This window comes from Lactuca virosa, chromosome 4 (genome assembly GCF_052849685.1).
Source record: "Lactuca virosa cultivar CGN04683 chromosome 4, Lactuca_virosa_CGN04683_v6, whole genome shotgun sequence".
Classification (NCBI taxonomy): Eukaryota; Viridiplantae; Streptophyta; class Magnoliopsida; order Asterales; family Asteraceae; genus Lactuca; species Lactuca virosa.
The window spans coordinates 302,843,101-302,915,189 of record NC_136429.1 but is presented as its reverse complement, the minus strand read 5'-3'; the positions used below and the strand labels follow the sequence as shown (position 1 = coordinate 302,915,189).

Here is a 72,089-nt window from a genome sequence, read left to right as displayed (position 1 = left end):
ATGTCTTATGATCATCTTAATAATTATGAGACCATATCAAAATTCATCCTCTAACTGCATTCTGATGGCTAAGAAGAGGAGTCATGAATTGTTAAAGTGGTTAAATCAAGAAGATGATTCATACTTCGTTCCAAAAAAAACAAAAAAAAAATCTTAGAGTCATACTCCAAGATTGTAACTTGAGTGACATATCTTAAAGAAGGTTTATTAACACTTGTCAAATGTAAGAGTAAAAGTTTTCTACTTTTACATTTGAAGTTGGTAAGTTGTGATGTTTTGGATAAAAACAAAGACCAACTCAGGCCAATTGTGTGAAGTGTTTGTCTTGATTAGAATCCACACTATCTCTTGAATATTTGACAAGAAAGTCTTATAGGTCAAGAAGAAAGTGGGAGTATAAAAGATCATGAAATAGTTTCAAGAACTAATCAAGAATAAAACCTGTATTTCATCACTAGCACACGACTAAAGGTTTATAACCTATCGTGTTGACATTTATGTGCCCATTCCAGTAAAGTTGGCTATACATTTGAGTTCTACATGTTCTCAATTGTTTGCATAACTACTTGGAAGCAATGGCAGGCCCTGTAGTTAAGATTGCACAAGTTCAATCCATATGAGTTTGAATTTGTCACTAACCTTGTCTTGTGATTATGGTTTTGACAAATTCACATGGATAAGAACATATACACCATAAAAAATCTAAGGGTCACAAGGTTTCTCTCCGACTCATGAAAATGATGGTGAGGAAACACTTTCACTACATAGATTTTAAGAAGATAGCAACTGTGATATTTGCAGTTCTCAAAGTCGTTAGTGGAGCGTGCGTGGTTAACCGGCACACTAACATGGACTTATGAGAAATGGCAAAGGTCTAAACAATTGAGACTATGATTACGACATACCTTTTCATAGTTCTGAAATTGTTTAGACACACCTGTAAGCTATCTAAGATAAAGTGTATGAGTTTGATAAAGTCTTATCAAAGCAATCTCGTATCAGAAATCTGAACTTTGGTAAGAAAGTCAATAAAGTATTGACTTCTAGAAGCCCAACTGTTTTTTAGATACATGTCAAAGTAGTGGGAGCATAAGTGTTATTCTAATAATTATCATGTTAGTGGGAGCATGATAATTATGATAAGTATTGCAACTTAGCGATGTTAATTATAGAAAACAAAAGTTTCAATTCGTAAAGTTGCAAGGGTTGAAAAAGTTGTTTTGCTATAATTAAGGGAGAGGATATACTTCATTTCAGTTCTAAAGGCTTAGATTGAGACCTTAATCATCTTTAGTCAAGAATATATATATGAATTTCATGTTGGATTGGTTCAACTTAAGGAAATTCTATATATTGCGTTCTCAAAATTCGATTATGAGACCTTAATCATCTTTAGTCAAGAATATATATATGAATTTCATGTTGGATTGGTTCAACTTAAGGAAATTCTATATATTGCGTTCTCAAAATTCGATTATGATTACGACATCCCTCTTCATAGTCAAATTTTAAAAACATGGCAAATAAAAATATTGTAGCAAAAGACTAGTCTAGAATCATGTCTTTATGTGAGACATCATAAATCGTGTCCCATTTGCTTTGGGTACAGGATCGATTACATGTGCAATAATATTTGTCCTTTCTAAAATTTCCAAATGCCCAAGGGCATTAAGAAAGGAAAAGGTCTAGAATTGGATATGACTAAAATGATTAAGCAATTGTCGAGGACAATCTAAGGTTTACCAAAGATTGGTTGCTCAGGGACAGTTGGAAGTATAGTGCGAATTTTGGAAGGACCATATTGACATATTCTGAAAAGAGGCATCTCTTGTTCAGAAGTGATAGTCAAAATGAGAATATGGAGTTGTCTCCATAGGTGGAAGTTATATGTGTAAGATTAGAAAACTTAATGCAAGAAGCATGTTCAAAGCAATGTACTTTGAATATGAGACTTAGTTTCCATGGAGTTGATCTGCATTGGAATACCTTATAATGACTGTTGACAAGTCTTTGTGACTTTGTACATATTCATTACAAGAGGGTCAGTGCATATAAGTTTAAAATCTAAACAGATTTCGATAAATGATAGGAATTTGAAATTCTCACATTTTTCGATAAGGATTTGGGAGTGTGAAATTAGAATCATTGAAATTATGTTTAATTGGTTTATTTCACAAATTAAGGATCATAGACAAACATAGAGTGCATACTTGGTGTATGGCAAAGCTATTGTTTTGAAAAACATAGTGTACATGCTTGGAGCATGGGACAACTAGTGTTTTTAATTCAAGTATAAAGTTGATAAAACCGAAACAATGAATAATGAGTAATCAGTATGGTGATAAATAAAAAGTGTTCTATTTATATTCATAGGTTTTGATACCATATTGGATTCAATTATTCTTGTGTTTCATTTTGCATGTTTTGACTTCCAGTATAAACTAGGTCATTCTTCCCGAATGACTAAGTTATTCAAACCATCCACAGTTGGTCATATGTTGGAAGTAGATATGAATCAAGACTGTCATGGGTTGGCTTGTAGAGGTCTAAGATGTTGGACAAAGTGGTGCTACAACACTCATGAGTGCTCATAAGTTCTGAGTATTGGATTCAACCCATGCTCATTTGAATCACTTCATGGATTTTATCACGAGTGATCATGAGACGATAATATCTTATATTCTTCAAACCTAGAGATATGAGTTGTTACTATGAGTTGGTCATACATTGATTGCACGAAAACGCATTTAGTAACTCGATGTTATAAAACGTGCCTTTATGTATGATTCAACAAGTAGTAGAACAAGCCAAATGAGTCGAAGTTTATCCATTCCTTTTACCTTCGGGATAAAAATGATATATGTTGGCCCCTCGATGATTTAGCGATGACACATGTGAGTACTTGGCCAAGCCAGGACTGATTTGATCTGTTCAATCAGTCAGTCGTCATAAATCAGAACTCGGGAAACAACAAATAGACAGAGAGAATGATTATAATCCATGTCTTAGTCCATATGATATCTAGAATGTAGGAATATATGATCCCTTATCTATTGGACAAGTTATTGACTAAGGTCAGAGTTCGACAACGGCTTTAAGAGCTACGATTGCTAGTTGGGTTTTTGAGTCATACACAATAATAGTTTTAGACTTATCCAAGTGGGAGACTGTTGGATTAGTGTCTAAGTCCGTAACTATAATTGGAATGTACTTGACCCGATTTGGCATGGTCCATTTGGGTTGCACTTCACCTAAATAATTTATATGGATAGTCTTTTGAGAATAGTATGTTTATGATTTATATTAATATATTATAAGTTCTAATATATTAATATGGAATCATATTATTTAATTAGTATTGATCTAGAATTAATTTAGTGATCAAAAGGAACTAATTAAATATGGACTCTTGTATATATATATATATATATATATATATATATATATATATATATATATATATATATATATAGAATGGGCCAATTTCATTTAGGTTGGACTAAGCTTGCATGGATAGTCCATGTAGTTTTTAACCCATGGATCCTATGGAAATGAAAGGTCATGGGTATTAGGGTTTACATGAATGTAACCCTAATCCTCCATACTATATAAAGAGGTCCTTGGCACTTGAAATTGCTACTAGTGTGTGAGGACAAAGGGTGGGCCGATTTCTAGAAGTGCTAGCTATTCTCTCATGTTTTCCAAGGTGTTTTTGGTGATTTGTGATTCCACTTGAGGCTTCCACATTATTGGGGCTAAGCTCTTAAAGTTCAAGACTTCAAGCTACACCAAAAGGTATGTTATCTAACTAGGCTTTTGTAGTATAGTTACTTCATAATATGCTAGTTAGGATAAAACCTTGGAATATTAAATATTTACATGTATAATAGAGAAAACATAGATCCAACGTTTATAGGGTTGCATGTACACCATAGGAGTGTTAGAATGCTCAAAACCCAACAGTAAATACTTTCACTAGATCTTGTATAAGAATACAAAGATCATCTTGACTACATACGCCTATCAATGCAGTTCATGTCATACCCAACGATGGCCTTTATGATTGCCCCTTTACGAAATAGCGTTGAACCATGTCTAAGAACAACAATCCCTACACCTCAAGTCCCCAAATATGTATCTCAGGTCTAAGATTAAAAGATACAACCTTGATCAAAACATCACTCTTGACTACAATCCATAAAGTGTTTTTGATGCGGGTCAAGTCCAATACTTATTCTCCTAATCAAGTATCTATGAAGTTGGTAGCATCTTTTTGCCATTCTCATCTCCATGAGAATCCACCAATCCACTCATATTAGTCTTACCTCATAGATGCTCCCACAACTATGAACGACTATGGACATTTAGAATAACCTAGTTATTCAAGGATTTAAACATGCTAATATGGAACATAATAATTATTTAATGAAAGGTTCATATCCAATATATCATTCATTACAATATATGTTGCTTTATTGTTCTAATATCCAAATACTAAATTTCAATCAAATACATTTACTTGTATCAACAATGCCCTACAGCACCAGCTTGACTTTCATGCTTTAGCTATTGAAGCAGCTTTGTTAAGTAGATTTGACAAATTTGATTTGTATAAACTTTGCGAATACAATCATTTTCAGTTTTAAATATAACTTTATATATATATATATATATATATATATATATATATATATATATATTTATATATATATAAAGAAAAACTATTGATAATGAATTAGATGCTTGAATATGACTTAGATACCAATACTTGCGTAATGGGATTACTCATAGTCATAATGAACTATACATTAAGCATCTTTGTACATGGTTCTCCAAACCACGAGGTACTCTAACTCTGATGTGTAACTGTAATTAAAATCTACATGGAACCACTATCCATGTAACTATCTCTTCATTCATAATGAGGACATGCTCGATTGTGACTGAGAGTCATCTCGATCTATTTGAAAATTTAGCACATGTGTAACAACTTTAAACATAGCTTTCTTTCAAATACTCCGTAGACTAGGAATATGTCTCTAGTTCTCGCAAGTACTTTGGAATATTCCTATAAGTCACAAATTGACTTGTTCTCGGATTATACTGGTATCATTCGTCATGCTCTAAGCATACGACTTATTTGTCCTTTGTGCATAATCATCACATATATGATTAATCCAATTGCATCAGCATACGGAATACAATCATATTATCTAGTTAAAAAACATTTGCACTAGGATTTTGCTCAAAGTTATGTCATGTGGTTCTTGATAAGATGACTTTATTAGAGTCCTTTATCTTAAGCTCTTTAAGATCCTTGACAATTAATGCATTTTTACTTAATCCTTTAAGTTTCCATGATCTATCTATATAGATCCTTACTCAATGAATTAATATGTCGACTACATATAACATTAGTAATGCAACTTCGCCTCCCATTAGCTTTGTATAAAAACACAAGAGTCATCTAGATTCATAATTAAATTACATTATGTGCAATTATCCTATAAGAAAGAACATTCTTACTTTGAGATGTTAGCTTAAATCTTGGAAGATTTTCAATCACGTATGTTTTCTCCCTTGAAAACTCACTTAGTCTTTATAGTCAAACTATATCGAGGAAGATTAATCAAGCCTATACTTGATAATCATACATGAATGCATCTCTATGTGTTTTATTAGTTTCTAGTCAACTATTGAGCAGATTCAACAACAGTTGAAAACTTGCCAGTTCCAAACTATGATGCATTTAGCTTATGGATCATTAGCTCTTAAATCTCCAAATTGCTCCCACGTAGAAAAATCACTTTCGAATCACTTGTCTTATGGAATGACAATTAGTGGGATTAGTAAAAACTTCATCCTAAACAATCATTTAGGATATTCTACAAAAATGCAGTTAGTAGATACTAGAGTGGTTAACCTTATTGTCTAACATGAGCTCAGTGACTTCATATCTTTTAGATAAGGATAAACTATTTCATCCTTAGCCTAATATAAGTATCTAATCCACATGTTTGGTTGGATATATATATTCAATATATATTTGTTACAGTTAGCATAATTCCAAAAATTTATAAAGTAAATAGTTCTTTTAAAACATCATATAAGAGACTGAAAGGTCTATTTTTATCCTCTTCAAAATCTCGTACTATCGACATTCAACTAGTGGCTAGGTGACCCTATCCCACTAGATAATTAGAAGGCTACCTCGAATATCAAGAGATAGATTCATGTGACCAGGTGATCCTATGCCATAAGAAACATACTAATGACAAGTGAGTGTTTTGTCAGAATGAGTTGTGAATCAATTCTACAACTCCTAAGATGTTCTAAGAAGACTTGGTTTACAAAACTCAATTTCTTTATCACATCGAAAGGTTAATGATGATCTCATTAATGTGTATTTCAATCTTCACTATGGAAAAATTTGATAAAATCAAAAGGTTTCATCAATAAAGAATAAAAGTTGTCAGTGAAATTGATTAAGTAATCATGGATTGAAAAAGATTACATACATCACTTATGTATAACTCTTTGTCAAGCCTTTTGTTCTTTAACTACAAATAGACAAAGACACTTGTGAATCATCTTCCCATATAAATAGGATTCACATATATCAAATGAATCAAACTCATTTTCCTTAAAAAATTCCATCCTTTTGAAGTTGGTATATGTATTTCATTTTTATATTATCATGATGATTATGACATAGATAAGTTCCAATCAAATATCATTTGATTATATAGGTTTTATGATCAGAACTATTAATTGAACGAAAGATTATAGATTTACTTCGTAAATAACATTATGAGAAAGTATTCTTTAACACAGAATACATCGTTTCGGAACATGAATATGAACATTCATTAAACCATAAGTAAATCTAGATTTATTCATAAATTACAACTGTTACATGTCCCTATAAGAATAGGTACAATACATCTATTGCTTAAATAAAATACTATAACAACACTTGTTATATCTTCAACACGAAATACCATTCGTTTGTAATCAGGTGATTATTTCTTCCAATCATCAACACATAATATCAATTATTAGTGTCACATGAAGTATTACATACTCAAGTGAATGATGGAAAAATAAATAGTTCTATCATGTAGATGTATGAAATCTTGTCCAAGTCAGACTTCTTTAGCTTGACGAGATGAGACTAGAGGAGAAATTCCTCTTTTAGTGTCTAGTTTCTTCCACAATAGAAACAATACTAATCATTTGGTCCTTTCTTGATTTCTGGCTTTATGCTGTATTTCACTTAACTGAACTATAAGTCTATATGAGTGCACAATCTCTTAGACTTCCTTTTATTCAATGCTTGAACAGACTTGAAACTATTTCTAGTGTTTTGATTGAATATCTGCTTTACTTGACGAGACATCTGATATGTTTCATAATTATCCAAGACTTTCTGCAAGTTATGGTTAATTTCTTCAGTATGATGTGAGACACATCATCATCATCACAATACTACTTTCATCAAAGTATCATGATTAGACTAACTGGTTGCAGATGTTATTCAAGTATGAGATCTTTTAGTATATATGATTTCTATTTATCTTAAAGGTAGAACCTCAAGATATTATACCAGTTATAGAAATTATAACCATCAAATGTTACTGTCTCTTGAAACTCAACAAGAGAGAGATTTTGCAGCGCGTAATTGTTTTTAAACAGTTATCAACAGAATTTAACAAATTTTCGTTTAGTATTTTTCAATATTTAGTCTTTAAAAATTAATACCTTATATTGTTTCTTAAAACATTAATTTATTAAAGTCTAGGATCCAAGTAACGAAACAAGTAAATGGTTAGGTGACATTTTTCCCATAAACTTAATCAAACTCGATAGGTAGTGATTACCAATTGCATACGATATGTAACTCCTAGATTATGGGATCCTAAACAATTTTTTTAGCTTAGCATGTTTATCCTATCTATGCCTCAAAATTCTTATGCTTAGGCGACCTTTACCACATAAGAAATTGATCAAATCATCTATTTAAAAAACATGTGAGTTCTATTCCACAAATGGTTAGGTGACCTTTTTCCCACAAGCAAATACGAAAACACATCAGACTATTTTTGACAACTCTTATGAATATGGTGACCCAAAAATCCATATGAACTGCTCAAAAATCCCAAGTGAATTTTAAATTGATTCCATAGATTTGAAGTTTTCTAAATAAGGGTTTATATATGTTTTACAATTATATTTTATAAAACATGGTCTCATGAACATTGCATGCATCGAACAATTCATGTACTTTTTTGTAAAATTCATATCACTTATTATGAGGTTCTTTTGGTGCCAAATAAAACTTCATTTTATTTGCCATTAACTGCGAGCAATTATAAACTAAAATCCGGTATTTTAAAGTTTAGTCGTATAGATCGGTTTGAAGAACCGGTAATAGTCTTAATAAAACTTTATTTTATACTTAAGACTTGGAGTTGTGGATGAGTTATAAAATCACTATTTTAAATCTCCTTTTAACAATCAAAAAACTTATGACTCCATGAATTTATAGAATAAACTCATTTTATTTTATAAACTCAACTTTATGCTTCTTATGATAAAAGTTATATTTTGATAAACCAAAACTTGGGTGATGATAGTTATGTTTTAAATCTCATTTAGCATGCATAAAACATAATATCAACATGTTGCGTTATGTTTAAAACACCAATACCATATATTAAGTTTCGACGCAAAAATAATCACTAGTTTTATTATTTGCCGTTATAACACTATAAACCGATTTTAGTCTTTTTAATAAAAACTCATTATTTATTATAAAGACATGGAGTTTATATAAAGTTTAAACATATTTAAAAACATTTCAAATATTTTAAAGTTTGGTATTTATAAGTTTTACAATAAAACTATTTTCAACAAAAAGTTGAGTTTTAACCGGTACACCGGTAAAACGTTTTTATAAATATCAATTTATAAACATCTTATGTTATCTTTTAAATAATTTTTACTCAAACTCCAAGCGATATTATCTTATGAAAAAATGTTAATAGACATGTAAAAACTATTTTCATACATAAAACACAATATACATTTAACATAAACTAAACATCACAAGCATGCACTATAATGTGTATAAACGAAGCCATGTCTACTAATAATTTTTGTGAGCCATCAAAAGAATTATTAAGTCTTTCCTAAAGGACTTAAGTGACACTTCAAAAGGTATTCAAGGTGGTAATTTCTTCATCTTGTTATATTTAAAGTAAATACAACTAGTCTAACTAATTTATTGCATCAAATCAACAAATGAAAAATACCTATTTATCTATTACATCTTATGAATAAATAAATATCAACCAAAGACAAATGTCCAAATGACTTGTTTATACACAACAACATATCAAATATTATAACAAACAACTCTTTGTTTTTTGTAAGGAAACTTTTATATAACCAAAATACATGAAAAATTGTTATATATAAAAATAAACAATTTTAACCAAGAAGTTGCCAAAGAAAACAAATACGGATTTTTCTTAACCAAAAGAAATCCATTCTGGTTTTCCAAAAACCAATGATTATCAAATATATAAAATCATTCTAACATATAAAAGACGGCTCTGATACCACAGTTGTGTTTTGATACGAAATAAAAGTTTGTTTTTCACAAAAACCGGCAATGGAAGACTTTAAAAATAAAAAGTTTATTTTAGTTCATAACAAAACCACACCATCATGTATCCATTTATAGAGGTTAGAATGAAATAAAAAAACAACAATATGATGGTTTAGAGATAAACTTTGAAGCTTTTGAACCCACTTGGTTTTGGGGTGTTGATGAAGATAGCAAAAATCAAAGTGTATGATTTCTCTACAAGTATCCACCATCAAGAGTAAGACACTTGGAATGTTAGTTCCTTCTTGTATTCTTGAGTGTCTAAAGCATTTAAGTGCTTATATCAAATAAGCACTAAAGGAGAACAACTCAAGAAGTCTTCTAAACACCAAAGTAAAGCACCAAACTTCAATGGTTTGGTGCTTCTTCATAGTCACGGCTTTAGAGAGAAGAAGAAGGGAAGAAGAAGAGTTTCAATCTTGCAAAAATGCAATCCTCATGCATCTCTTATATACCCCATGAAGAGTAAGGCCTAACCATTAAAATAATGTAAAGTAATGGTAGCCTTTAGAAGCATGGGAGATCAAAGGCGGAAGGTTGAAAAAGCAACCTCCTACACCATCATTATGCATTTTAAAAAGTGTTGAATCATAAAAGTGACCCTCTTGAACTTCAGCTACCGCAGTCCTCAATCATCCGCAGTCAGACCTTCCTCATCTGCCTCATCCGAAGTCATCTATCCAACCGCAGTCTCACTTATTTTACTTAGTATAACTTTATATATTTTACTGTAATACTCTCTATTGTCCAGTATGCCTTGCATGGCTACTCTTAGAGATGTGATCCGGTGTAATTCTTGAGACTCTATAAATAGAGCTCATTATTACTTATTCAATACAACTTCTATGTTATCATTTCTATCTTTATCTTCTATCTGATTATGCATCTCTTCTTACTCTCAAACTTCTCTAGAACGTAACTGATTACTACTTCTCTTCGGAGCAAGTCATTCGTGACTTTATCACTAAGTTTGATCTCGCTTATTAACTTGGTCTGAATGCATTCCATGTTATGAATCAACTTATGTGTATACTTGATATATCACCTGCTGCCATTTATATTTCTTACATTTCCGCAACTAACTCTCTAACTATCTAACTCATTAACTTATTATTGTTGAGCTTTTAGATCCTTTGAGATAAAGTATTCCGCAACTATACTTGTTCTAACATTTGTTCAAGTGTGTCTCAAGTTTTTCTCTCAACAATTGGTATCAGAGCCATAGTGGTTGCTTTTTGAAAAACAAAACTCTGATTTTGAAAGGGCCTTTTGTACCACTGAAGCTCATTTCTTAAAAAAACAACAAAAAAAACAAAAATGGCACAACATTATCTCTGAATGTTTCCAACAGTGTTGGTGGTTCAAATCGAGCCCCAATATTGGTGGCAAATGAATACCATCATTGGTCTCAGAGAATGGAAAGGTACTTAAGGAGACTTGGTAGAGATGTATGGCGGTCTGTAGAAGTAGGACCATATGTCCCTGTTCTTACACCAGTTCAAACTGATGGCGCCACAGCCAGAATAGGAGGAGGACAACCAGTCATGAACTGTCCCACTAAAGATGATCTAGATAAAATGGAAAATGATGTTGTTGCTTTTCTTGAAATCTCTTGTGGAGTTGCTCCTAACAACTTCGACATTATCATAAACTGTAAATCAGCAAAAGAGATATGGGATGTTCTCAAGAATTTGTACGAAGGCTCAGAACAAGCTCAAGATAAGAAGCTCACAACTGCACTCAATGAATTCAACAACTTCAAAGCTCATACTGGCGAAAGTTTAGAAGACTCCTTTAAAAGGTTCAATCTGATAGTCACCAAGTTATCGAATGCTGGCACCATCCGCAGTAACCATGAAACAAATCTTCAATTTCTCAACGGTTTGGGAAGACATTGAACGACTACTAAGATGATAGTTCAAGGGGATAGAAAGATTCATTCATTGTCTCTCTACAAGCTCTACGGGGAACTGTAAGCACAAGAATCAACCGTACTCAAAGAATGTGCTGACTTCGGAGGACCACTCGCTCTCATAGCACAAGCTCCACACAGTCAATCCTACTCTCCCTCGTATGACACTAAACCGTAGTCATACGAAGCTAACTTAGAGTATCATGATGAAGAAGAATTTCAGAACGCTATTGCTCTTGTTAGCCAACAGTTCAATCGACTACCACCTCCTTCCTTTCGTAAGAATCAGCAGTTCAACAAACCTCCATTCAACCGTAACTTCAACCTGCAGAATAACCATCCTCGATATCCCAAAACTTCTCATCCACCACCGCAATCGCAAAATACTTAACCAAAGGAGGCACCGCAGTCCATCCAAACCACTGACTCCGGTACTCCATCAGAAGACAAAAGTGATATTGTGATTTGTCATAAGTGCAACAAAGAGACTCATTTTGTGAACGATTGCAAGGCCAATGTAGTGAAAGATAGAGCATTCTACCTTAGAATGGCTCAAGAATTGGAAGATAAGGAAAAGGCAAGGGCATATGTAGCCCATGTCAAAAGAGACCATCAAGTTTGGTCATCCGGAGATGAAGAAAAAGCCACAAGCAATGTCAAAGGAAAAGGCAAAATCTGCATGCTAGCAACTGCGGATGATGATGGATCTACAAAGCTGGAAATGAACTACTGCTACATGGCAAAGGATGGAACTCTAAGCATCGTCGAACAGGTAAAACTCATGATCCAAACTCTAAACTATAACATGCATGACTGTCAACCATTCATAGATAATCTTAATGACACATGTGCTGCCGTCCTTACCAACTATAACAAGCCTTAGATGAGAAGAACATAGCGTCCCAAGAGATGTTTCATGTAAGAGGACGACTGGACAACAAAAGACTCAAAATGGCCATGTTAGAAAAGGATTTAGAATTAGAAAAAGATGCAAGAATGTTGAGTGAAACACAACTAGAAATAGCTATGAGCCAAAGAGATTTAGCTCAGAGTGAGATTGTACACTTAAATCTATTAATAGAAAAATTGGTCAATGAAAGTGAAGCTATTGAAAATTTGGTTAATAATGGAACTGTGGACAATACATACAATTGGGGTTGGTCCAATAGGTATCCTACCGCAAAGGATTCCTTACCTCGGTTTAACAAAGATCGACTGTATGTCCCTCCAGACCGAGAATTTCATTTCCCAGTCAATGACAAGACTTTTCCCAAAGACATCAGAACACACTTCGGTAGACTTCATAATCTAAGCAATAATTGTGTCATTGAGGAAATTGTGCTTGAGGTTTCGGGTCACACAAGTGATCATATCCCTGTCTGTTGCACAGTTTACCTAAATTCTCAAACTTCATCCGTAGTTGATGAGGAAATTGTCATTGAAAGCCCCGAAGTCTCGCAAGACTTCCCATCTCTACCCTTAGACGTCAGTGCGCCTCACTGTAGTCATGAGCAGTGGATGTCTCACAAATGTCCAACTAAAGTCCCGATCTAGACTTACTCTGCGATAGTCAAGTCATCCCTATCGGAGTCCTCAAACAAAAGTTTTGCAACTCTTCAACCAATTCATCACGAATTACCCATAGAAAACTTTGAAGTAGGTCAATGCTCTCAAATCCCTGAATCTTCAAGTTCGGATGACTCAAGCCCTCGTTTTCATAAATTTTCAAAGGTTTCCAGGAAATCGCAGCTGAACACCAATGACTGCGGTTCCCCAAAAACCTTAGCTAAAAAGGCTTTCAAAGAGGAAATTTGATCCCGAGGCACAAATAGACAAAACTTTTCGAAAAACAAAAGGCATGTCAGATTTCCAAAGTCTAAGAGTCCAGAAAAATTTGTTTTCTCACACTATTTTTCAAAAAACTCTCCCATCAAGAAATTATGCAAAAAGGAATGTACAGTTTGAACAGTCATTCCTACTTCATCTGACACAACCCAAAAGAGTGTAAGGTCTTTTCGAAGCAATGGTTTTCAAATCTATTCCTCAGATGATCCAAAATGTAAGGGTATCTTACCCACTCCAACACTTTTAAAATCACATCAGAATTTTAACAAGTGGAAGGGTATTTTACCAAAACCAACAAAAAGGTCCCAAAGATTTACAAGTGCTAAATCTTTTTCAAAACAAACTTTTTAGAAGTCCAACAGCACCATTGTCAGATATTACCAACCTCGGACCGGTCACAAGCCCAACTCATCCTTTAAACCATTGACCAAACAAAGTGTCAGAGCAAAAGACAAATTTTCAACCTGTCAATGTAAGTGTAGTTGTCAAAATGGATCATCTCATGACAAATCTGGTTTGTTTAAGAACCCTCGTAACTTTTCAAAAATTTACAACACTCCAAAATCTCACAAACACCTAGGACTAGGATTAAAAGTTGACACGAAACCCATCCCTGCAACCTCCGTTCATGCACCAATCAGAAATTCACCTTTTGTCCCAGGCTCCAAACTAGTTTGGATGCCTAAACTAACCGTGTAATTTCAGGCTCTGTGCAAGGAGGAACAAGAAGAAGAATGTTTAATCGACAATGCCTGCTCCTTGCACATGACTGGAATGTTAGAATACCTTCGAGATTTCAGGCCAATTTGCAACGGTAGAAATGTTGCATTCGGGAACAATGCGAATGGGATAATCCGAGGTTATGGTGTTCTTACTATGGGAAACTTCTCTATTCAAAAGGTTGCTTATGTAGAAAGCCTTAAACACAATCTCATCAGTGTTGGCCAACTATGTAAGGCAAGCCATCGAGTTGAATTTGATGATCAATTTTGCTATGTCTGATCAAGTCCCGATCCGAAGGTACTATATATCCTCTGGACGTATCCCTGATCATAGGCAAACCGCAGTTATGCTTCCTATCCAAAGCAGTATCCGAAGTCAGCTGGATATGGCACCGCAAGCTAGCTCATCTCAACTTCAGATACATCAACAATTTGGTCACCGGAGAACTAGTCAGAGGTCTTCCAATTCTCAAGTTCAGCAATGATACTCTCTGTCCTACATGTGAATGTGGAAAGCAATCCAAATCAAGTCACCCCATGGTGATTGACTACTCAATTACTGAACCATTGGAACTCTTGCACATTGATCTCTGCGGTCCATCTACCGTAGCCAGTCTTTATCACAATAAATACATACTGGTTATAGTTGATGACTTCACACGGTTCACCTAGGTTTATTTCTTATATAGCCCATGAAAAGTAAGGCATAACCATTAAAATAATGTAAATTAATGGTATCCTTTAGAAGCATGGGAGACCAAAGGTGGAAGGTTGAAAAAGCAACCTCCTACACCATCATTATGTATTTTAAAAAGTGTTGAATCATAAAAGTGACCCTCTTGAACTTCAGCTACCGCAGTCCTCAAGCATCCGCAGTCAGACCATCCTCATCAGCCTCATCTGAAGTCATCTATCCAACCTCAGTCTCACTTATTTTACTTAGTATAACTTTATCTATTTTACTGTAATACTCTCTAAATTCCAGTATGCCTTGCATGGCTACTCTTAGAGATGTGATCCGGTGTAATTCTTGAGACTCTATAAGTAGAGCTCATTCTTACTTATTCAATAAAACTTCTATGCTATCATTTCTATCTTTATCTTCTATCTGATTACGCATCTCTTCTTACTCTCAAACTTCTCTAGAACGTATTTGATTACTACTTCTCTTCGGAGCAAGTCATTCGTTACTTTATCACTAAGTTTGATATCGCTTATTAACTTGGTCTGAATGCATTCCATGTTATGAATCAACTTATGTGTATACTTGATATATCACTTGCTGCCATTTATATTTCTTACATTTCCGCAACTATACTTGTTCTAACGTTTGTTCAAGTGTGTCTCAAGTTTTTCTCTCAACAATTGGTATCAGAGCCATAGTGGTTGCTTTTTGAAAACCAAAACTCTGATTTTCAAAGGGCCTTCTCTACCACTGAAGCTCATTTCTTAAAAAAACAACAAAAAAAAAAACAAAAATGGCACAACATTATCTCTGAATGTTTCCAACAGTGTTGGTGGTTCAAATCGAGCCCCAATATTGGTGGCAAATGAATACCATCACTGGTCTCAGAGAATGGAAAGGTACTTAAGGATACTTGGTAGAGATGTATGGCGGTCCGTAGAAGAAGGACCAGATGTCCCTATTCTTACACCAGTTCAAACTGATGGCGTCGCAGCCAGACTAAGAGGAGGACAACCAGTCATGAGCCGTCCCACCAAAGATGATCTAGATAAAATGGAAAATGATGTTGTTGCTTTTTATGAAATCTCTTGTGGAGTTGCTCCTGACAACTTCGACATTATCATAAACTGTAAATCAGCAAAAGAGATCTGGGATGTTCTCAAGAATTTGTACGAAGGCTCAGAACAAGCTCAAGATAAGAAGCTCACAACTGCACTCAATGAATTCAACAACTTCAAAGCTCATACTGGCGAAAGTTTAGAAGACTCCTTTAAAAGGTTCAATATGATAGTCACCAAGTTATCGAATGCTGGCACCATCCGCTATAACCATGAAGCAAATCTTCAATTTCTCAATGGTTTGGGAAGACATTGGACGACTGCTAAGATGATAGTTCATGGGGATAGAAAGATTCATTCATTGTCTCTCTACAAGCTCTATGGGGAACTGCAAGCACAAGAATCCACCGTACTCAAAGACTGTGCTGACTTCGGAGAACCACTCGCTCTCATAGCACAAGCTCCACACAATCAATCCTACTCTCCCTCGTGTGACACTACACCGCAGTCATACGAAGATGACTCAGAGTATGATGATGAAGAAGAATTTCAGAAGGCTATTCCTCTTGTTAGCGAACAGTTCAATCGACTACCACTTCCTTCCTTTCGCAAGAATCAGCAGTTCAACAAACCTCCATTCAACCGTAACTTCAACCCGCAGAATAACCATCCTCGATATCCTAAAAGTTCTCATCCACCACCGCAATCTCAAAATACTCAACCAAAGGAGGCACCACAGTCCATCCAAACCACTGACTCCGGTACTCCATCAGAAGACAAAAGTGATATTGTGATTTGTCATAAGTGCAACAAAGAGAATCATTTTGCAAAGGATTGCAAGGCCAATGTAGTGAAAGACAGAGCATTCTACCTTAGAATGGCTCAAGAATTGGAAGATAAGGAAAAGGCAAGGGCATATGTAGCCCATGTCAAAAGAGACCATCAAGTTTGGTCATCCGGAGATGAAGAAGAAGCCATCAGCAATGTCAAAGGAAAAGGCAAAATCTGCATACTAGCAACTGCGGATGATGATGGATCTACAAAGCTGGAAAAGAACTACAGCTACATGGCAAAGGATGGAACTCTAAGCATCGTCGAACAGGTAAAACTCATGATCCAAACTCTAAACTATAGCATGCATGACTGTCAACCATTCATAGATAATCTTAATGACACATGTGTTGCCGTCCTTACAGACTATAACAAAGCCTTAGATGAGAAGAACATAGCGTCCCAAGAGATGTTTCATGTAAGCGGACGACTGGACAACAAAAGACTCAAAATGGCCATGTTAGAAAAGGATTTAGAATTAGAAAAAGATGCAAGAATGTTGAGTGAAACACAACTAGAAATAGCTTTGAACCAAAGAGATTTAGCTGAGAGTGAGATTGTACGCTTAAATCTATTAATAGAAAAATTGTTCAATGAAAGTGAAGCTATTGAAAATTTGGTTAATAATGGAACTGTGGACAGTACATACAATTGGGGTTGGTCCAATGGGTATCCTACCGCAAAGGATTCTTCACCCCGGTTTAACAAAGATCGACTGTATGTCCCTCCGGACCGAGAATTTCATTTCCCAGTCAATGACAAGACTTTTCCCGAAGACATCAGAACACACTTCGGTAGACTTCATAATCTAAGCAATAATTGTGTCATTGAGGAAATTGTGCCTGAGGTTTCGGGTCAAACAAGTGATCATATCCCTGTCTGTGGCATAGTTTACCCAAATGCTCAAACTTCATCCGTAGTTGATGAGGAAATTATCATTGAAAGCCCTGAAGTCTCGCAAGACTTCCCATCTCTACCCTTAGACGTCAGTGCGCCTCACTGTAGTCATGAGAAGCGGATGTCTCACAAATGTCCCACTTAAGTCCCAACCCAGACTTACTCTGTGATAGTCAAGTCATCCCTACCGGAGTCCTCGAACAAAAGTTCTGCAACTCTTCAACCAATTCATCACGAATTACCCATAGAAAACTTTGAAGTAGATCAATGCTCTCAAATCCCTGAATCTTCAAGTTCGGATGACTCAAGCCCTCGTTTTCATAAATTTTCAAAGGTTTCCAGGAAACCGCAGCTGAACACCAATGACTGCGGTTCCCCAAAAACCTTAGCTAAAAAGGCTTTCAAAGAGGAAATTCGATCCCGAGGCACAAATAGACAAAACTTTTCGAAAAACAAAAGGCATGTCAAATTTCCAAAGTCTAAGAGTCTAGAAAAATTTGTTTTCTCACACTATTTTTCAAAAAACTCTCCCATCAAGAAAATATGCAAAAAGGAATGTACAGTTTCAACAGTCATTCCTACTTCATCTGACACAACCCAAAAGAGTGTAAGGTCTTTTCGAAGCAATGGTTTTCAAATCTATTCCTCAGATGATCCAATATGGAAGGGTATCTTACCCACTCCAACACTTTTAAAATCACATCAGAATTTTAACAAGTGGAAGGGTATTTTACCAAAACCAACAAAAAGGTCCCAAAGATCTACACGTGCTAAATCTTTTTAAAAATAAACTTTTCAGAAGTCCAACAGCACCATTGTCAGATATTACCAACCTCGGACCGGTCACAAGCCCAACTCATCCTTTAAACAGTTGACCAAACAAAGTGTCAGAGCAAAAGACAAATTTTCAACCTGTCAATGTTAGTGTAGTTGTCAAAATGGATCATCTCATGACAAATCTGGTTTGTTTCAGAAACCTCGTAACTTTTCAAAAATTTACAACACTCCAAAATCTCACAAACACCTAGGACTAGGATTAAAAGTTGACACGAAACCCATCCCTGCAACCTCGGTTCATGCACCAATCAGAAATTCACCTTTTGTCCCAGGCTCCAAACTAGTTTGGATGCCTAAACTAACTGTGTAATTCTCAGGCCCTGTGTAAGGAGGAACAAGAAGAAGAATGGTTAATCGACAGTGCCTGTTCCTTGCACATGACTGGAAGGTTAGAATACCTTTGAGATTTCAGGCCAATTTGCAACGGCGGAAATTTCGCATTCGGGAACAATGTGATTGGGATAATCCAAGGTTATGGTGTTCTTACTACGGGAAACTTATCTATTCAAAAGGTTGCTTATGTAGAAAGCCTTAAACACAATATCATCAGTGTTGGCCAACTATGTAAGGCAGGCCCTCGAGTTGAATTTGATGATCAATTTTGCTATGCAATGACAAGTGATAGGAACATGGTGATTGACTCCTCAATTACTGAAGCATTGGAACTCTTGCACATTGATCTCTGCGGTCCATCTACCGTAGGCAGTCTTCATCACAAGAAATACATACTGGTTATAGTTGATGACTTCACACGGTTCACCTGGGTTTATTTTTTATGACTCAAATCAAAAACTCCACAGATATTGATCAATTTCATCAAGGAAATTGAACTTCAGATCAAGTTACCCGTTAGACGTATCCACAGTGATAATGGAACCGAGTTTACTAACCATCTTCTAAATAGTTTCTTGGTTTCCAAAGGCATTACTCACAACTTCTCAGCTCCCTACACACCGCAACAAAATGGAGTAGAAGAGCGAAGGAACCACACTCTAGTAGAAGCTGCCAGATCTATGCTCAACTTGACTAACAAGGTTTCTTATCGAGTTCTCATTAGACGCACAAGGTTGATAATTGAAAGATTCGATGTGAAATTTGATGACTATCACATCCGCAACACCGCTCCATCAACCGAAACCACTACAATTCTAGAAAGTGATATTCCTGCCTCTTCGGGTCCACTAAATCTAATTGAAGTAAACTATGACGATCTCTTCGACCTTGTAGAAACAACCAAGTTATGCGAAGTTCAGCAACAGCATGTTGATGTATCTGGTCCCATACTGACCGATGAAGTATCACTAAATACTTCCACCTCGCCGGTTGAGGGGGAAAGCTCAACTCCAGACCATGCAACAACCATCGAGGTTCCAGTACTAGAAGATGCAGCGCCAATCATCCGCAAAGATGTTCAACTCTCAAACGATTCTTTGGACTCGGATGATGAAAACATAGAGAAGATTGACACAAGAACAGATTCAAGGATTATCACACTCCCATCCGCAATCCAGGGGGAACCTTCACAGGTTCAACGACAACTCCCGTCTGCACTTCAGGAGGAACCTTCATCATCTGCCCAAGAATACTCTGATCCCACCTTCCCAGTTTAAGACAATTCAGCAGGATGTTCTCAAGTCCAGGGGGAACTGCCATCTCCAACCGCAGAGTCTTCCGATATTGAAGACATTCCCTCCACCGCAACTGCTGATCATTTACAACCCCGTCTACATGTTTGGACGAAGGACCACCCACTAGGTCAAATCATCGGTAACCCATCCGTAGGTATCCAAACTCGATCTTTCAAGGATTTATCTGATCACTGTCACTATGCAGCATTTATGTCCACGGTCGAGCCCAGAACGATCAAAGAAGCACTACTAGAACCAGATTGGATATCCGCAATGCAGGAAGAGCTAGAAGAATTCAAAAGAAACAAAGTATGGCAGCTCATTCTGAAGCCGTAAGGTCACACCATTGTTGGTACTAGATGGGTGTACAAGAATAAGTTGGATGAATCTGGTGCGGTCATCAGAAACAAGGCAAGACTAGTTGCCAAGGGATATAGTCAACTTGAAGGTATTGACTATGATGAAACGTATGCTCCGGTAGCAAGAATGGAAGCCATCCGGATCTTCTTAGCATACGCAGCTCACAAGAATATAAAGGTTCATCAAATGGATGTGAAAAGTGCTTTTGTCAACGGTGAATTAAAAGAGGAGGTTTATCTTCAGCAACCTCCGGGCTTCGAAAGTCTTGAATTTCCAGACCACTGCTACAAGCTTGAAAAAGCAGTCTACGGTCTCTCAAGAGCATGGTACGAGACTCTCTCTAAATTTCTTGTCTCGTCCGGATACAAAAGAGGAGTGATTGATCCCACTTTATTTAGAAAAGCAAATGGTGATCATCTAATGCTCGTACAAATATATGTGGATGATATCATCTTCGGCTCCACTGATCAAAATATGGTGAATGAATTTGCTAAACTCATGACCAACAAGTTCCAAATGAGCATGAATAGAGAGATTAACTTCTTTCTAGGACTTCAAGTGAAACAAGTCCCTCAAGGGATATTCATTCATCAGGAGAAATACACCTATGAACTATTAAAGAAGTATTCAATGGACAACTGTTCTTCGGCTAAGGTCCCCATGGCCTTCGGATATAAGATATCTGCTAATCCCTCAGGCGAATCAGTCGATCACAAGACTTATAGAGCTATTATCGGCTCATTTATGTACCTCACCGCAAGCCGACCAGACATTGTCTTTGCAACAGGTGTATGCACAAGGTACCAGGCTGACCCAAAAGTGTCACACATGACCGCAGCCAAACAGATTCTAAGATACCTGAAAGGAAGCAAGACTCTTGGTTTATGGTACCCTGCAGGGAATGACTTCAGTCAACAAGGATTTACCGATGCGGATCATACCGGATGTCGACTAGATCGAAAAAGCACCTCAGGTGGATGTCAATTTCTGGGTGGAAGACTCGTCAGCTGGTCGTCAAGAAAAGAAAATTGTGTGTCATTGTCTACCGCAGAAGCTGAATATGTGGCCGCAGCCGGCTGTTGTTCACAAGTCTTATGGATGAAAACACAACTTATGAACTACGGATACAGAATGTTGCGTATACCAATTTGTTATGACTCTGAAAGTGCTATAGCTATTTCCCACAATCCAATTCAGCACTCAAATACAAAGCATATTGAACTATAGTATCACTTCATCAAAGACCACATCCTGAAAGGTAACATGGAACTCATTTTTGTCCATACTCATGAAGAGATTGCTGATGTGTTCACAAAGGCACTTGACTCTACAAAACTCAACAGTTTCTTACAAATGTTAGGAATGATGAATCCGGACCCACAATTCTTCTTGAATTAATAGGTACCGCAGACCATCCTTGGTCTCTGTTGCGGTCCTAACTGAAGTTACTTATGATAGATAGTTTTAGTATATCCTGTGTACCGCAGTATATGTACCGCAACCATATATCATATTTATCCTTCAATGGTCCTTATTGTTTGTTGTTACTAATTTTTGTTCAAGTCTTCTCCTCAGTTCTTCTACCGCAGTCATCCATCCGATGGCAGTTGAGCCATCCGCAATGATGTATCAATCCGCAGTCACTTTGATTGATTTTCAAACTGTTTCATATCTAAAAAAAAGAAACATGGTGTGCTATTTAATGATCCTTCATTAAATAGAGAAAACATTAAAAAAAAATTCTTTGTGTAACTGTCCCATTCTTTTTGAATAAACCTTGTGTCAGACCTATTTTAGGTATGATGACAAAAAGAGCGATTTCCCAAAATCAAATCCTTTTTAAACTCTCTCTTCCTATTACCCCAAAACGTCTAATCCGTTACAACTTCCCCTTTACACAACGGATTAATCCCTACCTCACCATACGTTCTTTAGATGTGGTGTTGATTTCTGACACTTCATTAAATGCCAACCCTTTTTGGTATATCTCAAAAATATATCTTAAGCCCTCTTTCTTAATCTGTGGCTGAGATTTCCCCCTTCTAATCCAAGAAAAATACCCAAATGTTTTTTACTTAGGGTAAAATCAATTACCGTTACAAATCATTTACCATTCCAATTTAGCCACTATAAAACCCCCTTCTTCTTCCCCAAGAAAAGGTTACGCTTTCTGAACATTGAACTTACTCTCCATCTTTCTTGCACTCTGTTTCGACAACTTTCTTCAAACACTCAAAAATGGTGAAATCAGGCATCTCGAAGAAACTCTCCAAGGCCTCTGCCTCTGCAAACCCAACTGGTTCCGATTCTGCAACAAGAAACCCAATGCTTATGATTGCTTCAAGCAATTTTAGGGCTGTGTTCGAAGAGCATTCCTCCTACAATGCTCCGATCAAGCTAATGATCAAGTTCTTGACCAATCACCCCCTATTTGGCCCATTCGATTCATTCACAGACGTTGTTCCTCTTTCAACCCTGTTCAAATGTGCCTTCTCTGCTTACAGACCCCTCGAAAATCTTCAAGAAGTGCATCTTAATCTGGTAAACGATTCTTTGGTCATCCTGAACAAATAAAAATTCCTAACTGCCATCAATCTGCTTGTTCATCCCTCCACCAAGGTCTTTACTCCAAGCATGGCGGACATCACCTCAGCACTCTACCAAATGGGTTACGAGAAAAAGATCAAACGAATCGATGAATTCAAGAAGAATCAGTTGCCTGCGGTGTGGCAATTTGTTTGTCACTTTTTGATCCGCAGCCTCTCAGGCCAAACCGGAGGCACTGATAATATGGGTCTCAAGCTTCAGGAGTTGGTGTGGAGCATTTTTACTGGCCACGACGTTAACTACGGTAAAATCTTGTGGGATGACTTCTCGCAGTACATCCCCAAAGAGAGCCCAAGAGAAAACCCTACCGAACTCACATTTGCTAGGTTCTGGTCTCTATGCATCTCAGATCTTCATGCGGATGCAGGACTATGCATGGGCAATGACACCAATCTCTTTATCACCAAAGATCTGAAAAGGTACAATCCCTCCACTGATCAATCTATTTTTCGACCTATCTGAAGACTACCAGTCCACATTATTTCTACCCTTGGTCTTGAGACTGCTGATGTCACAAACCATATAGAAGCTACGGAAGGTATTAGCCCATACCTTTCTACCCCGCCTCTACAAGCCACATCCGCACTCACCATTCCTGGTAGTACCGCAATCCCATCCTCCACCACTCTCTCCAACCTTTCTCAAAGGCGCAAACAGTTAGTCTCAGCTCACCCCCAGTTCACTCCCAAGAGGATGATACTGTTTCTCGCCCTAAGGTCACCAGGGCTTCCCGTCTACACTTCTTTTCCCCTGAGGAGTTGAACTCCATACTTTTGTCTATTACCCAAACACTGCAAACACCTTCCCAACCGCAGGGCAATTCTTCAGGCCCTTACCAGAACTGAGCCGAGGCGAGACTTGACCCTAGGTCAAGGAGACCGAGGAAGCTCAGGAAATCCTACTCTGCTTACATCTGTTACAAGTGGTTTAGGCACGGTGAGCACCAATGTGCAAGGATCCGTGAACCCGAGGGACACCTCGGTGCATTTTGAAGGAATTGACGAAATTGACCTCAATGATTCATGGAGCAAGTATCAACCAACAAATGAAGCCGACAACAAGAAATATGCCGCTTTCCGTAGGGCATTCCAAGCAAGAAAGGCTCGTCAAACAAAGCAACTTCAACAGAAACAACAACAGATTCATTCTGTAGCGAAGTATTGGGGAGACACAATGAATAATGCCAATACCGTATCTACAATCTGCAAAGTTCAAGCCTGGATGGACGACATGGCTGATATAATCCGCAAAGCTCAATATGTGACAGCTGATCAAACTCCCTCAAAGCCCCTTCCAACTCCAACTCCATATGTTCGTGATTCTCAAGACGAAGGAACCGCAGTCGAAGTTAGCTCAGCTCCCACTTTTGGCTTCGACGATTTTGATCTAAATGAGGTAAATCAACCTAACCCTTCTGATGATGATCTGATGATTTTTGATGAAGAAGAAGAATCGAGTGGTTCTCAACACTAAACCTCCAAGCCAAAAGCAAAGAAGAACAAGAAGAAGAATGCAGTGACCAGAAAAGAGTTCCTAAGTCTGCAAGCTAAAGTTGATCAAATTCTTGCTGCGGTAAAGCCCACTCAACCGCAATCTGAAGACCATCCGGTACCGCAGTCCTTGATCGAAAGGATTGAAAGATTGGAGACTAGGGAACGTCTAGCTACTGAGAGAATTTCTCTCAAAGTGGAAATGGGGATTCGGTCCCTCGACAACACTCGACAGGCAGATCACAAGGAATTCATGGTTTCTCTCTAAGGTATCCGCAATCAAAGAAAATATGCAAACAGCCATTGCGGACCAATCCACTCTTTCACAGAAACTGATAGATGAGACTCACACTTCTTATGAGTCCACTATCTCAGTCCTTCATGCAACCATCAACAGACTTCAACGATCCCTATCGTCCAATTTCCATGGTCCTGAAATTCTACAACTCACAAAGGAGATTCATCGCCTACTCTTCAACACCACCATCCCAGACAATCAGAAACTGGCTGATGTTCTTAAGGCTCAATTTCAGGAGGTGTGTGCCAAGGTCGATGGTCTCAAACAATGGCTTGAGGAGGCTCCATGTCTGAACTCCTCAAGAGGGGGAAGTGAAGAAGACCATCCTGAAGAAGATCATAATGAAGAAGTCCATCAATCCAACAGTGCTTCTCATCATCAAAGTCCCCCCATCATAACTGAGAAAGATCCTTCACCGCAACAATCTTATCAGACGCCACCACCGCATCAGTCTCCACCGCAAAAGGAGATCACTCAAAAAACTCCTTCTCCTGAGCGACTAGAGACCCCTCCCCACTTCAAAAATATTGCATCCAACATGTCATCCGAGCACTCAAATGACTCCCCCGCAACACAACAAAAGAAGAAAGACTGGAAAGCAGCCAATTTCGCGGAGCTCATCTGATGAGAAAACGGATTTGACATTACTATAGATGAATCCTTAGTAAATTCCTGGATCAATCCCCACCGAAGACTGCTTGATGATGATTACAAGCCTTATCTTACCTATGCTGAACCCCCTTCTGATGGTTATTGGGATGTCCCAATCTCTCCCAATGCTAAATACTTCACAGTATTTGATCCCTTTGATCGCAACCTGCCTGACCACAAGAGACTGCCTATGGAATTCGAAAGACTTAATCGATTCTATGCCAAACATGCTTCTTCCATAGAGAAAATTTGGTCAAATGATAGACCATCCGCAGTCAAGAACTACAAGCCCCGGAAGTTCATGAAACCTGACTTCATCCAATACACTCTCACAAGAAGGAATCAGGACTATGTCCGCACCCAGGCTGACTTCCCATGCATGAACCCTGAAGAAGTCTTTCTGATAGCCAATGTGTTCTAGAACAAATCTGAAAAGCATCCGAAGATGAAGATAACACTTGAGAGGGCAAGTATTTTCTTGAAGTAAACTGTCTGTGATTTTGCTAAAATTGAAGCAGACATTCACCCTATCCTAGCCACAAAATTTGATCTTCCACCACTTGACCCCGCACCCATGATTACTGAAGGATTCCAAGAAAGATCCCTAGGTGCAACAAACTTCCCAGATACTTTATTCCGATGACTGCCATGAACCGCCTCATAAGAAAACAAATTGATGTTTGTCGAACCGTAGTTGAAAAGTCAAAACACACAACTGTCGAAGTCAAGTTCGAGATTTTGAGAAGGATCACCTGGTTGGAAAATATCAGGAAATTTTGGTGGATACTGATCAAGTGTCTTAAACTTGATAACTAAAGAAAAGTTAAGGAGGTCACTTAGGGGGAAATTGTTGAATCATAAAATTGACCCTCTTGAACTTCAGCTACCAAGTCAGACAACTTGATAAAGGTGTGACCCTATAGGATCATATATTATTAGAAATATCACTCCATAAAGATTCATGGGCATATAGATCCAACAGATGACAAAATCACCTTTCACCAGATCTTGTGAAAGAGGTGAAGGTATGTTGGATCTCATACACATAGATGTATGTGGACCCTTCAGATCAAACACAAGTGATGCTAATCGATTTTATGTAACATTTACATAAGATTATAGAAGTGATTGCTATATCTACTTAATCAGAAACCTTTGAAAAATTCAAAGAGTTTAAACATGAAGTCGAGAATCAATGGGGAAGGAAGATAAAGATGGTCCAATATGATAGAGGCGGAGAGTATCTTAGTATCAAGTTCCACAGATATCTTAAGGAATGTGGAATAGTTTCACAATTGACTCCTCTTAGGACACCACCACTTAATGGTGTGGGTGAGGGGCGTAATCGGATCATGTTAGACATGCTTCGTTCCATGATGAGTCAAGCTTCTCTTCCCATTTCTTTCTGGGGGTATGCCTTAGAGACATCCTCCCATATCCTCAATCTTGTCCCTACCAAGAAGGTTGCCAAAACGACTCACGAGATGTATACAGGGAAGGATCCCTTGTTAGCACATATCAAGGTCTGGGGTTGTGAAGCTTTCGTTATATGAGAGACTCACTAGAAGATAGAACCTAGAAGTAAGAGGTGTATTTTTATTGGTTAGCCAAAGAGGTCTTTTGGATATTTGTTGTACGGACCTAGTGAGAACATGGTTTTTGTAGAGAGAGCTCATATACATAGAGGACAATGGGAGTACAATTTACCATGTAGAGATTCAAGTGTCAAACAATGAAGGAATCTTGGAAGACACTAGCACTCAACCAAAGGAAGAAATTCCAGTTGAGCCCATTGACAATCAAATACCTCTTCTCCGTTCTAGTAGAGTTAGCATGCCACCTGAGTTGTATGGTTTCCATATAACTTGAGATTTTGACACGTTTGTCAGTGATCGTACATTGGTAAATTTAGATTAGCCAGCTAACTACAAGGAAGCGTTGGAAGGCCTATATACTACCAAGTGGAAAGAGGAAATGGTTAGCAAGATCAAGTCCATGTATGATAACTAAGTTTGGAATTTGGTTGATCAAGAACGTGGTCGAAAGACAGTGGGTTGCAAATGGATCTTCAAAAAAAGACCGACATGGATGGAAAGGTACACACCTACAAGGCATGGCTGGTTGCGAAGGTCTTTACTCAAACCCCAGGGATTGACTATGATGAGACCTTCTCAACGGTGTCCAAGATAAAATCTATCAAGATAATGCTCTCCATAGCTGCTTTTCATGATTATAAAATATGGCAGATGTATGTTAAAATTGCATTCCTTAATGGGAAGTTGGCTGAAGATGTTTACATGAGTCAGCCAAATGGTTTTGTAGATGAAAAGTATAATAATAGAGTGTATAAGCTTGAGAAATCCATTTATGGATTGAAACAAGTGTCGCACAACTAGAATATGTGCTTCCGTGAGAAAGTCAAAGAATTTGGTTTCTCTAGGAGTGAAGATGAGTTCTATGTGTATGTCAAGGCTATTGGGAGTATAGTAACTTTTCTAGTGTCGTATGTTGATGACATACTCCTTATGGGAAACAACAATCCAAACTTGCAAGAAGTGAAATCTTGGCTCGGGAAGTGTTTCGGCATGAAGGATCTTGGGGAAGATGCTTATATTCTTGGGATAATAAATTTAAGGGATAAAAAGAAAAGATTAATTGGTCTTAGCCAAAGTACATACTTGGATAAGGTACTAAAAAGTTTTAGTATGGAAAATTCCAAGAAAGGAGAACTTCCTACTCAAACTAATGACAAGTTGAGTAAGACTCAAAGCCCTAGTATAAATGAAAAGATAGAGGAAATGAGTCGAGTCCCATATGCTTTGACAGTAGGATCGATCATGTACGTTCTGAGAAGTACTCACCCTGATGTGTCTTTTGCATTAAGCATGGTTAGTCGCTTTCAAGGAAATCCTGGCAAAGCTCATTGGACACCAGTAAACAACATTCTCAAGTATTTGCGAAAGACAAAGGATCTGATTCTAGTCCTTGGTGGCAGTGATACGTTGAAAATAAGTGGGTATAGTGACACCAACTTTCAAACAGATAGAGACAACCCTTTTTTTCAATCTAGCTGGGTATTTCTATTAAATGGAGGGGCATTTACATGGAAAAGTTCAAAGCAAGACACGGTGGCTGATTCTACTTCGGAATTAGAGCACATGGCAACGAGTGAAGCATCAAACGAAGCGGCATGGCTAAAGAACTTTATTGGTGATCTTGGAGTAGTTCCGACCATTCAGTAGCCAATGGAACTTTTCTGCGATAATGAAGGAGTATATGATTTGACCAAAGAACCGAGGTATCATGGTAAATCCATACATATTGACAGAAAGCACCATTATATCAGACACAGAGTTGAAGAAGGTCATCTCATAGTAAAGAGAGTGCTGTTAGAAGACAATCATGCAGATCCTTTCAGGAAGGCTATGAGTAGGGCTAAGCATAGTCTACATGATAGGGGCATTGGTTTGAGAGATGATGTTAGTTTTAGTAGTTGGATGATTAGTTTACAACTTATAAACGAATAAATGTAATTGATTTTGGTGATTGAATAATAGAGATTATTTATGAGTGTTTTTACTAACTTTGTCAATTATTTATTCCCGTGTTTTGATTTTTATGCTTTACTTCATAAATAATTTGAGTATTCACAACTCCACAATCGTTCATACTTTAGGAAGTAAGTAGTGAATGACGACTATCTTGAATTGGATTGTAGACTGTCTAAGGAAGTTAGACATACAAATTGTGTTTTTGCAGCATTCATGAGTACTTATAAGATGGAGATTTGAGCATTGGATAAACCCATTCTCAGAGAATTACTTCATGGATAATATCATGAGTAATTCTGAGACGATAATATCTTATATTCTTAAAACGGAGATATATGAGTTGTAATTTACAAGTTGGTTGTACAATGGTATTGCGAAAATTCATCTGTAACATGATGTTACAAAACCGTAGTGTCATGTATTATTTGGTGAGTAAAGTATACAAGTATATAAGTCAAAGTTTATTTTTTCCCTTACAGGAAAATCGATATCTTTGGGCCCCTCGGTGATTTGGTGTTGACTTATAGTGTTGGGCCCAACGAATACTAAACTGATGTGTTCAATTAGAAGACTTATGAAGTCGTCACAAATCAGGAAATCGGGAAATAGAATTTTAGACAATATATTGATTCTAATCCGTGTCTCATGTCCATACGATATCTTGTAGAACAAAGGAATATTTGATCAATTATCTTAGGACTATTGTCTATCATATCAGAGACTGGAGTTGTTAAGGGAAGCACCGTTTGCCAGTAGTTTAGAAGTTGAACTAGAAATTGTAGTTATAGACTTATCCATGTGGGACATTGTTAGATTAGGTGTCTAATGCAATAACTAAATTGGTATATACTTGAACTATTAGTAGAGTCCTTTTGGGTTGCCCTCAAACCTTGTAATTGAATTAGATGACTTTTACAGAGAGAGACTGATTTATTGATTTGTTACATGATTAATAAATATCAATAAATAATTTCTTAATATATTATGAGAATAATATATTAATCAGAAATAGTATTATTTAATTAAGAAGTAATCAAACATTAATTATAATTAATTTTTGGATTAATTTGATTAATTAAAAATGCAATGACATAAGCTGTAATTATTCAATAGTTGAACAAAAGGTACTCCAAAACCTTCCACAAGAGGTGGACGGTTTGGAGGGTAATTCTAGGGTGTCTAGAATATCCCTTGAAGATAATTAAGAAATTGAATAATTACCTAATTTGAAAACAGTATTATATTCAAATTAGGGTTTCCATGGTTTCTTAGTGCAGCTATATATAGGGCCTTAAACTTTCTAATTTTCGGTCACTCCTCTTGCTAAGAGCATAGCAAAAAATTTGTTTTTCTTATCCTCTCTCTTCAAATTTCCTTAGTTGCTAGGGTTTGGGTGTGAACCATTAGAGGCACGAGATTTCTGGTGTTTTCTTCCAAGAGCAATTGAAGAAGGAATTCATTGATTATCTACAAGAATAATCAAAATGTATGTGTCCCCTAACTTGTTTATGATTTTCGAAAATAGCTAGGGTTTATAGGGTTATTGTTGTTGAATAGAATGTTACTTCAATAGTGTTATGACTTAGATCTAATAGGTTGCATGTACCCTTAAGAGTACAAGGATTATTCCACTTTATTACATGTAAAACCCATTAGTTTTAACATTGAGAAGGATCCAAATACTTTCAGTGAAGCTACGGCTTCTAAGGATGTTCATTTATCGAAAAAAGCAATACATGATGAGACTGATTCAATGATGCAAAACAATACTTGGGTATTGTCTGACTTACTTCCTGGTTGTAAGGCATTAGGATGAAAATGGATCCCCAAATGGAATATCAAGGTGCATGGCACAATTGATATATATAAAGGCAGACTGGTTATCCAAGGCTTTAGGAAAAGGAAGGAATTAATTTCTTTGATACTTATGCTCCCGTTGCTAGAATTTCCATTATTATATTATTTCCTAGCTCTTGCAGCAATACATAATCATGTGATTCACCAAATAGATGCGAAAACTGTATTCTTAAATGGTGATTGGATGAAGAAATTTATCTTAAACAGACTAAAGGGTTTGTGATACCTGGAAATAAACACAACGTGTGCAAGTTGAATAAATCATTATATGCTTTGAAACAAGAGCCAAAACAATGGCATCAAAAGTTTGATGATGTTTTCTTTTCTAATGGTTTCGCATTAAACCAAGCTGACAAGTGTGTGTATAGCAATTAGAAATTACTGGTAAAGGAGTTATGATTTGTTTATATGTTAATGATTTGTTGATTTTTGGTACTGATCAAGATGAAGTTGATAATGTTGGATTAGGTGTCTAAGCCCATAATTATAATTGATATATACTTGAATTGATAGTAACACAGTCATTTTGGGTTGCCCTGAAAACTAGCAACTAGACAGGATGACTTTTGGAGAGAGAGAAGGTTAATTTATTATTTGATTAATAAATTGAAATAAATGATATATTAATGTATTATGGAAATAATATATTAATTAAAAATCATATTATTTAAATAAAAACCAATCAGAAATTAATTGGAATTAATTTTGAGATTAATTGAATTAACTAAAAGTGCAGGGGCTATTTGGCAATTTATTGATAGGTGAGGAAAGAGGCTCTAGAACCTCCCTAGAAAGGGTTGGACGAAAAACTTATAGGAAAGCCCTAGAATTTTCGTCCAAGGGCTCCTTGGATGGAGGCTCATGGGTTGCTTGGTCCTTAAGCTAAGGAATCAGGGTTTCCTCTTTAAAACCCTAGCTTTGGCACTAAGCTACCTCACATATAAAAAGGGCCTTGACCTCTCATATTTTCGGCCATCTAAAACCCTAAGGGAATAGCCGAAATTACTAGCACTCCTCTCCTATCTCCTCTCTCATCCTCTTGCTTAGTCTAGGTGTGATCTACTAGAGGCGTGACACTTGTGACACTTGCTCTTAAAGTTCAAGAAGACTAGGATTTCATTGTTATTGCTATATAACAATTAAGGTATGTTTTCTTAACCCTATTAGTGATTTTGAAATTATTCTACTAGTACTAGGGTTTCCCAATTAATTTTCAAATGTTGTATGTTCAATTAAAGAAAACATAGATCGGAAAATTTAGGGTTACATGCACACATAGGTTTTTGTTTGTTATGCTCAAAACCCATCAGTGGTATCAGAGCCTTCGCTTGTTTTCAATTCAATTGATTGCAATTGTTTGAATTTGATCAATTAGGGTTTATTGCAATTAAACCCTTTTGGACTAAAGGATTTTCGAAATTAAGGTTTCTTAGTCCCGAAGATTCGAAGATTAGGAAAGGGTTTTAACTCTTTCCCTTGCCCTATATGTTTAAAATTTAGGGTTTCCTTAACCCTCATGATTTCGAAAATGGTAAGGATTGAAATCCTTGCCTTCCTCCCCATGGTAAGCCTTTTTTTTCGAAAATTAGGCATTATGGTAGGGATCTTCTTATTCTTTTGTAATTATATCCTTATTTGATTAATTGGATAATTATAAGATTTGTTTTATCCCTCCAATGATTTTCGAAAATTAGTGGGGAGAGGATTAGGGTAAGTTATCTCTATTAATTTAATTGGATAATCCTCAAATTATTTTAATGAATTAATTAAATGCTTAATAATGGATGATTATTAAATCATATGGTTTAATTTTAAATTTATATTAAATGTTTTTAATTTTCAAAATTTAACAATTAAACCTAGTATTTGAAAAGTTTAAAATACATCCTTATGGATCTTATTATTAATTTAAATAAATGATTAATTAAAAGATAATCAATAAATCCATAAGATGGTTTAAATTTAATTAAATTAAAAGTATAGTTTATTAAAAGATTAAGCCCTTGGAATTTTAAAATGTTTTAAATTTCACTTTATACTATATGTAAAATTCAATGTTTAATATTTACTATATGTATAAGAGTAAGTAAGTCAAACCGCTAGTACGCCTCATTCACGGAGTTGATCTTTAAGGGGAGTTTAAGGAAACAACCTATAAAATGACTGCTATTGGGTATCCACTTTTACCCACTGCTCCCTTGATTGGTAGGGGGTCCTTAGCCGAACGGGTTTGATAGGACATAACCTCATTAAAAGTATAATGATGAAAAGTAGCTAAACCATTTTCTAAAATCCCACTCTTAGTTACTTTAGGAAAAATGTGAATTTTAAGCTAATCCATGAGATTTCACATTACACTTTATAAGTTGTTAGTGGAGGACGTGTGGCTAACCGACACACAAATATGGGACTAATAAAGGGTGGTAATTGGTGTCTCAAAAATTATCGTTGATTAATGGAGCGCATGTGGTTAACCGGCACAGTAAAATGAGATGATAAACGACATCGAGAGTACCAAGGTAATTTGCATGGTTATTCACATATTGTTTGTGATCCTCGCCATCCCAGTCACAAAAGTGAGAGCATAATCGAGATTAAACATGCCATTGAATAGTTCAATGAATCTCAAAAGATCTAGGAGTTTCATGTGATTAAATTAGTAAAATCTTTACCTACCTAAAATAGATTCAAATTTGATTACGACATCCCTCTTCAAAGTTACAATCGAAAATATGGATCCTAGTCTTAATTTAAAAATATGGGTTAATAGTTAAGGATTAAAAAATCAACTAACTTGGATTCTCTGTTCTCCTATTATAGATATAAAGTGCAGACGACAACGATTTTCCTCCTCCTCCTCCTCCAATGACTCTCCCCAAGTCATATTTCCTTTAAGTTGAAAAATACGAAGTTACTCTAGCCATGTTGGCATGCAAACATCAAGATGGAAAGTCTGTGTGTTCGGATGTTCTGAATATGAAATCGTACATTGACAGATTGGGAATGTTGGGTGTTTTTTTCCCAATGGAGCTAGCCATTGACTTGGTTCTACTTTCGCTTCCCGAGTCATATAGTCAGTTCATTAAGAACTATTATATGACTGACCACGACGTGACCCTAATTGATCTGACATATATGTTGATTGCTGCTGAAGCAGAAATGCTTAATAGTGCAAGTGAAGCAAAAGTGTTTGAAGGATCTGTCTCCTAAATTTCCATGGACATTGACAATGGTAGTCCAGAAAAGGTTTCTTTTCCCAATGAAAGGGGATCGTCCAAGGACAAATCATTTGATCGTATGGCTAAGAGAAAAGCTAATTCTGAGGTAGTTCCATGTGCTAATCCTGAAAGGTCCATATGTTTCTATTGTCGATTGGAGGGACTGTCACACCCCCAAACCGGAACAGTTGAAACGTTAGAGGGTGGAGGACGTCATGTATAGTATCACAACAATTGCATCATAGTAATCAAAGTAAACACAACCATTACATTAAATATATATAAAAAAGGTATATACATCTGCTTGATTCATATTTATATACATCAAAAGCAGCAAAAATATAAAGACGTGACTCTATACGCTTCGTCTTCTCAAAAGCATGTGGGGTACCTGTCTACTGATTTCCTGAGAATACAAGCGATTTCAAAGAGTATCAACATTAAGCTGCTAAGTTCAAAAGCATGTTTTTGTAATGAAAACCTGTTAATAAATCAATGAGGATGTTTGTATGTTTCTAAGAAAATCCAATATTTTCTAACATGTGTGTTTTTGTTATAGTATTCCATAATGTATTAGTTCATATGCCTGGTTACCACTAAATGTGTTGCATATTGTTGTTTTGAATGAAAAACCCTTTTACATGAAAACCCTGGCTATCACCAGTATATATAGTAAGTTAGGAAAGACTCTGGAATCCTCCAATATGTATAGTATTTCTATTACTTTAAAATAAAATTAATTGAAGTTATTTCCATTCATACATTAATCGTATTATTTACTACCAAATTTATGAGTTGTTATAACCATACTTGACCATAGAATTGCCTGAACGACGTTCTTCAAGTGTCGGAATCGAAATGACTTTGTCACCTAGGCCTGCCGGCCTAACTCTAGATAAGAATTGTGGTTCGGGATTGTCAATCTCGTACAGATCTATACACATACTCACGTTCTTCCTCAAGGAGACTTTGGTTATAATCTGAGGACTTTTGTTAGTACCTAAGTAAGTACGCGAAGAATGCTCACTCATAAAATGCTATACTAACGATTAAGTGTAGAATAAAATGAATCCATTGAATTTAAATGACTGTATTTATGACCCATAAACTATACCCTGTTGTTGAAAATATACGATCTGATTACCACGAATAAAGGCTCGGATACCAGTTACTGGGTGACAGATATATATATATTTAAGGAGATAAGATGCGGAAAAAAATAAGAAGTGCGGAATAAATATAAACTGGAAAGCTATAAATGACTGAAAGCTATAAATGAAATAAATGACAGTATTTAAATGACGTAAAGCTGTAATAAAATATATAAATATATAAATATATATAAAGTCGGTTCGTCAATAAATTGACTGAACTGGTTTAGAATTGGACTGGATCTTAATAGACTGTGTCTCTATTTGTTCAAAGTTCAATCCGGTAAGTAACAATAAGTTCTTTTTATGTAACAATGAATTGTTTACAAAACGATACAAAATACACGGGTAATGTTTTTTGTATGTGGGTATGGGGTTTTTTAAGGTGATTTGATGAGGTTGAAGTGGGTATTTGGAGGGTGGTAGAAGGTGTAATAAGGTTGTAGTTTTCGTGGTATAAGGTAACAAAGAGGGTGATGTCGAAAGAGCTTTGGGTGGTTACGAATATAGATTTTCGTAGTAAATCTCTCTGGATAGCCAATTCTCTCTCGCGTCTCTCTGGGGCTTGCAGTGGTCAAAAAAAATCGAGGAAAATTCCTGGATGTAGGTAAGGTCCTGAATAATTTGCGGTGCAAATCTCTCCCGTATTATCTTGTTGAGTTGTGCTCGGTGAATTTTTTCTTAACTTGTAAATTCTGATGTCGAAAAACAGCAAGGTGATTATGGTTGTGGTGATTTGAAAGGGTTTTTGGAGGAGGTTTAAGGAGGGTATTTGGAGGGTGTTTGGAGAGTATTTTGAGGTTGGCTATGTGTTTATTCTTCTGGAGATGAGAGAGTAATAGGAGATATATTACAAGGAAACACAAAACACACACAAAAACTCATGTAAACATGCATCTATATATATGCAAAGGAATCAAGCAACTCTTGTTTGTTTAAGGAAAAGTAATGAAGTGATTGATTGTAGAGGTTGGAAGCACACATGATGTTTGGTACTTTTGCTTTTGTGAAGATTTCTTTCCAATATATATATATATATATATATATATATATATATATATATATATATATATATATATATATATATGTATATATATGTATATATATAAAATATATACAATATACATACATATATATATACAATATAATATATATACATATATATTTATATAATATATATATATATATATATATATATATATATATCCAATTGTGAATTGAATTTCCATTTTTGACCCTTGAGGTTTTTAAATTCTTGACAATTTTAGTCTTGATTTGTTTTGTCTTCAAACGACCAAATATTGCGTCTATTTTTCCGTCTTTGCGTATTTCGTCTTTTGCATATTTTTCTATTTCATAATTAAGCACGCATCCACGCAACCTGAAATAACTGATAATATTTGTTAGATAATATAAAACCAATTCGTCTTATTTCAGTGATGATCACATATAAAAACATTTTTCAACAATTTCCCCCTATGTGATCATTGATGAAATAAGGATAGATATAATCACATTAACAGTTTTAATCTTGAAGATTTGGGATAAAAGTTTTGTCAATTAGAAGATATATATAAAACCATTGTAATCGTTTTGAAAGTTTGTGACTTGGTTTAACATATCTTATGTAAAAAATTTTCATAAATTTGTTTCCGAATCAAAGTCTCGGGTTCGGTTATCAAAGGGTAGTCATATATGTATCTAAAGAAATTTCCTTCGATTTTATAGCATTATTAATGACGACAAGTGGTCTAACAGGTCGATTCAGATGAACGCTCATAGGTATAGCTCACACTTCACTTGGGTGTTTGGTTGTTCTGGCAGCATAACAAGTTAATGATCACTAAAAATGAGTGATATCTCTCTCTGATGACTCACACTCATATTGGAGGTGTTCAGCTATGCTTTTCCTATAAAGTCACTTAGTCTCATTATTAGATAATCAATCACATAAGACCGGTTTCGGCATTACTCAGTGAGTTTCTTCATTCATGCCATTAACGTTCACTCTCTCTCCGTCGGGAAATACATGTAGAGGGGTTTAGCAATTTTCATAGTGCAGTTTGCAACTAAGAATCTTCAGTGATGAAGGCTACAGTATCCCGGGAAATCCATTGTTGTTGCAGCTTCTTCTTTGATAATATCCTGTTTGTTGATCAATATCGATTTACTGTAAAAAGATATTTTGTTTTAGCATTGAGAATTTGCTACATTTGAGACCTTTTTAAGAGTATTTGACTTGAGTGATTGAGATATCTTCTTTTGTGAAAAATGGTTAAAACAAATCGCGGGATTTTATGATTTTTGTTTTGAAATAACCATTTGGTTGAAAGTTTGTTTGAAAATACCAAATATAGAATATATTTTTTTTGTTTTGTTTGGTATATCTTTATTGAATCCATTTGTTTTCTTGTTGATTTGTCTTTGAGGATTGGATGTTGATAGATATTTGTTTTTCCTTTGGTTTTCTTGTAAGGATATGTCGTTTTTTGCTTGATGGATCATGGGATCGCAAGTCTTCATTTTTGGTTGGCGTTTATCTAGGTAGGGATAGGTGGCATAAAAGACAGTTTGTCTAGTATGTAAGAAATGAATGTATCGTCCCTGGTCATTTTGATATCTAAGCAAAAATGAGACCGTGACAAGGTATAATTGGGTATACCTTATAAACAATAGTGACACACCTAAGCTCACAAGAAATGATTTCCATAATGATTTTGATCGACGAGGCACAAATTCTCACATGGGTTTTTGTTTTCATCTGAACCTCCTAACCTTATGTCCCTTGATTGTTTAAAATCGTCAATAATGAAATAAAATCGAAGGAAATAAAGTTATATACATTATGAAAAGTAGGATATTTGAACCTTCACTCCAATTGAGAATCAATATGACTTAAAATCTTCATCGAGCATAAGCATCTGAAAATTAAGTCAAGAGAAGATTAATCACAAGGTTCTATAAAAGCTTATTATGGCAAGTCTTTTATTAATTTTTTTTTTGAAGATTTGTTTTTCTGAATGTTTTTGGAAATATTGGTTATTTGAATGTTTTTGGTATTTTTGAAAGGAAAGCAATTTTCAATTGTTTTTGAATTTTCCTTTTGAATGAAAGTAAACACACTTTTGTACAAACAAAAAGTAAAAGTTTAAGGATGGATGTTATCTGGATTTAACATTCCTAGACGGCCTAGGAAGTATTGAAACTTTGTTTCATCGAGAGCCTTAGTGAACACATCGGCAATTTGATCTTCGGTGTTGATGAAGTGCAATTCGATATGACCCTTTTGAATGTTGTCTTTGATGAAATGATATCGAATGTCGATGTGCTTTGTCATGGAATGGTGAACGGGATTGTGAGAAATGGCAATTGCACTGGTTGAGTCACAAAATATAGGAATTTGTGAAATTTTGAAGCCATAGTCTCGCAGTTGAGTTTGCATCCATATGACTTGCGAACAACAGCTGGCTGCAGTGACGTATTCAACTTCTGCTGTTGATGTGGATACACAAGTCTGTTTCTTTGAAGTCCAACTCACTAGTCTACCTCCTAGGAATTGACAGCTACCAGATGTACTCTTTCTATCTAACTTGCATCCTCCATAGTCTGAGTCGGTGAAAGCGTTCAGCTGAAAATTGGATTTAGCTGGATACCAAAGGCCAAGTTTGGGAGTGCCTTTTAGGTATTTGAAGATGCGTTTCACAGCAACTACATGGGATTCCATAGGATTTGCTTGGTATCTGGCACAGACACATGTAGAAAACATGATGTCAGGTCTGCTGGCAGTGAGGTATAAGAGTGATCTGATCATTCCATGATATCTTTTCTGATCAACAGGTTTGCCATTTAAGTCTGCATCGATTTTGTATCCAAAAGCCATTGGGGTTTTTGCGGTATTGGATTTGTCCATTGAAAAGCGAGTGAGTAGGTTTTTGACATAATTCTCTTGGTTGATGAAAATGCCATCAGTTGACTGTTTGATTTGAAGTCCGAGAAAAGTAGTCATCTCCCCAATCATGCTCATTTCAAATTTGCTCTTCATTAGATCTGCAAACTTAATACTCAAAGATTCATCAGTAGAACCGAAAATAATGTCATCAACATATATTTGTACGATTAAAAGCTGTTTATTATAGATTTTATGAAAGAGGGTTTGATCGATTGAACCTCTTTTAAAACCTGATTCTTCGAGAAAGGTTGTCAATGTGGCATACCAGGCTCGGGGTGCTTGTTTCAAGCCATAGACAACTTTTTGCAATTTGAAGCTGTGATCAGGAAATTTGGGATCTTCAAAACCTGGTGGTTGTTGGATGTATACATCGCGATCTAACTCTCCATGTAGGGATGCACATTTAACATCCATTTGGAATACTTTGAAGTTCTTATGTGCAGCATATGCAAGAAAGATGTGAATTGCTTCAATTCTGGCAACTGTAGCATATGTTTCATCGTAGTCAATTCCTTCTTGTTGTGAATATCCTTTGACTACGAGACGTGCCTTGTTTCGACAAACGATTCCTTGATCGTCAGTTTTGTTTCTGAATACCCATCTTGAACCTATAACAGAAACATCGGGTGGGGTAGGGACAAGATTCCATACGTCATTTCTTTCAAATTCTTCTAGCTCTTCTTGCATAGCTTTTACCCAGTCTGGATCTTTGAGAGCAGAATGTATGGTTTTAGGTTCAGTCATGGATAAGACGGCTCCAAATAAACAATCATTAGAAGTTGCGGCTCTAGTTTGGATGCGTGAGTTTGGATCTCCGATGATTTGGTCAGTTGGGTGGTTTCTGGTCCATTTTATTAAGCGATTCTCTTCCGCTATAATAATTGGAATTTCAGTATCCCATTGTTCTTCTCCAGGAGTTTCATCTTGGAATAGGTTTGAAGGTTTCCTCATAAATGATGCATCGGGATTGTTTTGGATATTTGGGGATGGGGTATTTAAAGGAGGATTTGGTGTTTGTTCCAATGAAGAAGTATGTGTAGGTGGTTCCCCCTCGAATTGATATGCATCATTTCGGTTTGTTTGTGGAGTTCCTTCAGTGGTTGTTCCTGTAGAATCAATAGAAGTAGTTAGAAGTTCAGAATTGTAAGCGGTTTTGGGTTGTTCAAAAAGTAAATCAAGATCGATTTCAATATCTCTATCAGGAGAAGGTGTTTGTTGAATTGGATTTTGAAAAATATTATCGATCATTTTTGAACCAAAATGTTCACGATCCAATTTCCTGACATAAAATTCATCGAAATGAACATCTGTACTTTCTTCAATTACTCTGGTACGTTTGTTCAGTACTCGATAAGCAGCTGAGGAAAACGAGTAACCAAGGAAAATTCCTTCGTCCGACCTTTATTCAAATTTTGAAAGGTGATCTTTATTGTTCTTTATGAAGCATCGACAACCAAAAATATGGAAAAATTTGATGTTTGGTTTTCGGTTGTTAATGACTTCATATGGTGTTTTATGAAGATGTTTATGGATTAAGGAACGATTTTGAGTGTAGCAAGTTGTGGCTATTGCTTCTGCCCAGAAGTATTGTGGCAGATCAACGAAGATAAGCATTGATCTTGCAGCTTCACATAGAGTTATGTTCCTTCTTTCGACAACGCCGTTCTGTTGTGGAGTGTATGGGGCTGAGAAGTTATGTTCAATTCCTTTGTCTTTGAGAAATGAATCTAGAGTCTTGTTTTTGAACTCTAAACCATTATCACTTCGGATTCTTCGAACAGGTCGTTTGAGCTTCAGTTCGATTTGTTTGATGAAGTTGATCATCTCTTTAGGTGCTTCTGATTTTAGTCTTAAGAAAAAGACCCAAGTAAAGCGCGAGAAACCATCAACGACAACAAGATTGTACTTCTTCCCTTGTATAGTTTGGGTTTTGGCAGGGCCACAAAGGTCTATGTGCAGCAATTCTAGTGGTTCGGATACACTAGATTCTGAGATGCTTTTGTGAGTGGATTTGGAAAGTTTTCCCTTTTCACATGCAGCACACAAAGTTTCATTATCAAGCTTCAGAAGTGGCAGTCCTCTAACAAGATCATCGCCGATCAGTTTGTTGATGTACCCAAAGTTTAGATGGGAAAGGCGGCGGTGCCATAACCAACTGATATCTGTTGGGGCTTTTGATAGCAGACATATATCGGGTTTACCATAGATAAGATCCATGTCAAGTGGATACATATTTCCGGCACGGTAAGAATCAACAATGATTTCTTTGGTTTTGGCGTCCATGATCAAGCTTCTTTGTTTGGTGAATAGGACTTCAAGATTGTTATCACACAGTTGAGAAACACTGATGAGGTTGTGTTTCAGGTCATCGACATAGGCAACTTTCTTTATGGTGAAGTTACCATTTGTTATGTTTCCATAACCCTTGATTTTTGCCGTCATGTTGTTGCCGAAGGTAACGTCTTGATTGGTTTGGGTGGGTTTGAAGTCACGAAGGTAGTTTCGGTTTCCTGTCATATGCTTGGAGCAGCCACTATCAATATACCATGTATCATCCTTGGGTTCTTCAGCATTAGATACCTGCAATTTAGACAGAAGATTTAGGTACCCAAATCTGAATGGGTCCTGGTTTGTTAGTTGTTTTTATTTTGGGTTTTTTGTTTACCGAACTTCTTGTAGCATTTGACTTCATATTGCTATAAGAGTTTGGTTTATAAGGATGGAATGGTTGAGGTTTGATTTTATTTATCAAATTTTCCCAAAAAGTGATTTGTTTCTGAAAATTCGTTGGTTGATAAAATCTGTGATTTGGTGAATGATATCCTAGATGTGAAATTTTTTTTGAAAAGTTCTCTTCATATCTGGGATGTGATTGGCGGTTATGAAAGGCTTTTTGAAGATGATGTTTTGAAACTTTCTGATTTGGTCGTTTTTGAAAGTTCATTGAATTTTTAAAGGTGATCTCTTGAAAGCGGTTTTCAAAAGGTTTTTGAAAAGGTTTTGGTTTTTGTTTGGAAACCTGTTTTTGAGATATGACGTATGGTTTAACAGGTTTCTTTGGTTTGTTTTCAAAAGCCTTTGGTTTGTTAAGTGGGGTTATGGTTGCTTCATTGGTATGTTTGATTTGGTTTGTTGAAGAACTAGCAGAGTTTGTTTCAGATTTTACAACTCTTTTGATAGACTTTTTGGAAACAGTGAAAGAAGTGTCATCTGGGCTACAGTTGATAACTGTTTCGTCATCTGAATCTTCCTCATTAGCAGATGTGAAAAGATCTGGAAGAGTGGATTCAGAGTTTTCACAAATTGTCATGTTTTCTTGTTTAGCTAGTTCATTTTCAAAGGATTCTCTTCCAATTCATGGTCTGTAATTCGTATCAATTTTGCCAGTTCCTAAGGTGTTTGCTTTGGTGAAAACATCATCACTTAGTTTTCTAGCAATTTTGATAGAATTCATATTCCATATCAATCTTTTGTTTTCAGATTCAAGAAAATTGGTTTGGTTTGAAGAATCAGTCAGTTTTTCATTTAAAGTTTTGTATTTTTCAGTTGATTCTTGAAAGTTTTGTTTCAACTGAAGGATTTCCTTTTCTAAAACATCTTTTGTTTCAGAGGAAATGACTGACTGATTTTTTTGTTCCAAATCCTTTTTCTGAATTAGGGTTTGATTTAATTGTTCCAAGACGTGATTATAATCTTCTGATTTTCTTTCAGCGTCTCTTTCCAATTTGTTCTTTATCCTTGTTGATTCTCTAAATTTGTAACTCAGATTTGTAGATATCGGAATTGATCATTGTGTCATGATATTTTTTGAGATCAGCTTCTAGACTTTTCTCAATCTTGGTTATATGGGACTCAAAAATTGATTTCGAAAGACCAAGTTCAGAGATCATAGACCATACCTGTTCTATGACGTTTGGAGCTCTTGAAGGTCTATCAACACCAACTACGAAACAGAAGTTTGATTGTGTTGGTTCATTGTCAGCTTCGTCTTCAGAAGTTGGCCAGTATTCCACGTTTGGTTCATGGATTGCCATCAATGCTCTTTGCTTATCTTGATTTTCCTGTTTCTTTAATTCATCGGCTTTTTGAGCGTAGTATGTTGAGTCTTTGACTTTGGTTTTGTTTTTGGCTCGACATTCTCTGGCATAGTGATTAGTTCCTTTGCAGTTGTGACAAATGATCACTTCTTCATCACTGTCATCCTTTTGACTTTTAATCGGAAGTCTTTCAGGAGCTTGAGTTTGGATTTGTTGGGAAGATTGGGAAGGGTTCTGTTGGAATCCAAAATTTTGGTTGTTTTGAAAGCCATTGTTTTGATTAGTGTAACCTTGATTTTGGAATCCTCTGTTTTGGTTTTGAAAACTGTTTTTTTCGTTATTGTTATGATGACTTGAGTCGGGATCGTTTTGAAATCCCTTGATTTGAAAACCTTGGTTTGAATTGTTTTGGAAGGAAGGTCTTTGAAAATTTTGTCCAAAATAAGGTCTTGGTTGAAAACCTGAGTTGTTTTGAACAGGTTGAGGTCTTGGTTGAAATCCAGAATTATTTTGTCCAAATGATGGTCGGTTTTGAAAATTTGGTTTAAAATTTGATTGACCGTGATTTGGAATAAATCTCTGGAGGTTTGTGTTTGCTACCAAAGCACACAGTTGTTGGTAGTCTGCTTCATCATTTAAATCAGATTGATCAAAAGAATTGTTCAAAAAGGGTTGGTTTTGAAAAGATGTCTGATTAAAATGATTGAAGTTTTGTTCATTAAAAGGTGTTTGGTTTTGAGAAGATGTGGAAACGAGAGCAAGTGGTCCTCCAAAAGCTGTAGTGGTTGGTGGGTCAATCGAGGATTCATACGATTGAAGTTCTCCATACAAATTGTATAAAGTTTCAGTATGAATGGCTAGATTTCCCTGAATGATGAGTTTAACCATCTTCCAGCTTTCGTAAAGATTGTTTAGAAACTTGAGATTTATCTCGTGTTGTGTCTTTTTGATGCCCAAATTGTTCAATTTTACCATGATAAAATTGAACCTATCATGAGCATCATGGATGGTTTCTGATGAAAGCATCTTGAAATTATCGAATTCATTTAAAACAGATGTTTTTTTGTTTCCAATAATTCTTTGATTTCCACAAAAACGATTTTTTAAATTTTCCCAGATTTGATTTGCAGTCAACAGTATTATGTCATCCATTTGACTTAGAAAACTGTGGGGCATTCCAGACACAAGTTCCTTTTTGGCTTGGAGTTGCAGCCTTTTTTCGGTTTCAGCAAGAGTGGCTTGATTTGTAGCAAGAGTAGCCATATTTTCTGGTGTAACATATGTTCCTTCTACACAATTCCAGACATCTTCACTTATGGTGTTAAGATGAAGATTCATACGGCCAACCCATGAATTATACTCTTCGGGAATAAGTATGGGTGCCCGTGAACCAGATCCCAAGCTGTTAGCAATAGAAACAGAGTTCATGTTGGAATAATTAGCAGAAGACATAATAAAATTTTTGTTTTTGAAAGGATTTTGAACAAGTGATATTAAAATGAAATTCTTAAAGAAAAACTTATGGAAGGTTTATAAACGCTAACCAAAAGTTTTCGACAAAAATTTCAAGGTAAATCACACAAGCTCTGATACCAATTGTTGAAAATATACGATCTGATTACCACGAATAAAGGCTCGGATACCAGTTACTGAGTGACAAATATATATATTTAAGGAGATAAGATACGGAAAAAAATAAGAAGTGCGGAATAAATATAAATTGGAAAGCTATAAATGACTGAAAGCTATAAATGAAATAAATGACAGTATTTAAATGACGTAAAGCTGTAATAAAATATATAAATATATAAATATATATAAAGTCGGTTCGTCAATAAATTGACTGAACTGGTTTAGAATTGGACTGGATCTTAATAGACTGTGTCTGTATTTGTTCAAAGTTCAATCCGGTAAGTAACAATAAGTTCTTTTTATGTAACAATGAATTGTTTACAAAACGATACAAAATACACGGGTAATGTTTTTTGTATGTGGGTATGGGGTTTTTTAAGGTGATTTGATGAGGTTGAAGTGGGTATTTGGAGGGTGGTAGAAGGTGTAATAAGGTTGTAGTTTTCGTGGTATAAGGTAACAAAGAGGGTGATGTTGAAAGAGCTTTGGGTGGTTACGAATATAGATTTTCGTAGTAAATCTCTCTGGATAGCCAATTCTCTCTCGCGTCTCTCTGGGGTTTTCAGTGGTCAAATAAAATCGAGGAAAATTCCTGGATGTAGGTAAGGTCCTGAATAATTTTCGGTGCAAATCTCTCCCGTATTATCTTGTTGAGTTGTGCTCGGTGAATTTTTTCTTAACATGCAAATTCTGATGTCGAAAAACAGCAAGGTGATGATGGTTGTGGTGATTTGAAAGGGTTTTTGGAGGAGGTTTAAGGAGGGTATTTGGAGGGTGTTTGGAGAGTATTTTGAGGTTGGCTATGTGTTTATTCTTCTGGAGATGAGAGAGTAATAGGAGATATATTACAAGGAAACACAAAACACACACAAAAACTCATGTAAACATGCATCTATATATATGCAAAGGAATCAAGCAACTCTTGTTTGTTTAAGGAAAAGTAACGAAGTGATTGATTGTAAAGGTTGGAAGCACACATGATGTTTGGTACTTTTTCTTTTGTGAAGATTTCTTTCCAATATATATATATATATATATATATATATATATATATATATATATATATATATATATATATATATATATATATATATACAATATAGACAATATACATACATATATATATACAATATAATATATATACATATATATTTATATATAATATATATATATATATATATATATATATATATATATATATATATATATATATCCAATTGTGAATTGAATTTCCATTTTTAACCGTTGAGGTTTTTAAATTCTTGACAATTTTAGTCTTGATTTGTTTTGTCTTCAAACGACCAAATATTGCGTCTATTTTTCTGTCTTTGCGTATTTCGTCTTTTGCATATTTTTCTATTTCATAATTAAGCACGAATCCACGCAACCTGAAATAACTGATAATATTTGTTAGATAATATAAAACCAATTCGTCTTATTTCAGTGATGATCACATATAAAAACATTTTTCAACACCTGTATAGCTTATATGATTGTTCGCATTGAATCTATGTTTCGTGTATTGATAAGGTAATTGTTCCATAAACTATACCTATTAAAGTTTATATGTTCGTTAATGTATTCAATTCATGTTTTACACTAAAAACCTATGATTATGTTGAAAACTTCCCTTATGCTCAGCATTCTACAAAAGGGATGGATATCTAAATGTTTTATAAAATATATAAAAATATTTGGTTTGAATCAATCGCATGAGTTTTAATCATGTTTATATAAGTCACAATATTTATTTATGTCTTGCTTCTATGCTCCCCCTAAAAACATTAAAAACATTAAAAGTGTAGGGGTATGAACTCACAGTTAGTTGCGTGAAAGTTTCAGACAACGAAATTGGAAATGAAGACCCTCAGGTTGATGTACGCGACACTTAACGGGATCCTAATAACAGTTAAATAGATATATGCATTCTATTAGCGAAACCATTAATTATAGTGTTGGAAAAACACTTGCTTTTGGTTTAGGAATGAAACCGGGAATCGATTGAATCAGAGAAGCGGGTTTTTAGCCAAGTTCACAACTTGAGAAGGTTTGCGGCCGTGAACTGTTCTCGGTCGTGAGCAGTTTACGACCCTTGAAGGGTTTACGGCCTTTGAAGTTTTGATGGGTTCACGGCCTGTTCTTCGTGAATATGAAGATTTGAAGGGTTCATGGCCGTGAACTCAAGAACAACAACACTTGATTTTGATGAAAAGGCGGGTGTTTGATGCTCCAAAACGTGATCCAAGGCGGATAGAGTGATGGATGAAGAGAAATTTTGTGTATTCGGGTGATGAGTTTTAGAGAGAGAAAGGGTGTTCGCAGCCAGAAAAGTGCAAATGAGGGGTAGGAGCTCATATATATAGGGGTTTTTATGGTCGGTGGTGGGACCACCAGCCGTGAACGGGTTTACGGTCGTGATCGGGTTCACGGCCATGAACACCACTCAGGCTGGAATCCACTGATTTTTGAAGGAAACTCGGGTTTTCGCGCAATTTTGTTTCCGACTCTTATAAAAACAATCTTCTAAACCATAAGAATTTAACGGAACAAATAAAATTCGTAATTTATTTAACGGAAAATGGCTAACTTAATGGAAGAACGTTCGGGTTGTCATAGGGACATTGGTTGTGAAGCTGTCCTGACTACCATAAAGATCTTAGAGATGGTAAAGTCAAGTCGTGTGACTCTACTTCAGGTACATCCATTATCCAACTCCATTAATTTTTTGTAAGTTCCTATTCATAGATTCTTAATACATGATGTGATGATCACATTTTGATATTTTGCAGGATCTAAGAGAAAGAAGGAAGCTTGAGAAGAGTAAGTTGAATCTCATCGTGAGAGATGGATTTCGGTCGCATTGTTCGATGATCAGATTTTGGAGCTAGTGCTTAGGAGTTATGATAGATTGCTTAGGAAATGTCTAGAAACATAGTTTTCATATTTTTGCATTGTAAGGACAAATTTTTCCGCTTATTATCAATAAAATTAAATTTTGTTTTCTTTTGTTTTATTTAGTTTACTTTATATTTCCTTGCAATGGCATTTATGAAAGTGTTGGTTACATTTGTATTATTAGCAATCATGGATTTGATTCTTGTTATATCGCTTGTGGTATTGTCATAATTAACTAAGTGAAAAGAAATTCTCATCACCCAAGTTTCAATTGGATAGAAACTTGGAGTCATGCAAATTTAATTGCATGATGTATGAGAATCTTGATCGTTGGAAGATTATCACTGATTCATTGACCACATGTTTATGTGAGTCAAGTGAAAGACTAATGGATCTAGTACATGTTGATATGAACTATTCAGATCCACCACAAAGAATGATAACTTTATTCGTCATGATTTACTGATGTTTCAATGACAATGGTTATGTTTATAAGATTAAACATAATTCTGATACATTCGAAAGTTTCAAAGAGTGGCAGAACGAGTAAGAAGAATATGTTAGGCAGAAAGATAAAGGTTTCTCCAAATCTAAAAGGAAAGGAGAGTACTTTAGTATCGTGTTTTGTGATCGTCTTAATGATTGTGGAACCATGTCACAATTGATCCTCGAAGAACATCCTAGTGCAATTGTTTGACTAAGAATAGGAATGGAATATTGGTTAAATGGTTAAATGAAGAGATGAGTCATACTTCGTATCCAATCAGAATTTAAGAGTCATACTCTAGCAACTACAAATCGTATGTTGAATCTTGTTTCATACTAATTAGGTTTATAACACCTCATGAAATGTGGAGTAATAATGTTTTCTTACTCAGCACATTGCAATTGGAAATGCTGATGTTTTGGTTAAAAAAAACAGATGAACTGAGAGCAATTCCATGAAGTGTTTTCTTGTCGAGAATCCATGGTAACTTTTGAATATGTGTTTTTCCTCGTCAAGGATTGTTCCTTGAGAGAAAAACTTATATGTCAAGAAGGCAGTGGCAGTCTTATTGATCTTGAAGACTTTCAAGAGTCAATCAAGAATAAACCTTTTAGTTATCACTAGCACACGACCTGAGGTTGATAACCTATCGTGTTAAGTTGACACATTCTTGTGTCTGTGCATCTTCCGATTGAGTTGACAATGCTTATGAGTTCTATGGTTCTCATTTGACTGCAAAAGGCAAAGCATGTTGGTCAGTGATAGTACATTGGTCAATGGAGGTGAGCTGCTTAAATAACATGGAAGTGATGGTAGGCCCTTGTGCTACCAGAATTCAAGAAATTAATAACAAGTAAAGTTCAGTCCATGAAAGCTAAATTAGAATTTGATTTGTCATAAACCTTGTATTATGATTGTAGGTTGAAAATGATAGTTTCACATGGATGGGAATACATACACCATAAAATCTAGGTGGCAAAAGGTTTCGCTCTAATTCATCAAAATGGTTATGAGGAAATACTTTCATTAGTAGATTTTAAAGATATGATAAATATCATTATGGTTAGTAATTGTGATAATTGCGTTCTCCAATTCAGAATATGATTACGGCATCCCTCTTCATAAGTACGAATTGTGAGAAATGGCAAGGAACTGTTTGAACGTTCAGGACTTATAGATGTAAGTTCTGAAAGGTTTTAAACACACATATATGCTATCTGATGATGGTGTATAAGCCTGAGAAGTCTAGATGAAGACTTATCGAAGCATCACATATTAGAAATCTATACTTTAGTAAGAAAGTAAAAAAAAGTATTGATTTCTAGAAGTCCATTTGATTTATGAGTACATGTCAAAGCTAGTAGGAGCATAATTGTTATGCATATAGAGGCATAATTGTTATGCTAAGTGTTGCTAGTTGGCAATACTAATTATAGTAAACAATGTTTTAAAGTTGTAAAGTTTAGGAATTGTTTGGTGAATAAAAGCATTTAATGGATAGGACACTCATACTTCATTTCAAATCTAAAAGGTTTAGATTGAAGGTTTTAATAAAACTTAGTACTGGACATATATGAATATCGTTTTGAAATGGTTCAACATAGGGAATTCGGTATATTAAAATATTATAACAAGAGACTGATCAGATGTCAGTTCTTTATGTAAGACATTTTGAATCGAGTCCCATATGCTTCGGATATAGGATCATTTACATATGCTATAATATTCACTTGTTCTGATTTTTTCATATGCCTTGGGTATTGAGAGGGAAAAAGAACTATAAGTTGGTGTTACTATAGTTGTTAAACAACTATCAAGAACATTCTGAGGTCTTACCAAAGGATTGGTTTCTTATGGACAGTTTGAAGTACAATATTAATTTGGACGGACCATAGTGACATATTTTAGATTGAGATGATTCTTGATCAGAATTGATGATCATATGGGAATATGTAAATGTTTCCATAATGGGAGTTGATGTTAAAATCTGCATGTGAGTTAGAAACCTTAATGCAGGGAAGGTGTTCAAGGAATATATCTTGAATTTGGAACTTCATTATTTTGGAATTGTTTTTAGTAACAATGTTCCAATGGAACATTTTGTAATATCGTTAGAGAAGTCTGTGTGACTTTGAAGCCTCGACATCACAAAAGGATATTGCATGTAAGGATGAACTCCAACACATTTAGTAGTAACAAGAATTTGAAGTTGTGAAATAAGCATCATTGTAACAGTGTCCAATCGATTTGTTCACAAAGGAAGGACAATAGAGTAACATAGTACGCATGTTTATAACATGGCATGACTGATATTTAATTCAAGTGGTTGGTTGATTACTCGAAACATTATATAATGAATAAAGTCTAATTAATATGGTGATTAAGTAATAAAAGTTTTATTTATATTCAATAGTTTTGAGACCATAGTTAATTAGGTTATTATTGTGTTTTCACTTCGCATGTTTTACGTCATGAATAATTGGATTATTCAAAACTCCACAGTTGATCGTACTTTTGGAAGTAAGTAGTGAATTAAGACTGTCATCAATTGAATTGTTGATTGTCTATGGAGATTAGACATAGAAATGGCTTTGCTACAATGTTCATGAGTACTTGGAAAATGGGGATTTTGAGTATAGAAATGGCTTTGCTACAATGTTCATGAGTACTTGGAAAATGGGGATTTTGAGTATTGGATGAACCCACGCTCAGAGAATTACTTCATGGATTATATCACAGGTAATTTTGAGACGATAATATCTTATATTATTGAAACAGAGATATATGAGTTGTTTTTACAAGTCAGTTCTGCATTGATAATAAGTAAACGCATCAGTAACTTGATGTTACAAAATATATTATTGTGCGTGATTTCATGAGTGAATAGTGCAAGCATATAAGTCAAAGTTTATTTGTTCTTTTATCCCTAACGGGAAAAGCGATATCTGTGGGCCACTCGATGATTTGATGTCGACATCTAAATCGCTTGGCCAAGCCTGGACTAAATTGATGTGTTCAATTGGTAGTCTAAATTGATCGTTATAAATCGAAAATTGAGAAACAAGAATTGGACAATGAGACTGATTACAATCCATTTCTCATGTCCATACAATATCTTGTAGAACAGAGGAATATATGATCACTTATCTTAGGACTTGTATCTGAATGGGTCAGAGTTCGACAACGGCTTTGAGAGTTACAATTTGCTAATAAGTTTTAGAAGTTATACTTGCAACTATAGTTATTAGACTTATCCAAGTGGGATATTGTTGGATTAGGTGTCTAAGCCCATAACTATAATTGGTATATACTTGAATTAATAGTAGCCCAGTCCTTTTGGGTTGCCCTCAAAACTAGCAACTGGACATGATGACTTGTGGAGAGAGAAGGTAAATTTATTATTTGATTAATAAATTGAAATAAATGATTTGTTAATGTATTATGGAAATAATATATTAATTAGAAATCATATTATTTAATTAATAATTAATCAGAAATTAATTGGAATTAATTTTGCGATAAATGAATTACTTAAAAGTGCACGGGTTGTTTGGCAATTTATTGATAGTTGAGGAAAGAGTCTCTAGAACCTCCCTAGAAGGGGTTGGACGAAAACTTCTAGGAAAGCCCTAGAATTTTTGTCTAAGGGATCCTTGGATGGAGGTGCATGGGCGACTTGGTCCTTAAGCTAAGGAATTAGGGTTTCCTCCTTAAAACCCTAGCTTTGTCACTAAGCTACCTCACCTATAAAAAGGGCCTTGACCTCTCATATATTCAACCATCTGAAACCCTAAGGGAATAGCTAAAATTCCTAGCACTCCTCTCCTCTCTCCTCTCTCATCCTCTTGCTTAGTTGGGTGTGATCTACTTGAGGTGTGACACTTGTGACGTTTGCTCTCAAAGTTCAAGAAGACTAGGATTTCATTGCTATTGCTATATAACAATGCAGGTATGTTTTCCTAACCCTATTAGTGATTTCGAAATTATTCTACTAGTATTAGGTTTTCCTAATTGATGTTCAAATGTTGTATGTTGAATTAGACATAACATAGATCGGGAAATTTAGGGTTGCATGCACACATAGGTTTTTGTTTGTTATCGTCAAAACCCATTAGATAAACCAAGCCATGTTGAGGTAATTAATTATTGGTATAAGAATTAAACAAGGAAACAATGGGATTTCAATTTCCCAATCTCATTACATTGAGAAGATATTGAAAAAGTTTAACTTTTATAAGTTCTCCTATTAGCACTCCTATAGATCGTAGACTTAAGCTTTTATCTAATAAAGGATCTCGGTGTCTCAACTTGAATACTCAAGGGCAATTGTTTGTCTAATGTATGCCATGATTAGCACTGGGCCTGGTATAGGATATGTTTTCGGAAGGATTAGTAAATATACTCGTAATCCTAGTTCACATCATTGGAAATCTGTATGTAGAGTATTCAAGTATTTGAAAGTGACCATGAAATATGGTTTAACTTATAGTGGATATCCATCTGTTTTGGAAGGTTATTATGATGCCAGCTGGATTAACAACTTAGATGATCACTCCTCTACAATTGGTCGGGTGTTTCATTTGGAGGAGGTTCCATTTCTTAGGCATCGAAGAAACAAATATGTATTACTAACTCAACCATGGAGTCTGAGTTCTTATGCTCGTAAAGAAGCTGAGTGGCTGCAAGCAGGAAAATGAGGGCTAAGGCAAAAAAAAAGACAAAGAAGGCTTGAAGACAGAAGCCACGTCGAGGTGATGGTTCACCATGACGTGGCGACTGGAAGATTCTCGACCAAGAAGCTGACTTGGAGAATATGGGATATTCATGAAGAGCACGACGTGGTGATCAGATTTTAGGCAACTATATATATATATATATATATATATATATATATATATATATATATATATATATATATATATATATATATATATATATATATATATATATCCGATCATTAGGTCGAATGGAGGGACTTTTGGTCGATTTTTTGAGAAGGATTACGACTAAAACCTTCTGGAAACCTTGGAGAAGACCAGAAATCGTTTGGAACTCAAGCATTGAAGAGATATAGAAGAATTTTACATTGATCTTTTTGGTTTGCTAAACATACTCATTTCTAGTCTTATTTGCATGGATTTTATGTGTTTTTCTGCTACTATGAGAGGCTAAAACCTTATACTTCTGTTTGGTGAAGATAAACCTAATCCTTATGTGTTGATTTTGATTTATGGATGATATCTGTTGATTTTACTAGTTTTTTATAATCAAAACCCTAGTATGTTTTACTTCTAGCTTTTATTGCTTAATAACCAAGTTCTATGTGATAGTTGATCATTCTAATTGTATTAACTTGTAACCTAATTGTTTATGATCATTAGATAATTAGAGCTAGGATTAATCACATCTTAGATAAAGTAATTAAATCTAGTAACTTTAACTGTGTTAGAGAGCAGAATTAGTTTTAATTTGTGCTTGTTTACTTAACTTGATCATAAGAAAGTAACTACTATCATTTATAGTCCAATTTGTGCTCATTATCGATTTGGTGTTTAAGTTGTGCTTGATCATTGCATGGTAATTCATAAATTGGTATGTATTGATATTTTATTATAATAGCTAGTTAACAAAGTGGTAAGTAATATATTCCATCCACTATAAATCAACCATTGGAGAAGGTGAAATCGGAACTGAACATAAGTACTTTTTAATCATGAAGTAAATTCGTTTTATTTGCTCGTTTAGTTGTTAATTTGGTAGTGATTTGAATCAAGTTTTTCTGTTCTTGCAAAATCAGTAAAAACCCCCCAATTTAAGTTTGTTTTCTAGTCTAATTAGAAGTAGTTATATTGATTAATTAAATTATGTTCCTTGTGTTCGACACCCGGCTTACCCAAGCTATTTTATAATCCTACTAGTTACACTGGCTATAGGTGCATAAATTAGTTATGTTAGTTAGGTTATAAATTGAAAGTTATTTTTCTATCTGAGTAACAACCACGTCGTGGTCATCTTAGCCATGTCGTGGTTACGTCTCAGTCAAACTTTAGTTTATTTATTTTTGTTTGTTTTACATGTTTTATTTTGTTTTGTTTCAGTGATTTATGACCCGAGGATCTAAAAGTCCTATAGTCCCACCATTTTAAGATCCAAAATCAGCTTTTCATAAGAAGAAAGAAAAGAAGGTCAACGAGTCAATTAGCAGTTTTGAATTCGATAAGGGTTTTGTAATTTTTTAGAGGACACCTGACAAGAAGTGAATTGGTTACGAGGGCTTGTACCATCCAAGATTCCAGCTGAAAGATGTTTTACTTAGGATGCTTCCGGTGACATTTACCAGCGAAGCCAAAGTTTGGTTAAAATCACTCGCACCTGGATCCATTACCACTTGGGCCGATCTTTGTGACACTTTCATTGAGCAATTCAGCCTTCCTTCAAAGATCTCAAAGCTAAAGAAGAAGATTGCTAATTTTCAACAAGAAGTCAGAGAATCCTTATATGAAGCATGGGAGAGATACAAATGGTTGCTTAGGAGTTCTCCTCAACATTTTCTATATGTCCTACAAGAATTGTCCATTTTATACGATGGGGTGAAGGTTACAACAAGGCAACTTCTTGACTCCTAAGGGCCAATGAAAAAAAAAGAGAATTGGCTACCACTAAAGAGTTAATTGCAGAATTTGCAAAGCACTTACACGGATATCATAACCCATGAGAAGATGTTACTAGAGGTAAAGGAGATGGAGGGAACGAGAACATGGCTGCAATAATTGCTAAACTAGAGAACATGGATAGGCGAATGACGAGATTGGATCAATCTATACACGCCATAAGAGTTGGATGTGACAATTGCCATGGGCCACATTTAACTAAGGATTGCGATTTGGATGAGCACGGGTATACGATGAAGATTGGAGGAAGATAAAAAAGGAGTGGTTTCCTTATTACGAGTACAAGAAGAAAAAGGGCAAGAAATATAGACAAAATGATCGAGGCTACTACCAAAAAGAACAAGCACCTGTTGGATAAGGTGTCTAAGTCCATAACCTTATTTGGTATATACTTGACCCGACCCGGCATGGTCCATTTGGGTTGCACTTCACCCTCACTATTTGTGTGGTTAAACCTTTGAGAATTGTATGTTTATGATTTGTTAATATATTATAAGTTATAATATATTAATATGAAATCATATTATTTAATTAGTATTTGATCATAAATTAATTTAGAATTAATTTGGTGATCAAAAAGGTGACTAATTAAATATGGGCTCTTGTATTTATATAAGTGTGGGCTAATACTCATTTGGAATGGGCTTGGCATGCATGGGAGTCCATGGATATTCCATGGAGCTTTTAACCCATGGATCCTTGGAAAGGAAGAGTCATGGGTATTAGGGTTTACGTGGATGTAACCCTAATCCTCCACACTATATAAAGCAGCTTATGATGCGTGAAATGGCACTAGTTGTGTGTGTGGAAGAAGGTGGCCGATTTCTACAAGCAAACATACACTCTCATAGTTTTTCCGAGTTTGTGGTGATTTGTGATTTTCATTTGAGGCATCCACATTATTGGTGCTTGGCTCTCCAACTCCAAGGAATCAACTTACTATCAAAAAGGTATGTAATTCTTCTAGCCTTTATGTTTAAAGTTCCCCATGCCATGCTAGATAGGTTATGAACATTTGAAAAACAAATTTGCATGTATTCATAGTAAAACATAGATCCAGAGTTTGTAGGGTTGCATGTACACCATAGGAGTGTTAGGATGCTCAAAACCCAACAGTGGTATCAGAGCCTAGGATTGTTTTCTTGCATACTTGATGCAAACTGTGAAAAAAATCGAAAAATTGAGCTGTCAGGATAGTGGACTCGCCGAGTCCATGGGGGGACTCGACGAGTCCAAGCAGAAATTCATCCTACTCGTCGAGTAGGTTCCTGCACTCGACGAGTAGGAGGCTCTGACTGCAGTTTTTCGACTTTTGTTGCTGGAAATGGACTAGAAACATTACCCTAAACTGTTTTGATGTTTTAAAACCCGTTTTAGATGGTGTAATGGTTATTCTAATCCATTTACAATGGCCAATATCAAAATTCAATGTTTTATATGTGTTCATATGATTCTTGAAATTTTGATATGATATTCATGTTCTTATGAGTTATTGTTAGATCATACGAATTACTTGCTAAATTGTTTAGTGATTAATTCTTGATCAATTATGTGTTTTAATGGAATCCATAATTTTTCCTCAAGTTATGGATTTCCAAAGGTCACTTTCTTTAATGAACATTTAAAACACATAAGTTACATAAAAATGAAGAGTCTTCACTTTTATTAACCATTAACTCATAAGTTATGAAATGAAAAGTTTTGAATAGTTTCAAAACTTGCCCTCAAGTTTTGGAATTTTTAAAGTCACACACACTTTAATTCCAACCCTTAGGACTTTAAAAGTTAAAATTCAACCCTTATACTATTATAAGATTAATGGTTAATATTTATATATATGTATAATGTCAAGTCGTTTTACCGTTAGTAGGGCTCATTCACGAAGCCGGTCTATAAGGGGGGTATAATGTTGTTGCCTATAAAATGGCAGCTTAATGGGTGTCCACTCTCACCAACCGCTTCCTTGATCGGTGGAGGGTCGTTAGCCGAACGGGTAGGACAATGACTTTAATTCTCATTAAAAGTATAATGAATATTATAAAGTAACTAAATGTTTTATAAATTCCCAATCTTAGTTACTTTAGGAAAATGTGAAAATGGTGCTAACCCATGAAATTCACACTTTGTACCTTACCAAGTTGTTGGTAGAGTGTGTGTGGTTAACCGACACACTAACATAGACTAGTATGGATAACAAAGGGTGACTTAATGTTTATCATAGATCAATAGAGCACGTGTGGTTAACCGGCACATCAATTAGGTGATAATATTAAGGGTACCAAGTGAATTTTCATGGTTATTCACACCTTGTTTTGTGATCCTCGGCATCCCACTCACAAAACTTGAAGGGCACAATCGAGATTGAAACATGCCATTGAAAAGTTCAATGAATCTCAAAAGAGTCTAGGAATTTCAAAACCAATTAAACCTAATAATTCATTTCATTTTCATGGTGGAAATTGGTGAATCGTCATTCACCTACCTTCAAATATGTTATAGCTTAGATTACGGCATCCCTCTTCTAAATTATAATATATTGTGTTGGGTCCTAGCCTTAGTATTACATTTAGGTGTCTTATTAAGGACTCTATATATCTAATCTAAACTTGTCTTTCTTCTTTTCAGATGTCTTCCAACAATGCTTCGGGCTCTAACCCTACCGACTCCTTCTCTCTCATGAACCTTTGTGGGAGAGTCATCTTCGATGGTTCCAACTTTATGGATTGGATCCGGAACATCAAGATGGTCACTCGTTATGAGGACAAGGAATATTTCCTCGACAAGGAGCTTAAGGAACTCGATGAGACTACTGCTACTCCCAAGGAGATCGCTGAATACAGGACATATGAGAGAGATGCCACCAAAGTGGCATGCATCATGATGGCCACAATGACAGCCGAGTTCCAAAAGTCCTATGAAGACTATTACCCTTTTGAGATGCTCTAGGACTTGATGGAAAGGCACCATCAGAGTGCTCGTCAAGAGCGGTATGAAATAATGTCCTTCATGATAACAACCCAAATGAAAGATGGTGAACCCATCACGGGCCACATGTAGAAAATGCAAAGGTATGTGGACCGTTTGATGAAATTGAATGTGAACTTCCCTGAGGAGTTGGCAATTGACATCATTTTCCACTCCCTACCCTCGTCTTATGATCAATTCCGCATGACATACCACATGAACAAGGAGGAAGTTACACTCAGCAAGCTTCAAGGACTTCTAAAGACCGCCGAAAGTGGTCTTAAAGGTAGTCGGTTGTTACTACTCCTACTCCTACAGCTACCCCTGTTTTGGCTATCGAGCAAGGCAAAGGGAAGAAGAGGAAGACCCGTTCGAAGGGTACCAAGGGAAAGTCTCTTGATGGCTCCTCATCAAGTGGAACCAAAGGTGGTTCTGCTACTCCTTCTGCCATCCCTAAGGATGCTGATTGCTTCTACTGCCAGAATAAGGGGCACTGGAAGCAAAACTGCCCAAAGTACTTGCAGGATGTCAAGGATGGGAAAGTGAAACCATCCCATGCAGGTATTTACACTATATTGTCTAATAACTGACCATATTCAAACTCTTGGGTCCTTGATACAGGTTGTGGTATTCACATATGTTGTGATTTGCAGGGCCTAAGAAGAAGTGAGGATGTGGAGCACGGGAAGATAAACTTAATCATAGGGAATAGGAAGGCTTCACCTGTTACCAAGATTGGAGTTTATACTTTGTTGCTAAGTAGTAGGTTAAAATTAGATTTGAATAAATGTGTTTACTCGACTGAAATGGTGAGGAATATTATTTCTTTTCATAGTTTGTACAAACAAGGGTTGATCTTTTCTTTTGATAATGAATTTGGTGGTATTAATGCTTTCTTTAATAATGTTCTTTATTTTAAATCATTACCTTGTGATGGTGTGTATGAAACTGTGTCAGTTGTAGATAACCTAGGAAATAATGTGTTGTGTATTGATTCCTCTACTAGCTTGGATAAAGCATCATTGTGGCATTGTCGACTTGGACATGTAAGCAAGAAACGCATAGGCCAACTCCAAAAGGATGGAGTCTTGGAGTCATTTGACCTAAAGTCAGATGATAGTTGTGAATATTGTTTGCTTGGGAAAATGACAAAATCACCCTTCACTGGTACTTGTGAAAGGGGTGAGGGTTTGTTGGACCTTATACATACTGATGTATGTGGACCCTTCAAAACCGCCACAAGGGATGCTAATCGCTATTATCTGACTTTTACTGATGATTATAGTAGATATGGTTATGTCTAATTAATCAAGCATAAGTTAGAGACCTTTGAAAGGTTTAAAGAGTTTAAACATGAAGTAGAAAATCAATTGGGCGGGAACATTAAGATGCTTCGATCCAATCGTGGTGGTGAGTATCTTAGTATAGAGTTCCTCGACTCTCTTAAGGAGTGTAGGATTGTCTCACAATTGACACCTCCCAGCACACCACAGCTGAGGCGTAATCGGACCCTGTTGGACATGGTTCGCTCCATGATGAGTCGAGCTTCGCTACCAATCTCTTTTTGGGGGTATGCGCTAGAGACTGCAGCCCGTATCCTTAATCTAGTCCCTACAAAGAAGGTTGCCAAAGCACCTCATGAGATGTGGACTGGGAAAGTTCCCAACTTGGACCACATCAAGATTAGGGGTTGCGAGGCTTTTGTGAGGCGCGAGACTCACGATAAGCTCGAACGTCGAAGCGAGAGGTGTATTTTCATCGGCTACCCACAGAAATCCTTTGGTTACCTCTTTTATAAACCTAGTGAGAATGTGGTCTTTGTGGCAAGGAGAGGGGTCTTTCGTGAGAGAGAGTACATGAGCCAAGGAAACAGTGGGAGGCAAATCGACCTTGAAGAACTTCAACAGTCAAGTGGTGAAGGAACCTCAAACCCTAGCAATCAATCCGAGGAGGAAACTCCTGTTGATCCAACTGACGAGTCTGTACCTCTGAGGCGTTCCACGAGAGTTAGGAATGCACCTGAGCATTACTATGATTTCCATATTAATGCGGAAGGTGATACACTTATCAGTGATAGTACACTGGTAAATCTGGATGAACCTAACAGCTACACGGAAGCCATGGCAGGCCCTGAGGCTGCTAAATGGAAAGAGGCTATGGACAGCGAGATACAGTCCATGTATGACAATCAGGGTTGGAACTTCGTTGACAATGTACCAGGTCGTAAGACAGTCAGGTGCAAATGGATCTTCAAGAAGAAGACCGACATGGATGGTAATGTACACACTTATAAGGCGCGACTGGTTGCAAAGGGCTTTTTTCAAACTCCGGGAGTTGATTATGATGTGACCTTTTCACAAGTAACGAAAATTAAGTCTATTAGAGTTATGTTAGCCATTGCTGCATTTCATGACTATGAAATATGGCAAATTGATGTCAAAACCGCTTTCCTTAATGGGAAGTTGACCGAGGATGTTTACATGAATCGGCCAGAGGGTTTTGTCAGTACGGAGTACCCGTATAGAGTGTGTAAGCTTGAGAAGTCCATCTATGGATTGAAACAAGCACCTCGCAGATGGAATCTTTGTTTCGATGAGAAAGTCAAAGAGTTTGTATTTTCGAGAAGTGAAGATGAGTCATGTGTATATGTCAGAGCTAGTGGGAGTATATTTAGCTTCTTGGTGTTGTATGTGGATGACATATTGCTCATAGGAAATGACATCCCAAATTTGTAGGAGGTGAAGTCCTGGCTTGGGAAGTGTTTTGCGATGACGGACCTTGGAGAGGCTGCCTATATCCTAGGGATAAGGATATTAAGAGACAGGAGTAAAAGACTAATTAGACGTAGTCAGAGTACCTACTTGGATAAGGTGTTGAAAATGTTCAACATGTAGAATTCCAAAAAAGGAGAATTACGGATCCAAAGCAATGCCAAACTGAGCAAGGCTTAGAGCCCGAGTACAAAGGCTGAGATAGCTGAGACGAGTCGATTACCATATGCTTCCGTTGTTTGCTCGATCATGTATGTTATGACTTGTGTTGGATTAATGTCTAAGTCCATAACTATAATTGGTAAGACTCGACCCGACCCGGCATGGTCCATTTGGGTTGCATGGCATCATGCATTTGGATAGACTATAATGAGAGAAATAACACTTAAGGTTGGTTAATATATTATAAGTTCTAATATATTAATAAGGTTATTTAATTAGTATTGATCAAGAATTAATTTGGAATTAATTAAGTGATCAAAAGGAGACTAATTAAATATATGGGTTGATTGTGTAAATCATTCATTCTTATATATGTGGGCTTGTGATCCAAGATTCCTTATGTTGGACTAAGTCCATGGGGTGACCCATGGATACTCCATGGAGGTTAAAATCCATGGAGCATAAGGAATGGGTAAAGTTATGAGTTACATGGTGTAACCCTAATAGCCACCATATAAAAGAATCCCATGGCTCAAGAAATCGTGCACTAATGTGTGAGTGTGAGGGCTAGACAATTTCAAGGAGTGTTCAAGTTTCTCTCAAGTTATTCCAAGTGTATTTGGTGTTGTGTGAACCATTTGAGGTGTCACACTTGGGGCACTAGGCACTCAAGCTTCATGAAGACATTCTACATCAAAGAGGTATGTATTCTATCTTGTTATATTTATTATTTTGTATGCTAGATTAGGATAATACCTTGGATGTTCATAATTGTATGTATAAAAGAGAAAACATAGATCCAAGGTATTTACGGTTGCATGTACACTTAGGAGTGTTAGAATGCTCATAACCCAACAGTGGTATCAGAGCCTGGTTTTGTTTTCTTGTTATGCTTGCAAAAGTAGCTGAAAAATCGAGTTGGATGCATATATTCGATTGTTTTGGCTGGAATTAGACTAGGAACATTACCCTAAGATGTTTTTGGACTTATAAACTTGTTTTTGATGTGGTAATGTTCATGCTAATCCAATTTCTAAGATAATTGTCATAATTTCAAGATTTGTATTAGTTTGTATGTTCATGCTAATTTCTTGAAGATTGATGATTTGAATTATCTTGTTTTTATGAGGTTCTTAGATTAATAGAAAAGTTGTGTGAAATAGTTGTTTTCAATCCATTTTAATCTAAGAGTTGATTCCAAAGTGTGTTTTTGTAACTTGTCCTCAAGTTATATGAAAAGTCACATTTAAGAATCATAAAACTCATAAAAGTTGGCAAAGGTTACAAAATGAAGAGTCTAGTTCTAATTAAATGGTTTTATGACTCCATAACTTGTCCTCAAGTTATGGAGGTTCAAGAGTCTCTTCATTAAATTAAAAAAAAAAGTGTAACCTTAATTAGTTCCATTAGTTACAATAAAAAAAGTTATTTTTTTATTAATTAGTTTAAAGTCTTCCATAACTTGTCCTCAAGTTATGGAACTTGAAGAGTTTTTTTTTAATTAAAACTACTTTAAACTCATAAGTTATGGAATTAATTAGTTTTGAATAGTTTCAAAACTTGCCCTCAAGTTTTGGAATTTGAAAAGTTTTCACTTATGAATACTTTAATTCCAAGTTAGCCCTTAGAATTTTAAAAGTTAAAATTCAACCCTTATACTTTATAATATTATAAGTTAATAATATTTATATATATGTATAAGAGTAAAGTCAGTCTTACCGTTAGTAGGCCTCATTCACGAAGCCGGTCTATAAGGGGGGTATAAGGTTACTGCCTATAAAATGGCAGTTTAATGGGTGTCCACTCTCACCCACCGCTTCCTTGACTGGTGGAGGGTCGTTAGCCGAACGGGTAGGACAAGGACTATAATTCTCCTTTCATTAAAAGTATTAATGATAAATACTAAGTAACTAAACTCTTATTAATACCCAATCTTAGTTACTTAGGAAAATGTGAATTTAGTGCTAACCCATGAAATTACACTTTGCACTTTGCTTAAGTCGTTAGTGGAGCGTGTGTGGTTAACCGGCACACTAACCTGGACTTAACAAGGTAGGCAAAGGGTAACTTAATATTTATCATAGTATCGGTGGAGCGTGTGTGGTTAACCGGCACACTGATTAAGGGGTAAATATTAAGGGTACCAAGTATATTTGCATGGTTATTCACACCTTGTTTTGTGATCCTCGGCATCCCAGTCACAAAACCTGAAGGGCACACTCGAGATTGAAACATGCCTTTGAACAGTTCAATGAATCTCAAAGATCTAGGACTTTCAAATCCAATTAAAACCTAATAAATTATTTCGTTTTTCATGGTGGAAATTGGTGAATCGTCATTCACCTACCTTCAAATATTTTATAGCTTGGATTACGGCATCCCTCTTCTAAGTTATAAAATAGTTTGTTGGGTCCTAGCCTTAATATTTCATATTGGGTGTCATATTAAGGACTTTAAATCAACTATCTTGAATATCTCCCAAAAAGATGTATGATCTAGACATTTATGATCTTCCCAAATATCTTGAAACAAGCTTTCCTAAATGAAGATGATGTCCCATGGATATCATACTTCTTTCACCTCCTCCAATTATTCTCCCTAACCCACAAGATCCTAAAAAGTTTAAGGTCACTCAAGCCCTATTGGCAAGGCAAGGTCTAGGTGTGATCACATCTTGGAGATGTAGTCACATATTGACAAGCCGGGAGAGTTGGGTGTCAAAGTCTTTAGAAAGTTGGTGGCTCAACTACTTTCTAAGTCACATAGTGAGTTCCTTTGGGAATCCTATGAAACAGACTAAGACAAGACCCTTAATGATCTTATCTATTTGCTAAGATCAACTTCCTAAAACGCTATGTACATTGACAATGATGACATTGGATATCCAGTAAAGCTCTCTCTTCCCAATGGAAAGGGATCGGCCATAGTCAACTCGGTTGACCCAATGGTAAAGAGAGAGGCGAAGTCTGAGATAGTCCCATTATCAAGGGTCCCTAGGTAACTATTGCCAAAGGAAGGGGCATTGGTTACGAAGCTGCCAAATTTACCTAAGGATGTTAACGTCAATAAGTTTGGCTCTACTTCAGGTAAAGTCCATTGTCTAACTCTATTAAGTACATGCTGATTCTGATCGCGAAGATGGATTTCAATCGCATGGTTCGGTGATCAGAATTTTGGGCTATTACTTAAGAGTTATGATATTTATATTGCTTAGGAATAGATAACAACAAGGTTTTCATATGGATTGTAAGGATAAGTTTTTCCGCAAAGTTTTAAAATAAAAGAAAAAGGTTTTGATTTTATTTATTTTAAGTATCCTTACAATGGCATTTGTGAAAAGTTGTTGCTTATAAGATTCCATTGATAGCAATATTGGAAAAATGGATTTGATTCTTTCGGTTGTGGTAGTGTCTAATATTACCAAATGATTAAGCAATTGTCGAGGACAATCTAAGGTTTACCAAAGATTGGTTGCTCAAGGACAGTTGGAAGTATAATGTTAATTCTGGAAGGACCATATTGACATAATCTGTAAGGAGGCAACTCTTGTTCAGAAATGATAGTCAAAATGGAATATGGAAATGTTTCAAAGTTAGAAATTATTCAATCTGTGTAAGATTAGGAAACTTAATGAAAGAAGGATGTTTCCAAGGAGCTGATCTCCTTTGGAATGCTCTGTAATGATTGTTGTCAAGTCTTTCTGACTTCGTGCATAATCATTAAGAGGATCAATGCATATAAGTTTAGAATCTAACAGATTTCAGTAAATGCCATGAATTTGGAATTCTTGCATTTGTAGTAAGGATTTGGGACTGTGAAAAGAGGATCATTGGAGTGATGTTCAATTGATCTATTTTACAAAGTAAAGATCATAGACAAACATAGTATGCATACTTGGTGTATGGCATGACTAGTGTTTAGAAAACATAGTGTACATGCTTGGAGCATGGGACAACTATTGTTTTAAATTCAAGTATAAAGTTGATAAAACCGAAACAATGAATAATGAGTAATCAGTATGGTGATAAATAAAAGTGTTTATTTATATTCATAGGGTTTGATACCATATTTGATTCATTTATTCTTGTGTTTCACTTTGCATGTTTTGACTTCCAGAATAACTAAGTCGCTCTTCCTGAATGATTAAGTTATTCAAACCATCCACAGTCGGTCATATGTTGGAAGTAGATATGAATCAAGACTGTCATGGGTTGGTTTGTAGAGGTCCAAGTTGGTGGACAAAGTGGTGCTACAACACTCATGAGTGCTCATAAGTTCTATGTATTGGATTCAACTCGCGCTCATTTGAATCACTTCATGGATTTTATCACGAGTGATCATGAGACGATAATATCTTATATTCTTCAAACCTAGAGATATGAGTTGTTACTATGAGTTGGTTATACATTGATTGCACGAAAACGCATTGGTAACTCGATGTTATAAAACGTGCCTTTGTGTATGATTCAACAACTAGTAGAACAAGCCATATGAGTCGAAGTTTATCCATTCCTTTTACCTTCGGGATAAAAGCGATATCTGTGGGCCCCTCGATGATTTAAAGATGATACATGTGAGTGCTTGGCCAAGCCAGGACTGATTTGATTTGTTCAATCAGTCAGTCATCATGAATCGGAAATCGAGAAACAACAAATGGACAGAGAGAATGATTGATAATCCATGTCTCAGTCCATATGATATCTAGAATGGAGGAATATATGATCCCTTATCTAATGCACAAGTCATTGATAAAGGTCAGAGTTCATCGACAAGGTCAGAGTTCGACAGAAGCTTTTGAGAGGTACGATTGCTGATCGGTTCCTGAAGTCATCCGCAATAATAGTTTTAGACTTATCCAAGTGGGAGACTGTTGGATTAATATGTAAGTCCATAACTATAATTGGTAAGACTCGACCCGACCCGGCATGGTCCATTTGGGTTGCATGGCATCATGCATTTGGATAGACTATAATGAGAGAAATAACACTTAAGGTTGGTTAATAAATTATAAGTTCTAATATATTAATAAGGTTATTTAATTAGTATTGATCAAGAATTAATTTGGAATTAATTAAGTGATCAAAAGGAGACTACTTAAATATATGGGTTGATTGTGTAAATCATTCATTCTTATATATGTGGGCTTGTGATCCAAGATTCCTTATGTTCGCCTAAGTCCATGGGGTGACCCATGGATACTCCATGGAGGTTAAAATCCATGGAGCATAAGGAATGGGTAAAGTTATGAGTTACATGGTGTAACCCTAATAGCCACCATATAAAAAAATCCCATGGCTCAAGAAATCGTGCACTAATGTGTGAATATGAGGGCTAGACGATTTCAAGGAGTGTTCCATTTCTCTCAAGTCATTCCATGTGCATTTGGTGTTGTGTGAACCATTTGAGGTGTCACACTTGGGGCACTAGGCACTCAAGCTTCATGGAGACAAGCTACATCAAACAAAGGTATGTATTATATCCATTTGATTACCCAAGTATCAAGTATTGTATGCTAGATAGGGTAATACCTTGGAAACTTCATAATTGCATGTATAATAGAGAAAACATAGATCCAAGGTATTTAGGGTTGCATGTACACTTAGGAGTGTTAGAATGCGCAAAACCCAACAAAACCTAGATCCAAGGTTTCTAGGGTTGCATGTACACCATAGGAGTGTTAGGATGCTCAAAACCCAACAGTAACCACTGGCAGAAACATGTGTCTTATGACTCGACAATAAATTGAATGTGATGAAGGCTATTGATCGTCTGGGTCCGAAAGAGATGATGAAGATGTTGAGCCGAACTACTGCTACATGGCTACCAACGATCCACCTGGCAGAAGCATCGTTCAACAGGTAAAATCTATGATTACTAATGATAATTTTGATTTGTCTCTTTGTGAATCGTATCTAACCCAGATCCAATCAGATATAAACATCATTTACAAAGCCTATGAGTCAGCCATAGTACCCAGTGAGAAGAAAGACAGTAGATTAAGTCGTCTTAGGTTACGATTTGAGGATAACAAGTTAAGAAAAGAGTCTTTAGAACATGAGCTTGTTATGTCAAATGATGAATGTATCATTCTTAAGGACAAATGTGAAATCATTTATTCGGAAAGAAATGTTTTAATTTCTAATAACAAACGTCTTAATGATAAGATTGATGCCATGCACCATGCCATAGACATACTTGAAGCAAATGAACGGATGACTCACAATTTTCGTCATCCTTGGTCAAAAGCTCCTGGTCTCGGAAGCGAGTTTCCGAAACCAGTTTTCGTCCCTTAAAGGAGTTACAAAATCTGACTTTTATGGGAGATGTTCCGAAAATTAAACATTCGGATACACCTGTTTCTCCCTTGTCACCCCTTCATGAGACTTCTGACCATTTTGCATCCTTGGTTCCTGAGTTTAAGCCTATAGTTGTCAAGAGTCCCGATTCCACGTAACTTCTGCCTCTGATAAACCTGGACCTGAATCGGACCTTGGAACTCAACTCTAGTACTCCAAATCCTGTCGTTCAAAATCAGAACCATAGTCCTCCTAACAACTGTGTTGTTGAGGAAATATTTCTGGAATCAACTGAATGTTTTTGGGCATCTTTAGATAGTGACGTTGATGAGTCAATCTCATGTGATTTAGAACCTCAAGTCATTTCAAAAACAAATTTAGTTCCCATTAAGCATGTGTTCAACAATCCTCAATAGGACAAACTTCCAAATCTTCGTTTCATTCGAAAAGAAAGCCAATGTTGAATAGGAAGCATATTTTAGATCCTAAAGTGGAAGCTCAGAATGCACAAAAAAAGGAAGTTAAGACTACACAAAATTCAAGATTCCCTGAGAACTCCAAAAAGAGTGTATCTCAGAATTCTCATTCATCAACCCATAGTCAAAACTCCTTCACATCCACATAGATCCTCAAGAGGCCTTCTAATCCTCCCAGCCTTGTAGAACAAAAGAAAGTGGTTAGTCCCACTCAGAAAAAGTCAAGTGTAAGCACCACATCTGTCCGAAACACCTCTCCGCGGATTGTTTCATCTGTTTTCATTTCAAAAACCGATGGTACAATTTTTAAACCTCAACTTTCAAAATCAAATGTGCCATCAACCAAAACAAAAAGTGTTAAGAAAACAAATTCTTAAAATCTTCAAAACAAAACCTTGTTTGGAAAGTCAAAACACACAATGATGAAACAACAACTCCGGAAGACATAGTAGTTCCCACTACTCCGGAAGTTGAATGTCCAAAGAGAGATGTTCCGCACTCTCATGTCATTGAGTATGACTAATGGATAGATGAAAGAACCATGACCTTCTGTTTGTTTCCTAAGGAATCTCGGAACAAACCTTCCAAACTATCCGTTGCTCAAAAGTTAGAATCAAAGCCTAAGACCCGTTCCTTTGTCCCAAAACGTAATTCGGAGCCTAAAAACTCCACCACTCACTAATTTTACAAGAACTTTGTGCTTCAGGGCAAGAGATAATATGGTATATTGATAGTGCTTGCTCCATGCACATGACGGGTTGAAGGACTTTCTGCGAGATCTAAAACTTGCACCAAATGCTGGCTATGTGATGTATGGCAACAATTCCAATTCTCAGATTCGAGGTTATGGCATCCTTACCAATAGCAACTTCTCCATTTCAAACATGGCATATGTAGCTGACTTAAAGCATAATCTAATAAGTGTGGCTCAACTCACTAATGCAAATCGTCGAGTTGAGTTCTACAAGAAACATAGCTACGTCATGTTCGAAGATCGAAAGGAATGCTTGATCAAGTCTAATCGCAACAAAAACATGTATCCTCTTGATATCAACATGATCATTCGTAAGCCCCAACTTTGCTTACTCTCAAAAGTTATTCCTAACGTCAGTTGGTTATGGCATAGGAGGATTGCTCACTTGAACTTTAGATATATGAATGATCTTTTTTCGGGTGAAATGGTTAGAGGTTTGCCACTCCTCAATTTCGAATATGATCATTTATGTGTTGCATGTGAGTGTGGAAAGCATTCAAAGAAGGGTCATCCCGTCATTATTGGAAAATCAATCTCGGAACCATTAGAACTTCTATACATTGATCGGTGTGGACTATCAATAGTAGAGAGTTTGCATCACAAAAACTACATTCTTGTGATTGTGGATGACTTTACTAGGTTCACCTAGGTCTTCTTCCAAAGGCTGAAATCAGAAACAGCCTCCTCATCATTTTTATCAAAGGAATAGAAGTTCTTATCAGTCTCCCTATAAGGAGAATCCGAAGTGACAATGGTTCGAAATTCCATGACTCCACCATTCAAAACTTCCTTACCGAGAAGGGCATCGACCATAATTTTTCTGCTCCATACACTCCTCAACAAAACGGTGTAGTCGAACGATGAAACAGAACACTTGTTGAAGCTGCTCGATCCATGCTCAATTTTTCAAATCTTCCACTCTATCTTTGGGCTGAAGCTATTTCTACAGCATGCTTTACTCAGAATAGAAGTATCATCAATCGATGCCTCAACAAATCACTGTATGAAGCAATGAATGGTTGGAAGCCAATTATCTCGTTTCTTTATGTTTTCGGATGCAGATGCTTCATCAGGAACAACCATGATCAGCTTACGAAGTTTCAACCCAAAACTGATGAAGCCATCTTCCTTGGATAATCTTCTAAATCAAAGGCTTATCGAGTTCTTAATCGGATAACTCGTGTTCTAGAAGAAAGCTTTGATGTCACCTTTGATGACAACTTCGTTCGGAATTCTGGCCCAACCTGTGTTTCAACTCATATTATGGAGTCCGATGCTCCAGCACCAGGTTGTCCGAACCAGAAAACAATCTTTCAAGTTGACTTTGAGACCTTGTTCGGACCCTCAGAAATGGATCTTGATTCGGAATCTCGAACAAGACCAACCACATCCGAAGCTCTGGTCTCCCAAAACGTCTCCGGTCTAATTCCTAGTCTTCCTTAATTCGATTCCGAACCATTTCAACCTTCTCAGGTTGAGGGGGAGAATGGTCACTCTTCCCTTGAATCAAATGTGGATGGATTTCAAGATGCAGCTGTTGAATTCTATTCCAATCTTATCAACATCGATGATGATGCAAATTTATTTGAATTCCCACCTGAAGATGATGTCAAACTATCCGGTTCTGAAGTTTAGGGGGAGCATCATCCACACGTTCAAACTATTCAGGGGGAGCAACATAACCTCATTGTTGATATTGGATCATCTGATGCACAAGAACTTCCGAGATTACATGTTTCGACCAAGGATCATCCTCCAAACCAAGTCATTCGAAACCCACGCGCTGGTGTACAAACTCGCTCTGCCACAAGTCTTCAAAATGAATGTCATTTCTCGGCATTTATCTCTATGGTTGAACCCAAATTCATCAAAGAAGCACTTGAACATGCTGATTGGATTACAGCCATGCAAGAAGAATTGGCAGAATTTCACAGAAATGAAGTTTGGACTCTCGTCCCACCTCCTCAGAATAATCCCATCGTTGGTACTACATGGGTGTTTCGGAACAAATTAGATGATGCATGAATTATCATTTGGAACAAAACAAGATTGGTGGCGAAAGGATTTACACAGATTGAAGGGCTTGACTACGATGAGAGCTTTGCTCCTGTTACACGTCTTGAAGCTATCAGAATCTTTCTTGCTTATACTGCTCATAAAGGCTTCAAAGTTTACCAGATGGATGTCAAAAGTGCTTTTCTAAATGGTGAACTTGATACTGAAGTATATCTTCAATAACCTCCCGGTTTTGTCAACCTCTCATATCCGAACTATTGCTACAAACTTCGGAAAGCTGTCTATGGCCTTAAGCAAGCTCCCCGCGCATGGTACGAGACCCTCACTGATTTTCTCAAGCATTCTGGATTTCAAAGAGGAATTCTAGATCCTATTATGTTTCGAAGGTAAAATGGAAAGCATCTCATGTTGGTCCAAATATATGTTGACAACATCATTTTCGGATCCACCGATTCTTCAATCGTTGCTGACTTTGCTAAGTTAATGGTCAGTAGATTTCAAATGAGTATGAATCGAGAATTAAGCTTCTTTCCTGACCTCCAAGTCAAACAGACTAACAAATGAATTTTCATTCACCAAGAGAAGTATATTTCAGAACTCCTCAAAAGGTACTCAATTGACACCTGTGCCTCAGCCAAGGTACCAATGGGTTTCGGACACAAAATCTTTTCGGGCCCTTCAGGTGTAGCAGTTGATGAAAGGAAGTACAGAGGAATGATTGTATCCCTACTCTATCGCACGGTAAGTCGTCCGGACATCATGTTTTCAACATGCTTGTGTACCATATTTAAAGTCAACCCAAAGATGTCTCATCTTTAGCTGTTAAGCAAACATTTCGATACCTCAAAGGTACAAAGAATCTCGGAACCTGGTACCCAGCTAATGAGAGTTTCCTACTTCAAGCATATTCAGATTCAAACTATGGTGGTATGTAATTGGACCAAAAAAGCACATCTGGTGGCTGTCATTTTTTAGGTGGTCGAGTGGTTAGTTGGTCATCCAAGAAGCAGAATTGCATTGCACTCTCTACAGCCGAAGCAGAATACATTGCTGCTGCCAGCTGTACCTCTCAAGTACTCTGGATGAAATCTCAACTTTTGGATTATGGTTACCGCTTTCAACGCATTCCGATCTATTGTGATTCTCAAAGTGTCATTACGATTTCGCACAATCCAATTCAGCACTCCATGACGAAGCACATTGACATACGGTACCATTTCATAAAAGATCATGTCTTAAATGGCAACATTGAACTCATTTTTGTTCCATATGATGATGCAATTGATGATGTCTTTACAAAGGCATTAGACGAAACCAAATTCAATGGTTTTCTGAACAAAATGGGTATGATGATGTCTGATCCTCAGTTCTTTCGAGACACTTGCACTCTCTGATGGAAACATCAGAAAGAAAATTGGTTCCGAATTCCAAATTATTTTTCATCTCCGAACTACTGTCTCTCGGAATACATAAGATCATTTTACTTGTCTTTATCTCTAACCACCACTTGAGTTTTAAGCTGTACAGCTCATCTTATCATATGATGTCCATAGCCCACATAGTTACATTGGTCAAATTTTCACCTCGGAACTTACGTCGTAAGGTCATCCCAGAATTCAAATCCGGAAAGGTATTGTATTCTAAACTTCGAAATGTTTTCAAATCTTACTCCGGAAGTTTCTCAAATTATGCTCCGGAAATTCTTTCA

General features: G+C 36.2%; 1 non-coding gene and 1 pseudogene across 1 annotated transcript; one reads left to right on the top strand and one right to left on the bottom strand.

The window, feature by feature from the left end:
- Positions 1 to 28,379: 28,379 nt before the first annotated feature.
- LOC145106018 (secreted RxLR effector protein 161 pseudogene) lies at positions 28,380 to 28,736 on the top strand (annotated as a pseudogene).
- Positions 28,737 to 54,717: 25,981 nt separating this feature from the next.
- On the bottom strand, positions 54,718 to 54,824 carry LOC145110268 (small nucleolar RNA R71). Its single transcript, XR_013709651.1, has one exon. It is a non-coding gene; the product is annotated as a small nucleolar RNA R71 (small nucleolar RNA).
- Between the last annotated feature and the right edge of the window lie 17,265 nt (positions 54,825 to 72,089).